This window comes from Rhopalosiphum maidis, chromosome 4 (genome assembly GCF_003676215.2).
Source record: "Rhopalosiphum maidis isolate BTI-1 chromosome 4, ASM367621v3, whole genome shotgun sequence".
NCBI classification, from domain to species: Eukaryota; Metazoa; Arthropoda; class Insecta; order Hemiptera; family Aphididae; genus Rhopalosiphum; species Rhopalosiphum maidis.
In genome coordinates, this window is record NC_040880.1 from 23081752 (window position 1) to 23151118 (window position 69367).

The following is a 69367-nucleotide window of genomic DNA, read 5'->3' on the forward strand; positions in this document are numbered from 1 at the left end:
CGACGAATTTCTTTACGTGGCTCTGAAATCTGAAATGAAATACAAACAATTATTAATATTTATAATCATATGAAAATCCAAAAGTAACATTTGATTATTAATTTATCAAACCTGTCCCTTCCTGCGGATTTTGGCTTTACGATATTTCATACGATTCTTCACTCTTGGATTTCTAAGTTCTTTCTTTCGTCGAGGCGTAAGTCCTTTATTTTTAGCTATTTGATAAGTTATACCACGTTTTTCATCAGTGGTCATTGGTTCTTCTATAAAATAAATAGTTTTGTTATGAAAACACTAATATTTATAATATATTATTATATTAGTATTATACCTTTAAGCTCTATTGCATTTTCTTCTTCTTCTTCTTCTTCTTCTTCTTCATCATTATTCTCGAATTTATTTGATCGGTTGTCATTTATATTTTCCAAATTATTTTCCTTGGGTTTAACCGTATTAACAGCTTTTTGTACTGGTTTTGTCAGTAGATTGAGTATTTTTTTGGTTTATTTTTGCTTGCCTTAGAGTTTGATCTAAAATATAAAAAAAATTAAGTACCAAAAATATTTAATTGAATTAAGCAATTTCTTACTTTACTGTGTTGATATTGGACAATATTTGATCAATCTGAGGTAATATTAATGTTTCAAATTGTTTATTCTGTTCACATAACATTTCACGGTATCGAAGTAATCTATTCATAATAGGATGATTTTGCACCGGTTTACGAACAGATTTCATAAGAAAATAGAACCCAATGTTAGTACAGTAACTAAAATAATAATAAAAAATGTAAAATAAGAATATTTCAACAGCTGTTGATGTAAAATATCAGTATTACTTCAATATAATTTCAAAATAACATTGTATATACTCTGTAAACCGACTTTTTGGTATGTCCTCAGATCTAACTAACTTCAAAAAGGAGATAATTTTTCTTGTACAATTCCCATGTAGGCTATAATATAATAATAAATAATTTTATAATATAGTATATAACAAATTATATGAATTCCTATTTTAAAGAAAATAATGTTAAATGTTAAGAAATAATTACTTTTGAAATCTTCGATAAGTCCAAAAAGTTCAGGTGATTCTTTCATTAACAATTTTCGTTTTCATCACGATCGCTCATTGAACTCAAATCTTTTTTAACAGTCATCATTTGTGTTATATCACTAGTATCAGTTCCTTCTTTTGCATTTTCTGTTACTTTAGTCCCCTAGAAATAATCAACATTAATAAATCAAAAACATACTGTAAATAAATTTTATTTACAATAATGTCAATAACTTACAATAAAAAGTTCACTGTCGAGGTCTACATTTTCTAATTCGGACATCATTCTTTGATGGATTTTACGTGCTTCTTCTCTTCTTCCATTTTAGCAGTTTCTTCATCCTCTTCCCCTCAAAACCTAAATATATTTAATTATATTTCATAAAAATATTTCATATAAATATATTTATGTTACCTCCATGATCTTTATCTAAGTAATCTGTATTATAAAATGATCTTCTTAGTTGACCCCAAGCTTTGTCATTAGGTAAATCATCTGAACCACTTTCTGCGCCTTCTATATCACTATCATTAATATTTTTTTCTTCACTGTCATCTGAATGTTGTTCAATATCATTTTTAACTTCTTCATCTTCTTCTTCGCTTCTCATCTTCATACTGATCTAGTTTGTTACGTAGCGGAAACACTTCTTCCTAATTACACAAGTAAACAAATTATAATCATTCACTTTAAGACTTTTACTTATTTTCAATGCATTATATTTATACATAAAAATGATTAAAAGATTTTAAATAATTCACTATATATAAAAAAAAAAACAATAAACTTATAAGTTAAAAATAAATTCAATCTATAAATGTTTAAATGTTTACTTAAATAAAAATAAAATAATTTAAGAATAGTTGGTAACAAATATTTATATTATATTTTATACAACCAAATCAAAACTATTATATTGAATTTATTATACCTCAATAAATAACATTTCTAAATTCAGTATTGACAATTTAAATTATTTTTGTTACACAACAGTAAAACTAATCTTTCATAATTTGTATAAGATTAAATGAAAGAGTAATTTAGAAGTATGATTTTCACATAGAAACCATAATATATAATTATTAACAGGGTTGTAAACAATAATAATAGAGCATAAATTTAATTACTTTCGCTCTCCTCATCTGAATCATATGGACCTTGAGCTAATTCTTTTCGTGTCTTTTCTAGAAGAAGCTTTTCGTTTTCGTCATAATCACTCTCTGAATTTTCACCATCAAAATCTACAGAAGCATCATCATCGCTCTCTACTTGTTTGCGTCCCCTTAAAAAAAAAATGATTTTATATTAAATAATAAGTTATAAAATTTTAATATATAAAAACAACTAAATCAATTTTATCAATTAAATAAATTCATTTGATTTAATTCAAACAATTCTTCAAAACTTTTTTTTTATCAATTTTTGATGATTATTGAATGTGTCACTTTAGGCTCAGTAACATTTTTGATAAATTTATTTACATTACATTGTACTATTATCTTGTTAAATTAATATCTAATTCTAATTTTTTTTTTATTAATACTTGATTATTTTTAAGAACTTTTATAGATATATATTTCTAAACATAATTAATTTATGAATTCATTAAAAATCTCCATTTCTATAAATCTAGATTAGAATTTAATTTAAAATAATATCTTACTTTTAAATTTAATTAAAAGATTTATACTTTGAACATAATGAACATTTTTGAAGATATGGAAATATAAACTATTACAACGGGTGATAATATAGGTACTGATGGTTCAAAATTAGGAATATTTAAGTAGGTAGATAAATGAAAAAGTATAGTTGTACATAGAAAATAAATGGCACTAATTAAATATATCTTAAATTATCTATGTAAAACTGTAAATTTCTTAAGATATTATTCTCTCTAATAATTAAATTAATAAAAGTAATTCTAAGCAAAAAGATTAGATACACATAATTATTAATCACAAAAGTTATATTATAATATACCTACATCATTATTGTTTCATATAGTTTTTATTTACATGTACAATTAATATTAAAATGGAATGTATTTTAGATAAAATAACTAACACAATATTTCTAATTTAATATAAACGTAGACACGTATAAAGTAATTTAAATTGATTCAAATGTACTTACCAAGGTTTCTTTTTCATTGTAGTTTTTTTTTTGTATAATTTATTACTAGGTATATTCTAATTAATTATAAGACATTTGGCACGTTATTGTATGTTTTTAAATAATAAAACTTCTCAATTTCATTTATTATTCAAAATCAAGATTCCACTGTTCAAAACTCAAGTAAGTACTCGAGAAGACAATAATTTAACTATTGAACAAATTTGAAATTTGAAGTATGAACTATGAAGTACTAAGCAGGTATCTTAATCTCCAACTTTTAAATTTAAATTTTTGAGGTTAAGCACTATCAAATTCAACTACCATTTAGAGGAGCGTCTAAACACAGGAATGCACCTTATGCACTCTGCGCATGCGCGTAATTTATTCACCACTATCATTGTTAAGCTGTTATCAATACATACCACATATTATATTTGAAAAGTTAATTATTTTGAATTTGTTTCCGTTTACTACATGTTGTATAATAATAATAATAACAATTTAAGTGTTAAAATAATTTACAGTTTGTCATTTCATTTTAGTTGTTAAAAACATGTCAAATGTATAAAGTATAATATAATATTAAGTGCTAAAAAAAAAAAAATCAAAAAACATCTATTAATTTACTTCTTAAAATAAGAATGTTCAGTTTCGTCACAACTTAAAATATATTTTTTTTTTTTTAGTAGTATAGTATTGAGCTGTTCAGTTTCAACTCTCGTTGGTTTTATTAATTCGTTAGGTTTTTCCTGTTTTTTTTTTTTTTTGTAGAGAAGAATGTGTCTTGAGTTTTAAGTTTTTTATTTGGTGGTTCATTTACTATCTTACTAAATCTTCATGTGTCTCGTCATTATTTGATGTTGCATCAATGAATGCTTCTAAAGAGTTTAATTGTTTTTTAATGCTTGTTTAAGATGTTCACTGTTTTTTATATTGTTTATTTTATTGGCTAGACTAATGGCCTTTTCTTTAAATTGTTCTTGCATATTTTCTGTTTTTTTTTTTCAAGTGTCTTAATATGAACTTGTATTTCATCATCTTTGTTTGAAGTTGCATCAAAATTTTATTTTCTGTATCTGCTGCTGACAAAATAGCAATATCTTCAGAATTTTCTGTTGACATTGTCTTCAGAGCAACATAATGTATGTGCTTACATATCATAGACTTGATTTGGTAATCAGGACAAGAACATTGAAATGTGTGAACACACAACTTACAATAGAACATATCATTGGACAACATACATCATCATTATTTTTTTTTATTTTATAAAACTGACTTGGTGTAAATTCACTTTCAACATTCCAGTTATTCTCACTATCCAGATTGATTGTAAGTTCAAGTAATGTACTTTTATTGTGTCTTTTTTTTTATTTCCTGAATCCTTGTACTTGTTTTTCCCTTAGTAATTTTATAATTCTTTCAACTTTTTTATCACGGGTATATCTTCTAATAGTTGTTATACTTTTATCTAACCGCCCACTTTGCACCATTTAAATAATGATATTTTATTGTTTTGTGCATAGATTCTAGATGCATATTACATTTATACCTAGACCTTTTCGATGGCAATATGCCCACAAACCAACTCTATTGCCATACATGCGATCAAAATATATGCCAAAGTCTCTAGTGTCTGGATCATTCATTAGCTCAAGGTTAAATTCTTTTAAAGCATTATTAAATTCATTTTCATCACACATTGATTGAAGAACTTTTAGAGTTTTATATATAATTCCTTGTTTTCTTTGCGTGTAGGTCCAGTTATCTTGCAAATGTTTTGTCTCCAAGCTCTATCTACATGCCATGAACATAATAAACGGTGAGGTACTGAGCCCATTGTATTTTGGTTACTTTATGTCGATTGTAGTTTAGTATTACTATTAAGATAATGTAATTTATATAGATATTAGATAATATTGAATTTTTAAAATTGTAATATCAGTCTTGTAAAGTATTTGAATAACATATTTAATACTATTTAGGAGGTATTTATACTTGAAAAATCAAATACTTTTATACAAATACTTTTGATAAACGAATTATTCGTCAGTTGTCACATATTTTTTATTTTGAAAATTATTATACTATTTGTCTATTTTATTTATATTTTCCATATAAATATTGAAAACTCTTGTCTCCTATTGCTGGTTTATTGTTTATTTGTGAATTGATTATTATAAAATATAAATATACTTACTACAAACAAAATTTTTTGGGAATGATATTTTTTTATCCTCTTATTTATATTTCATTAACAACCTACTACCTAAATTAAAATGAATGTAACATGACAATTTTAAATTTTAAAAAAAAGATGATGAAATACAAGTTCATATTAAGACACTTGAAAAAAAAAAAACAGAAAATATGCAAGAACAATTAAAAAAAGGCCATTAGTCTAGCCAATAAAATAAACAATATAAAAACAGTGAACATCTTAAAAAGCATTAAAACAATTAAACTCTTTAGAAGCATTCATTGATGCAACATCAAATAATGACGAGACATGAGATTTTAGTAAGATAGTAAATGAACCACCAAAAAAAAACTTAAAACTCAAGACACATTCTTCTCTACAAAAAAAAAAAAACAGGAAAAACCTACGAATTAATAAAACCAACGAGAGTTGAAACTGAACAGCTCAATACTATACTACTAAAAAAAAAAAAATATATTTTAAGTTGTGACGAAACTGAACATTCTTATTTTAGAAGTAAAATTAATAGATGTTTTTTGATTTTTTTTTTAGCACTTAAATATTATTATTTACTTTATACATTTGACATGTTTTTTTAACAACTAAAATGAAATGACAAACTGTAAATTATTTTAACACTTAAATTGTTATTATTATATTATTTATACAACATGTAGTAAACGGAAACAAATTCAAAATAATTAACTTTTCAAATATATTGTGGTTGTATGATACAGCTTAACAATGATAGTGGTGAATAAATTACGCGCATGCGCAGAGTGCATAAGGTGCATTCCTGTGTTTAGACGCTCTCCATTTAGTACCACGGAATTAAAGAATACATAGGTGATCGTCCGTATTTACCTCATGGTAACATTATTATTATTATCTACCATGGTTCAAATGGGACGTTGTCGTCTTCTTAGTGATAAAAACCATAGCCTTATACTGAGATATAAGTATAAGGTCTATGATAAAAACACATGTTCGCTGTTTTCAAAACATATTATTTTATCAACTACCTATATCAAGACGTATTCAATTTTAAATATAACTGTTTTATATGGTCAAATATAGTAATTATTAAGGATTATGATATCAACGTTGTCATTAACTCATAATTAATTGGATCGTGATCGTGTATTCGTGTATCGTGTTATTCAGTGCCTCAGTGGTCAATAATCGGTACTTACTCGTCTTATTCTTTACCTCAATAGTCGTTAGTCAATGGTTATTTGATTGTTTGTATACAGTATTACGGTTTAATATCCACCGTTTCGATCATGGTCTGATATTGAAATTAACATTCAGCATGAACTGTGATGTTTTTAATCATAGATAATCTTACATTAACTGCTTTAGTAAGTAATATTCAATTTAGATAATAAATTGATTGGTTTTGTTATGTTGTGAATGTTTTAAAATGGATACAAGCAACGATTATTTATTCGCTCTACAATTACAAAACGAATTGGCCAATTTTGAAGACAATGGAAAACTACGTTTTATAGATTTGACAAAATCTGAGAACAGTTTGGCTTCTGGCCCTAGGAATGAAATATAGTTGATTTGACTGATATTGGTACTAATGTTAAAAAACAAAAGCGTAATGCTAAAGATAATGTACCTCGACCAACTAAACGATCTTATACTCAAAATGTAGAGGCTACTAAAAGTGTAGTACACCATTCTTGGGAAACGTTGGACCCAAATCCAGATATACACGGTTTATTTTTGGCATTTAATCGACAGTATTTTTGGAGTACATTGGACTCTGTAATGATTCAATGGAGCAAAAGGATGACAGTCTGCGCTGGTTTATGTAGATATCAAAATGGATTTTGTTCCATAAGCCTTAGTGAACCACTTTTAAAGCTCAGACCTCGAAAGGATCTAGTTGAAACGCTATTACATGAAATGATACATGCATATTTGTTTCTTACCAATAATAGAGACCATAGAGATAGAGATGGGCATGGGCCAGAATTTTGTAAACATATGTACAGGATAAATGTAGGAGCTGGCACTAAAATATCGATTTATCACGATTTTCACGACGAAGTAAAGTTGTACAAAACTCATTGGTGGAAGTGTAATGGACCATGCCAATATAATAAGCCATTTTATGGATATGTAAAGAGGAGTATGAATCGTGCACCAGGACCAAATGATAATTGGTGGGCTAATCATCAAGCTAATTGCAGTGGAATTTTTGTTAAAGTTAAAGAGCCTGAAGGATATGGATTGAAAAAAAAATCAACTGTTCAAAAACAATTGGATGTTAAATCTGCTAATAAAATAACAAATTTCATTACAGTATTGGGTCCTCCAATAAACAAAGATCTTCATAATGATTCTGAAATATATTCGAAACCAAAAGAAAATGATAAAAAGTCTCACTTAGACGACAAATTGAATTCACTCACAAAGAAAGTATCTGAACAGAATGCTAATATGTCTTCTAAATCTGATGAATGCAATAAACAAAATGCTCAACAGATATATGCTTAAAAAATTTAGATGAAACTACATTATGTCCTATTTGTAATGAACCTGTATTAACAGACTGGTTGATGATCATTTACAAATTGTGATCAATTAAGGGAGATGTTTGGCAAGGAAATTAATGATAATGTAAATGCCCAGCATGCAATGATACAGTTGATAGATCCTTAATGAATGAACATTTAAATAACTGTAAAATGTTGATTAATGTGTTTGAAAACGACTCTGTGGATATTCCTGATGATACCAATTATGTAAACTGTCCATGTTGTGAAAAAATGGTTAAGAAAGTAATATTAATACACATTTAGATATTTGTATGTCGTCAGAATGCCAGAAACACCAAAGCCAAATGTTAATGAAAATAATTTAAAATGCCCATGCTGTGAAAATATATTTAAAAATGTTATAGAGTTAGATGATCATATAGATAACTGCTTGTCAGTATGTTAATAACCATAATTTATTTTGTATTTCACTTTTTGTTTACTTAATATGTTAATATATTTTTATCTTTATTGTATTTAAATAAAACAATGCTTATTTTTAGAAAATCCAGAAAATATTATTATAAATGACTTAAATAAAAAACATTAATGTTAAACCAGAGCTCATCTGCTTCAACTTGTTAAAAATTACATGTCTCTTTGAGAAAATGTTTGGATATTTTGTGATTTTCATTATATAAACTGTAAATATTTTTATGAGTTATTGCAGTATAATAATTTTGATTGGGTTATTCACAAATAAATAAATAAAAAATAATGTATGGCATGACATCGTTAAATTAACATTCATTTTTATTATAATATAATAATATTTTATATAATATAATACAAATACTAAATTCTGTTAAATATTAAGATTATTTTTAAATAAAATTAATTTTTATTCCTGTTGTTATTACTAAATTAACAACAAACCAACAAAAATATTTGTAACTAGTAGATTGGTAAACACTGCTAAGCTATTTTGCTGAGAGATTTGTAAGGCCTAGTATCAGCACTTGGTAACCTTATAACATAACGATATTTAGGTTTATTATTAAAATAATAATTATGATTATGAAATATACAAATCTATTCAGTGTTTACGGAAACAAGGAACACTTACATAATATTATTCAGCCAGTAAATTATGGTAGTGATGCATATTTTTGAATTTGATTTGCAGATTATAAAAATAAAACAAGTGGGTATTTTATTTTTTAATTCACAATTTGTTAACTCATGTGTTTTGAATGTGTATTAGTGTACAACACAACTTAATGTTTTTGATCCATATTGACTATACACATACTAAATCTAAAATAGAGCTATTTCAAATTTGATTAATTGTCTAATCTATATATTGAAATGAACTTTTTGAGAATTTTTTCTGCTTAAATAATATTATTGTAAGTACTTATAAAGTCACTTTATTTTTAAATCTCACACCATTACAGTAAGTCATCTTTTTTATTTTTTATCTAATTAAAATTTGAATTGTTAGTTTAACATAAATGAATTCAAAATTGAATATTTTATAACATAATTTATTTATTTGTAAATTGATCAACTACAAAAAAATCAAGAATATTATTTAATATGTATTACCTCAAAAAACCAAAAATGTTAAAGAGTTCTCTTTTTGAGCTTGTATAAACAAATGGCTTCAACTAAATATTCTAGTACAAATAAATACTGCATACCTATACACTTTTTTTTTAAACAAGTTACAAACATAATACTATACATTATTTTAACAAAGAATAAATATACATGTTATCGATATATTTTTTGTATATTAGCTACATCATAAAAAAATCGCATTTCAAATATTAGACACCTTAATACTGCTACATAAATTATGTAAAGGCCGGTCAATCATAAAGTTAAATACATCTTTGCTATTAAATATAATCATAAATTTAATACATAATATATTATATGCAATAACTAATGGTGTATTTCTATTTAAAATGTTTATTGTACATAATTTTTTACAATAATAAAACAAATTAAATTAAATTCAATAATTCTACATTTGGGATACATAAAAAAAAAATGTTTAAAATTAACATTTGTCTAGTAGCAATATAGATCACATCATTAATACATATTTAAATTTTATAAATTAATGAAGAGATGTCATGGGTGAGAAATTAATTTATGATTAAGTGAAATGTATTAATTTGTCTTATTTTAATGATATGATCAATAACAAACAATACAAATGTGTGACAATACATTAAAATATAAGATATGCCATTTTGAATAATTGATTAGGACCATAAGATGACGCAGAGCAATTTTCTAAATTTATATTATTTTAACAAATGTTCATTGTTTAATAATGCTGAAATTAATACTAAAGCAATTTAGCAAAAATAATAAATAAATAAAAAGTTAAATCACTTTTAGAAAAGTACACATTTTCTTATACAGTTATATAATAACCCAAATGCGATAAAGGAATATGTAAATATACAATAATATCACCATAAATAATAATGTAAATATTTATGGTAAAGCATTTAATGGTAAATATAAAGTATTTCAATATTTTATTTCTAATACATACATTTTTTAATTTATGCTATGCAGTTTTACAAGTATAATTTAAATGCTTTATGTATTCTGACCATTAAACTTTTTACTATAAATTTTCAATATAATACATTTTATACTATGACATATGGACAAATTGTTTTTAATAGATTTTACTCAATCTTAATCTTGGTTATTTATTATACAATAATTGTATAATTTAATTAATAGGTAGTTAAGACAGTTATTCCATCTTTTTTTTCTAGATTTATTATGTCTATATAATATTTTTTTTTTTTGGCTTACAATTGTTATACAAAAAATTGTAGTATTAACCAGATTCTTAAACAAATATAATATATATAGTAAATAGTCATTTTATTAAAAAAATAAAAAATAAAATAAATAGGAACTAAAATTGTTCAATGCTATCATATTTTCATCAAGTAAATATTGAGGTTACCTTAGAGGTAAATATTATTTATTGTTAATAAATCGTTTATCCTCAACAATTGACATTTTTTAGTTTTAGATTTAACTAATATTTTATAAATGTAAATGTAAAATAATACAATATATAATTTATACTATATATATATTATATACTTTGATTTAACTCAAGATACTATATAATTTTGGTGTAACTAATATAATATTTTTGATTGATATAAAATAATAATGATTTTACATTACAAAGATATTAAATTATTAAGTTTTAATAAATAGGAATTAAAAAAATAATAAAATTATTCGCCCAGAGTGCTTTTGATTTGTTACATTTGTTTTTAAAACAACACATTTTTTTCTATTTTCTGTAATATATTACATATATTGTGAATAACGTACTGCATTTATTATGTTTAAAAACAAAATACACTTGTGTGGCACCACAAATAAAATATTGATAATTTGTTTTAGCATGTAATTAATTTATGATTTTACAAATGTATTTTGTTCTGCAACATAAAGCATGTACATACATAACATTTGTTACACATGATTATTATTTTATACGTTATGAGGTCTCTAGGAACATGTAATGACAAGTATGGTGTATGATATAAAGAAAAATAGAAAATACTGTTAAAAAAAATAAACTTTACTACATAAAAATAAAAAAGAAGAATACTTAATAATAATATTAATAATTAAAAATAATGATGTATAAAATTTCAACTAGAAAACATTGCTTAATAAAATAAAGTTTTTTTTTGAAAAATGACTAGATATTTACTAAAATCTATCTTATTTAAGACCTTGTTAATTGTTAGCTTTAAAATTTGATCTAATTTTAATAATAATACGAGTATATTTGATACCCAAATGAATGAGTTATTCCAAATTTACCAAAATATAGTAATTTTAAAAGCAGATTGGATGTACGAGAGCTTGTTTCATTTCACTTACTATAACGCAAGTTGTGGGTTGTTATTTTTCCAAATATGAAAGCAATGATTAATCATGAGCTATGATAACATAATAATTCAAAGTGGTGCATTGATAAATTAGTATTAACATTATTTTTAAAATTGGAAGTGCTCATTAATTTTTTTTTTTTAAAACTGTGTTAACTTTGCATTAAAATTTAAAGTATTAACATTTATGTATCAAACTTAATCGAAAAAATCAACATAAGTAAATCATGAATTCTTAGTGAAAGTTAAAAGTGTGAAAAGTTAGTATATATTGAAATTTTCGTTAATTGTTGTACACAGTGAACTTTAGTATGAATAAGTTGGAGCACTAAAATATATTATTTTATGACAAATTATTTATCAATTACTAAACACTTAGAAAAATATTAAATTTTAAGGTACATTATGTATTCTTTACTTTCCAATTGAATGGTTGAATGGATGAAGGTGTCAAGTGACATTTTAAAACTTTTTTAACCTTTAATTTAATCATACGTTGTAACAAACATGACACAACATCATATTTTTTTTCAAAACATTTAATTTGACACCTTTATCTATATAACCGTTCAATTATTAGAGAATTCAATAATCTATATTAGTGTTTCTTAACCTTTGTATTATGACAACACACTATTAACATTTTTCATATTTTGTGACACTCGATAAAAAAAAATAAAAATAATACCTATTAATTTTTGTAAATATAGTATACATTTTGTGTCATTTAATATTAGTACTTCCCACGATATGTTTGGACTTACTCGGTGACATACCGGTTGAGAAACACTGATATATATGCCCTAGAAGATTATGTTTTCATTTGGAAAAACACAAAAAATCATTGAAAAACAACAGTTTTTCCACAAACTGCTTTGAATATAAATTGCTACATACATTAAAAATCATATTTTTAAATATACTTCTATGTAGTTTTTTTACTTCCTCTAGGCTTAATGCTTTCACTGATTTGCCACATGGCTTCTTCACATAAAAACTCATCAAAATTGTTAAAGAATGCAATGATATGATCATGTTTCTTGAAATTATAGCATCTAAAAATATTTTGAAATAAGTGTTAATTTGCATAGTCTGATATGTAATAAAATATTATTACCCTTTTTTAAATCTCTTCATATTTTCCACAATATTAAACTGTTGCCATCTTTTGGAAAAATTAATTATATTATCTGATATATAATCATTGTTGCCAATGTGTACAAATGTTAAATCTTGTAATACTAGTCCTCTGAAATAAAAAGGTTTTTTAAATGTTGATGTATATTTAAATAAGGAAATACAATACACTTAATTGTATAACAAATTTAATTTTTTCGAATACATTTTTTTTAATAATGTATATTGTTGAATATTTCAATGCTATCAAAATAATCTTAGTCATGTAAGCTAGATAACTGTTGTAAAAGTGGTTCGTAAATTCTTTTAGTTTAACTACTAATAAAAAATATAAAAGATAATATTTACATTGTATATTTTATTTCATAAGGCCAGACACGCCAGTATTAAAATAACTTTGTTGTTTTTGTCAACTAACTTATTGTAGTTACATATAATTAGGTTAGCTTAATCGTTATAATATGCATGTCTAGATATATTAATTTAAATAACAATAATTTTTATCTCAAGTAAATTGGTGTAAACACAATTGTTTTTTTTGTTGGTTCATTATCTTATTATGATTATTAATTACCTATAAGATTTTAAGTTTAATATGTTTAAATATTCTAAATTGTCTTACATGTAAGGGATGCAAGGAGGATTTGTGTCTGCTAAAGCTTGTCTATAAGCTCTAAAACTTGACGAACTATCAATCAGTGCACAGTATTCTTTTAATCCTTCGGTAATATATTTTTGCCATTCTAGACGTCTAATTGGTGCACTATCTAAAGCAGACAAAAGGGCTAAATATGAATTAAAATTATTCATCTTTCTCAACTTTTCATAATTTTGATAAACTTTAAAACATAACGTTCACGTTCTTTAGCTTCATTTTGTTCTAGTATACGCGATCTCGCCCTAAAAAAAGTATAATATTACTTATGTATTGATTCAGGGTGATTCATCAAGCATGCTCAGTCCAATTTTTCTTTTACTAATTAATTAATTTAAATTTCATATTATATAAAGGTCATATTTTAAAATATTTAAATTTTTATTATTATTAAAATTAATCTATGGCGATAGAAATTTTTTTTTTCAACAAGACATAATTTTTTTTAGTTTTGAGGTATCTAAATCAAAATTCAAAAAAGTAGTTTTTCAGTTATATATATGTATATACTGAAGAAAAAAGTCCTTCAAAATGGTTTTACAAATATATAAAACCGATGTAATATTGGGTCTAGTATTTACTTTACTTACTTTACAGGCAATTTTTACCAATTATAAAATATTAATTACTAAAATGTTCAAATAATTATAGCTCCCATACTTCCCAAAACCAATATCATAGAATTATCATTCTAATTCTTTAAAAAAACTGATTTGAATTTAAATATATTAAAAACTTCAAAATAGTCATTTAATTAACAATTTACGGGGAAAAAAAATTAATTCTCAACAACTATAGCCAGTGAGATTATAAAGACATCAAAAATCTTAGTATTTAAAAATATGGTCCTAAACTCAGAATTTCAATAAAAAATATTATTAAAGAAAATATAAAGATGAACATGCTTGGCAAAAATCCCTGTATAGAAAAACAATATATTATACATTAATTAAACATAATTTATATTTTCCTTAAAAATACATACCAGTATGACATTTTGTTAAAATGTTCTGTAAATTCTGTGAGATTTGGACTACGCTCTTCATTTTGTTCCTTAACCCAAATTAAAACTTCAGGTATCTCAATTTTCATAAATAGTTCTGAATCCAACATTGTCATTTGTTCAGCAATAAGTTCTGTTTTATAGTCTAATAAAGTGGCTTGACGAGTGTATATATTTTGAGATGGTAATAGAGCATTAATTGAAGTATTATGCACCAATTTTGCCTGATACCTTTCCAAAAGTTTTACTCTGAGTGCTTTTGCCATAGTTAAATCTCCAGCACATAATAGTTGATATACAAATTCCATGAGAATTTGCAACACTTCATTATCTAAGTCTGTTAAACTATAATCAATTGAATCTTTTAAATATTTATTCTCATAATTTTAAAATTTGTATTCACTTACGTTAAATCACTAACTACTCTAACTAACAGAGAAAATGACTCTCGGCCAGCTCTTTGCCTATTTAAATCACCAGAGTTTTGAAACCTTTGATGTCGCATGCAAAGTTTTTGTATTAATTCTAGAGGTGATATAAATGTTCTATATGTTGTTAAAAACGCTTCTTGATACATAAAATCTAAAGTTAAGATAAAATATTATAAATAGTTAATAAATAGTAAATATACATACAGTTATTCATAGTGTCTTCACTAATATTTTCAGCTTTAACATTTTGAAGGTTAGTATACATTTTAAGTTTCATATTCCAAAGCAAAATATTTTTCAAAAAAGGTACATAAAAATAATATTTTTTTGATTGATGTGTGACTATTGGTGTTCGCACACTATCAGGGTACAAACAATTTTTTATGGACGCCAATGGTTACACTCTATTATTATCTATACATATTATATTATGAAATTCTATTTTCAAATAAAACTTTATGAAATAATGAGTGTAGACACTTAAGTGGATTATTTTGTATAATACAGTTTTTAATTTTTACCATTTTTAACTGCATTTGTTGCATGAACTACAAGAGCATCTGCATGCCCACCACGAACAAGTGGTCCGTCTTCTTCTGGTTTTTTAAATAATAGCCATTGAGATACATTTAATTCTTCCATAATGTTAACTTCACTAATATCAGTTTGTAAAGGTTGTTCAGTAGTACTTGGTGTAACATCCCTATAAAATATATTATGTTATGTTAAACTTTTCAATAGGTTGAAAACTTAAATATTGGTGAAAATAAAATAATTGCATAGTTCAAAAATATAATTAAAATCATAATTATTCACTTAATAATTAATGTTTGTCATGTACAAATGTATATACAATTTTTTTATGATGATCAATAACATAAAATTACAATGTAAACTATTAAGATTAAAACCATAAAATTACTTAAGAACTACTCTAGTAAAATTTGATAATATATATTTTATTTAGTTCAACCTTCAATCTACCAATAGTTATACTAAAAAATAGAAATAAATTAATATGTTAAGTACTCTTACTGAATTTCTAAACATTGAGTTTGAATCGGAGTTGATATAACTTCGGTTATGTATACTTTATTTGGAGTATTAGGTGGTGTCAGTTCTCTATAAGGAGATGTCATTATTTTACCTCGTTTAGGCGGTAATGCAGGTGGGTCAGAGTCACTGAAAACATATAAATATTTTTTTTAATTCAAATAACTTCTTTAATTTAAAATTTAAGAATATGTCTCATACTTGGTAAAATAATATTGTTGACAAGAATTTTCAACACTATAACTTTGGATTTCACTCTGATACTTTTGAGGTGAATGCCAATTACTTTGATGAAGCATTGTGTATGTATGAACAGAATGACGTAGAAATTCCGTAGTATTCCCATGCGTACAATTGCCAAACATTTCCATGTATGCCATTACTATGATAATTTTATGTTTAAAGTAAATTACAATTATAATATTCAAATAAAGAACAACATTCTATATTCACTCTAAACTATTTTCAAACTAAATTTAATATAATTTCTTCTAACTAAATGGTAACTAACATGCACAAAAAAAAACCTATATTTTTTAACATCTTACCAGAATATGCCACCGAATGAAACACTAAAGAAAAATAAATTTATAACTATAAATTGATTTACCATAAATAATAATCATATTAAAAAGAAAATTATTAGTGATTTCAATTATTTTATTAATTATTCAATTTTATATAAACCACAGATCATTTTTTTTATTATTACAAAAAAGAACTTATTCATTTATGATTATATTTAAAATTAAATAGATATAATAATTACCAATTGAATACAGAGAAAACCTCTAACAGATACCTATAAATAGTAGATATTTTTTTTTTTGAAACAAACTAATAACATTCTATAAACTGAACCCTCTGAAAAGTTGACAAAATTTCAGCTACCGAGTTGACAGTATTTAGAGGTTTTACTATATTTGTTTATAGAGGTACAATAAAAATTAAATTATTTTATTTATTTACTTGTTCATTTTTAACAAATATTTAAAATATAATAATTATAAAGTATTTCAATAATTGTTTACTGCTAACATAAATATATTACACTAATATTCATACCTCTAATGTTAAAAAAAAAAAAACATTAGATGTTAATAAATGGAAGTCTCATGTATATATTATATATTTATTCAAAATCTTTGAGTAAAAAAATCATGTTATAATATAACTTACTATGTTTCTTTTTTAACGGTAAAGGTGGTGGATTTGAAGGATCCACTGCAGGGTTATCAAGTGATGCAGTATGTGTTAAGGCTTGGATACTACAATGACTGTTATTTCTATGAAGTTATATTGTGTGGCCATTTCATCCATAGATAAATTGTCATAAGTAGACCTTAGCCTTTGTCTGACTATTCGTTTTTTTTCTGGCACTGGTGGTGGAATCTAGTAAAATTAAAACTTCCATTTAGGTATTGTATTGAAATATATAATAAACAAATTTTTATTTTAAGTTGAATGAAAAAATAAATTACTTCATCATTTGTTGTTAAACAATTAATTTCGTTTGATACTACAGTTCTATTAGTGATTTGATGTATTGTTGTGGATTTAGAATGTGTCCAAACTTGATTAGATGCCTGATGAATAAATGCAGTTTTCTTTTCTACCATTGCTAATAAACATAATTAAAATTTAACATTAAAGAAAATGTTAAATGAAGGATAAGAATTCAATCTGTCTTTTAGTGTTAAAATTACCAATTTTAAGTCTAAAAAAGTAATTTAAAATTTATATTAGTAATATTTATAGCATTCAAACCTGTTTTCAGAAATCTTAACATTATTAGGCCAATCAAGAAGTAGAAAATAAAAATATAAGCATAATTTACATATAATAATGAACAAATATGTATAAAATGCATTAATTTTGTATACACCTGTTTACAATAGATCATTTTACTTTAATATTAAACTAAACACACAATGTTGGTTCTATTTAATGAAAATTTTCCGTATTGTACATTTATAACATGGAGACAACACACGTGAGTGTGATGTCCTCTTAATATATGTTTCTCCATACTAAATAATTAATTATATTCTTATGTTATTTTACAGTTGTAAAAGTTTTAAAAACAGTTATTTGTCAGTTTTGATTAAATTCTTTAAAATAAGTAAATAGTTAATTTTAAGTTTAAACTGAACCTATAAAATGTTAGAGATTTTATAAATATTAAAAAACACTTACTATGCTGAGGTGGATATTCAGAAAACGGAGATATTCGTTTTTCATTGCCTTGGTCTACTGAAGCAGAACTGGAAGAACAGTTACAATAGCCACATACATGATTGGTATCATCTAATAATTCATATAATTAGTATTTTATATTATTATTTGATAAATGGATCATATTAATATCTTACTAGTTAAAAAGAACTATCATCATTGGACATAGCAATGTTAACTTCATCATCATTTAAAATTGAATCTAGTGAACCAATTGATGAAGACCTATCCGAAAGGCTTAATGGCTCTAAAGATAAGTTACATAGAGCATGCTTGGTGTTATTATGTCCAGTACGACGTTTTGGTGGCAAAGGAGGAGGAGAATTATTTTGGTCAGTCTTTTTTAACCATGTTCTGTTTGGGAATAATTTTGTTAATAATTAGACAATGTTTTTATTAAATATCACTTAATCTTACCGATCAGGTAAAGGTGGCTTTGAAGGAGGATTACAGTCAACTGTATCAAAGGAATGATTACTTGTTTGTTCTAATATTTCTCTTTCCCTTGGTGTTAATGGTATATCTGGTAAAGAAACTCTTTGCTTCAATTCATCAGGAAGTTTTAATGAATCCTCATCTTTGTACACAGTTTTAAGTACACCATGGTTAAGTTTATCATTAGTTAATGATACCAAGTTCTAAAATTTACCAAAAATATTAATTTAAAATAATAACTGTATAACAGAAAATATATGCCTATATTATTTTAATACCTGAATAGCCAGCTCAACTAAGCGCAGTATATCTGATACATTATCTGTATTGATTGCTTTTTCTCCAAATATGAGAACATCATCACATAGCTTAATTAGTTGTGCTACACTTTGGTACACTTGATTTAAAGCAGATACAACCAATGAACTTTGCTCATTAATATCATATGATTTAAACACCCCACAAATTGTTGTTACAGTTTCTAAAACTACTGTACCATTTCCAGGTAACATTTCTAATTTATTCTTTGTTACTACATCAAGGAAATGTCTTAAGGCTATCTGAACCTACAAAAATGATTTTTTAATTAAATAGATAATTATTTAAATATTAATAAAATACCAAATTTACATATTATCAATAAAAATAAAAATAAATGATACAATTAAAACTTACTTGTCTAACGTTAAAGTCGATGTCATTAAGGGACCGCTTAGGACTACTTCCAGATGAAGCATGTCTTTGCTTTGGCAAACCATTTTTTGGCGAACCACTTCTAGAGCTGATGGCGCTATGACTAGGTGATCGCATTGCTGATGATATAATATCCAATAAATCTTCTTTAAATGAACGAGCTCGTCTAGCAAATTTATTACCACTACCAATGTTACTATTCCATTTTTTGTACTTTTCATCCGGGACGACTCCTTAAAACAAACAGTACAAGTTAATATCACAATAATTTTAAAAAAAAATCTACAGTAATGCAGTACATTTTAAGTATACTTGATATGGCACAAAGCTAATATTTAACACTTTACTACTTCAGAATATAGGCAGTTATGTTATTACTTATTTGTGGACCGTTGATCCAAGTACACAGACTACAGAGATAAAGAATCTAAAAATAGAGCATCTAACTTAAATGAGGGGGGTACGACACTACGGTCGTACACGAATGACGAGTGTGGAATGACTATAACTATACACGCCCGACTGTCTCAAACATGCAGTTTCACACTTCGCTTTCAGTGCTCACTGCTCACTGTTCAGCCAAGTTAATCTTAATATTACTTTAGTTTATAGACTATGTATTGACAACTATCCAATTGTCGTACCTACTTATGACTTATCTACAAATTTTACATTTGACGGAATCCGCGGAAATAGTTTTCAACATTTCATACTCGACGAATACGTGTTTAGCGCCTACGAAATTGGAAATATGGAATCAAATAAACATTAAAACAATAGATTGTAGTATTGTATACTTATTTAATTATTACGTCACGTCTACAACACCGTATCAACGATCAAGGTTATTACTTATCCATACTTAGTCATTTGTTTTAATTTTATACAGATACAGGATGTACGTATATGGTAAATATATATAGACACTAAATGAGTAACCAAGTTTGGACAGAATTCCGACGGAAACATAATATGATTCAAAACAAATTGACTGGTAAATGTAAGTTAATAGAATATTTTTAACAAAAATTAATATCTAAAAATGAAAATTTAGTATTTAATAGGATTCGAATACTTAATGATAGGTAGGTAACTTTTTAATATATTATTATTAACTTTTTTTTTACAATAAACGGATTTAAATTTTAAATTGTATTTATTATAGTACCTTTAAATACTAACCAAGTACTTATTTGTTGTTAATATTAAACTCATTTTTATCCTATAAGTTATAGATATAACGCAATTAAAAATATATACAAATAAATATTTTGAAGTAGGTACGTGGTATTAAGTAGATGATAATATATTTAATTTATTTAATTATACGACGTCCTACTCGCATGATGTGTTGTCTCTGTCTTGTTAAATGATATAATAACAATATAAAATTTGAATTACCGAACACAAATTGTCTATGTTATTTGCTTTTTTACTATTTGTAACTACACAGCTCGCTACATAGATATAAAAATACAATCCATCCTTTATGATTTTTAAAAATTATGTACTTACAAATTTGGAATTACTTTTTTCGATAAATTACGCATACTTTTTAAAATTATTATTAATATAATATTTGATTTAAATATTCAAGTGTTTCATTAAAATTCAAAAATAGTATTTATAATATAAATCAATTTATTGAAAAACCATTTCAAAGAAATTACGATTACGTTATCTACCATTATTTTATTTTAAATAATTAATAGGTCATACATTTAAAGCCATACATCCGGAAGTTCGTGCACTAACTACCGAAATGAGTAATAAACACACAATTTGTTAAAATGCAACAAATATTTTGAAAAATCCATTAAAATTTAACCTTTTTTTTGTTCCTATTTCAGTGTAAATAAACTGTTTTAAGTTTTTTTTCAATAAATAGTACTTATGATTCTAATTACAAATAATTTGCGAAAAATGTGTAGAAATAATTAACAAGTAGATATTTCATTTAAAAGGTACAGCCGTTTAAATTTTACAATTTTAATATTATGAGAGGCCATGCGCCAGGAACTACCTACTATTTTAGTACCTAGTTAATACTTATTATTTAATAAGGCTCAAAAATTATAGGAGCTAAAAGGCATAATCTGCACGAAATATTTTAATATACGCATGAATAAGTGTAATATATTATACAAAAAAAATAATTCAAAATTTCAACAAAAATCTTTTTTAATAAAAAAAATTTTGAGAATCGTGCCGTTGTCATCAAATTAATATTCAACTGCGACGATAACAATAAATATCTACGAAAAATAATACTGGATTTTATAGGTACTCAATATTATTTAAAATACTTACTACCTATAGTCTATAGGTTAAGAAAATAAATCAATTTTTTTAGAAAATATTAAGTATGCTTTATATGCGTATAAAAATCAATTGGATAAATAATATGCACTTTCCCTCCAAAATTAACAAAATATGTATTTTAAATTTCCTATTTTAAACTTGCCATCGTATTGTTCGAATTTCTAGCTTGGTCTGAAAGAATACCAATAAATCGAGAGCATACAGAATAACATGCAACTTCTGAACCTTATTTATTAATATTACCATTGATTTTAGAATATTATTATATTCTGAAATCAATAATATTACTACAACAGCCGCTGTTGCTGTTTTGCCTTCTTGCGTATATAATGTATATCTATACTATTTATACTCGTCGAGTTTAGTGATCTGAGCTGATAAACGTAGAGAGCGATTACTTGTCATACCTAATTTTACACGTAAGATACATCCTTTAGATAAACCCACCGATGGGTGAGTTTAAACTCACCCAATTTCCCCTCTCTATCATAGGTGGATTGTTTGCACAATTACATCTTGGGGAGGTTTTAGAGCCAAGTTTCTATTCAATGAGATATCCCTGGGACCTCAAAATTTGCAACTGTAGCTAATAGGTGTAGAGAGCGACCGAAAGACGTCATATATAATTGTGATACTTTGATTTGTAAGATTACCTAACTACCTACAATGAATATCTGAGAGTCATCGGGATCAGGAGAATGGATCACATATAGTACAGAAAGTGCAGGTTTATCATAGGAAATCGAGAAATACGCAAAATATACATAATATTGCATGTCACACGGTCACACGACGTATATAATATTTAAACTACATAGCCGCATAGATACTTTAATAAGCTGTAACTTTTATATAACTACCTAGGTACTCGTTTCCAAATATTTATTTTCGTGTTTTTGTAATCAGAAAAAGTAGTGTTAATTTTAAATGATGTGTCTGTTAAAATGCATTTGTTACATTACTTTATTACTTTAGTAATACTAAATACAATATCTTTCTTTCCTGTTCTATTAATAATTGTTTTTAGATAATTATATATAGAAACTAAAATAACAATATTTTATTTTTGAAAATCCAACTATATGCAATTTAAATTATAAAAACACGCGAAAATATATAAGTAAAAGTACACATATTTTAAACTCTCCATGCTATATATCAAGTATATATTTGTAGATACTTTTAAATTTTTGTTAAAGTATAATCAACCAAATAATTTAAAATATGTGTATTTTTATACTACAGCTATTGCATATTTCTTAACCAAGATAGAATGTAAATAATAATTTAGAAAACTAGTCAAAAAAGATAATTTCTAATTAATAGACTACTGGCAAAATTAAAACATAAATAAAAAATATAGAAGTAAAATCATTTAAATGTAATATTTTTATTTTTTTATTTTGCTACAAGTAAAACTAAATGCTATAAAAAAACAACGTCAACAATGGTTTCATTAATTAATATGATTAAATTAGGTATACAATTTAAAATTATAATACTATATACATATTTTAGCATTTAATTTATTTCAATCTATTAAACATCATATGTTTTTTACTTAAAATTAAAATGTTGTAATTTAATAATTATCAATTTGTATATTTTCCTACTATGAATTATTTTAACCAATACTTTATTTTCTATTCTATTTTCATATTACTCTGTTACTATGTGTATAGTTATAATAATAAACAGTTTTTTATATTGGGCTCACTTATTAAAATAAATAAATATACAACTGTAATTAAAAATTTAAATGTTTTTGCAAACATTTGTTCAACTTCAATTATTTAGACTTAGGAAAATTCATATTGGATGTTATTATGCAATTATATTATTATAAATATTATTATCTAAAAAATTCCTTAATAAATCAAATATAGGTTATAAATTCTAGTTCTAGTGGACAAATAATTTATAATTATTTAGAAAATGTACAAATTATCCCTAAGGAAGCAACACTAATTGTTCAAATTTTTGTAACTTTACTGAAGATCAAAATAAATATTTTTTAGTGCCTATTGATAGTTTCTTGTGAGTTAAATACAATTATTGTGAGATGGCTGTTGTTGCTTCTAATATAATAATAGAACACAAAAAAAATCAAATAAATTGCCCACAACCCAGGGTCCTTTATATAATACATTACTAGAGAAGGCTTAGCCCTACCAAAATTAGTATCAACCCTCTCAAGATAATTTAATCTTCAAACTCTTACAATATCAATTCAAAATGAATATAGTACAAAATAGTATGAAGCGCACCTACACGCAACAAGCAAATATTCAACCCCAATATAAATAATACTAAAGCAATAGACATAAAATATTTTTATTTGACTATTGTTCTATAAGTTTTTATATTTTATTGTCAAGTTTTAAACTGATCTATTTTCATTTTTTAATGTAGATAATTCTATAACAGGCCACATTCAATAAAAATGTAATGTAAGTACCTATATTATTTACCTACATTTTCAAAAATTTGAAAAAATGCTAATGTATCTGATTTTAAATTTTTTTAGGAAAACTTAAAACAAGTCAAAATAGTAATAGCTATATTACTAATTTTTAAACTCATTAGTAATAATAAAAGAAAATTAAACTAGAATAAAAAATAATAATTTTATTTTCATAAAAGTAAGCAATGAAAAGGAGTATAATAAACCCTAACAAATAACAGTTATTACATGATTTTAAATGAAGGCTAAGCTCCAACGGTTAGGTTAGGTTTATTAGGACTACTTTTTTTTTAAAGTTGTTGGAGGGGTTTTAACCTTACAAGATTTTTAGTTGGTTGTCATTATATAAGTTCTATTAAAATGATCTGACACATTTAAACATAGTTTTAATGTAAAATTATTATATCTCCATGATCCGCAGTGTGTTTCTTAATCATTCAAAAACTAACTGAATGTTGTATACTTAATTTATTACATATTGCTGATACATTTTATTATGCAACATATTTAATATTATCTCCTCAAGAATACACTTATTATCAAAAAATGAGTTGTATATATTTAAAAAAAGTAATTAGTTGATAAACAATATTTATTCAAGTATTTAATAAATAAATAACTTTATGTGTTTAATGATTTGTCAAGACTTTATTTAGTAAACATAAGCATGCGTGTGCTCAAAAACAATCTACAACGTTTACATAATTGATTATTAATACTTACTACATTGCTCAATTTCATCATCTTTATCAGAATCATGTTTATTCGTCGAAGACATGTTGTTAAAAACCAATCATACGACGAAACAAACCATAACTGAATGTAATACATTGTTGATCATGTTATGTGTCGTTTGAGTTCAACATGATCAATCAAATTGCTGATAATCATTTTCATTATAATGAATTGAAATGTAATTAAAGAAAGGTATATGTAGATATGAAACTAGTCACTAACAAGCTAAAGCTACTACACTTACCATGGCTGATTATGCTTAAACGCTGAATGGTGACTGTTTACTTGAACCAATCTGGTACAAAAATTATATTGTTCCATCATGAATTAGTACCTTTGTATAGATATTCATTATTTATACTCTAACACTAATGGCATTAAGAATTAACTCAAAAATCTTAATTCTGAACTATATTTATGAAAAATTGTGATATTTGTTGGCGTTTAAAAACTTTTTATCACATTATTATCACAATATCATATAATATTGTTTTTGAAACCACGGTATGAGCAGCACAGAAAGTTTTAGATATCAATACGCCTTGGTTTTAAACATTTTGCTATCAAATGTTATCAATTTATCATGTACAGTAAGGTTGTTGTATGTACGCTATACGGTATGTACATAAGTGTAAAATATGTTTATAGTTAAAAAATGTGCACTAAGATATTGTTAACAAAATGAATAATATTGAATATTATTTTTTTGTGTTTACTTAATAATTTTAGTTTTTTATTTTACATACGCATTTGTTTTTATAAATCTTTCTAATCAATCATTACCAAAAATTACTTTTTATATACATTATCTTACTTTTTTATTCATATATATAATAATAAATTTAATTTATTGAAATTAAGTTTGAAATTTAAATAATTGATGCCGAACGAAGACATTTTTTATTCTTCTGATCCCATTTCATCAGGTAACAAATATCTGTTGTCTATTATTATCATACTTAAAATATATTAAACAACAACTGTTTTATTGTGTAGAATATTTTAATTGGTAACTATTCTTATATTTTTATAATATAAGTAATAATTGACTAATTAAATATTTATGATTTTCAATGCATAACAATACAACAGGTTATTGGTTACTGTCATGATATTTTAAATGACATGAATCATCTTATAAACAAAATTAATTATGATATTATAGTTCATAAAAATATATAAGCGGGCGTTGAGCACTTTTAGTAGCCAACACTGCCATTAAGTTATTCTATAGTAGTAATGTCTAATAATCTATAAGATATTCCCGAAATTAAAATCTTTTATATATTTTTACCCGCTTTTTACATAATTGTAAATGTTTTTATTGATTTTTGACAAACCTATTTATTGGTTTTATGAATTCAAATTAATCTTAACATTCCCTAACTTTACACTTGATGCAGTTTTGTAATTAGTATTAGTCCTATACATACAAGTTGGAAAATTAAGAATAATACAATATCTGCAAATTGTATATAAAAAAATTTAAAAATTGTTTTATAATAAAAATATTTATTGTCTATATAGTTTTAATATTTAATTTATAGGTGATTCAAGTAAAAATACTTTATTACTGATTATCAAATGTAATCTTATTGATTGATTTTATATAATTATTTATAAAAAAAATAGTTTAAAAGTCATTGTATTATTGTCTATACTATGGACTCTATAGACTCTATAGTCTATAGTAAGGGTAGGTGTGAATTTCTTGACTAGATGATTTTATCGTTTAATATTGATTATACTTTTTAGCATTTTTTCTTAAAAATTATATTTTTTTTTTAATATTAATAAAATAAAAACAACATATCCATCTAATTATACGTTATATTTTAATTTTAGTCGTCGAATATTTTACGATTTGTCAAACGTTAATTTCAAATTCATGATGTAGATTAATTATTAATTACCTATATGCAGCATATACATATTATAAAGATTGACCAGTTGATATTAAAAAACGTATGTTTCGCAAAAAAAACATAATTGTCAAATATTTAGTGGCTACACTGAACAAAATCAACGTGTGTTGTGTTTTTAAAACGTAAAAAATTGGAGACTATGTTTATTATCGAAGCCGGCATATGTATTGCTGCTGTTAGCAGTTGTCAGTTTCAATATTTATTTTGAATTAATAAAAATAATAATAATTGTATAAAATATTAAAGACGATCATTAATTTTTTATTTTACGATAAAAACTAAGTAATTAAAATAACGATTATGTTTTTGTACTCGAAAAATCAATAGACATTTATCTAAATATATTATTGATTCATTTTAAATTAATATAAGTCATGTCAATATTAGATCCTAGTGATATTTCTACTTTGCCTTGGTATTATGACGAATTTGGTAAGAGTTTTTTTTTATTTTTACAAGGAATACTTTAGTACCTAGGGTAATGGTAATAATCTATAATTTTTTCTCGCTAACCGTAATTGGTGTTGGGCTTACTAAAAATATTTAATATTTATTAATTATTATACTTCTAAGAATTATATGATTTGCTATCCTACCATTCCTACCTATTGTGTCTCAAGTATAGAGATTGATTTATAAATGTTGAAAACATTTCATTAAGCGTTTTTATTTTTATTTTAGTATATAATATATAATATTGAAAGTAATTTTCCTATTACATTAAAATATAGATAATTATTGAAATTGTTGAATAATTAATAATATTTTTATAATATATAATATATTCTATAATAGTGTCTGTTATTCGTATTTTAATTTATAAAATATCTTGTTCGAAGAAAAATTGACGTACGATATTACATTGCATATAATAGTCGTATATTTTTGTAATTATTAATCATATAAATTAATAATTATAGGTAATATTCAGTTTTTAAATTAAAAGTAAAAAACTGCCGCCCATTTACTTCCGAGTTAAGTGATAGTGTAGTAGGTAGTACTACTGTATTCACCGCAGTGTTCCTCACGCTAGTACAAGGATTTATATATAGGATCAATGACCCGCTTATATGATATTACCTCGAGTTCAAGGACATTACTTGTTATGTTTTTACTACACTTTTTTATTTTATTTTCCATGATTTTGCAATACAATTTTTGCCTAAATTAATGTATTTTATTAAATGTTTAAATGTTTTTAAAATTTAATTGAAAACACATAATAATAGATAATTTGATTCAACAAGCTTTATATGTACTGTGTATTATATACCAACTACCATACCAAGTATTGAAGTATATTAATACCTTAATCACAATTCCTGGTACAAATAAATATCGCAGCTGCATGACATTGGATTAGAATGGGGTTTTGGGGAAGTGAAAGAAAGTATCCAAATGGAAAATATGTACACATTCTGAAAAAATTTCAAATTTTTAACCCTTTCTGTACGCGCATGCGTAGTATAACTTACTTTTTTTAAATGACATTATTTTTTTCTTCACTTCGGATAGATTACTAACTGTTTTCGAATAATTTTTCTATTTACAAAATTGACAATAATTATTAATTAGTGAACAATAAATTATTGATTTATCTAACAATGAAACCTACCCAAGCCCGGATTAAGGATCGATTGGACCCCAGGATACCATAAACTTAGCGGGCCCCCTTAAAACTTTAACTTCAATAAAATTGTATCACATTTTAAAGACTATATATATTATTGTATAATTTTGTACAATACAAAAAATATATATATAAGGCTATATAAATTAATAATTATATAATATATAATTTACTATACCTATACATATTATATATGACTAAAAACGCTATGTTTGTTACTAAAAAAATAATATCTTAAATTTTTTTCCTTGCTTTTTCTTTTGCAAATTGTTGTATAGTTTTAAATTGCAAAATATAATTACCTAAATACAATATTATTTTCTTGAGTCCAAGGCTTTTTCTATTTTTATTTTTTATTCTTGTTAACTTGGAAAATGCTCTTTCGGTCTAACAATTGGCCACTGAGATAGTTAAATATAAATTAAGTTCTAAGAGCCGCAATAAAAATATTTAGGAATACTTCTTGCAATGATTTTTTATAAAATAATTTTATTATTGTATATGGGTACTTCGTGTGAATAGATCAAGAATACCTAATATCAAAAATTATTACTAATATGTATACGCTATCGGTTATTAAAATATCAATTTTATATTTACTATAATTTAGTAATTTTTCGAGATATAAAATTAAGACGATTTTTATTTTATAATTATTAATTACCTACTATACCTACTAAAATATTTTTTTATTTTAAACGCGTTAAAAATGTATATTTTGGATATAAAGATGGGCCCTCAAAATCAATGGGCGCCGTGATCGTGCCCCCTTGTCCCCCCTTAATCTGGGCTTGAACATACCTACGTAAACGCAACTTTTATTTTTGAAATTGTTTATGGAATTTTGTTTTACAAGATTTTTAAAGTTACTATTATAATATGTCAATTATATATATATATATAAATATTAGTAAGAAACTTATGGGGAATTTTGAATTTTGAATTCTTAATTATAAAAATTTAAACTTAAGATGTTTAAAAGAAAAATTGTAACTACATATTTTCGATATTTTATATGATAGCTATAAAAACTATGTATGATCTATGTTAAATCTTTTAATCAATTTTTGAGCTTTTCAAAAATAAAATTTTTTCAACAGCTTGAAAAAAGGCGTTTTTATGTGTATTAATATAATAGATCAACTATCTATGGTTTTTCAATGAATTATTACAACTAGTGTTTCGGAAATTATATTTGTTTGGCTATTTTATTAATAGTTCTTTCTTATTTATAGTAATTCACTATTTTAAAAATATACTTTTGATGACGAGCTTTCAGATTTATAATAACGCAAGTATATTTTGAAATATATTTTTGTTGCTAATTGCTATTAATGTAATTTATTTTTATATTTTTACCTACTAATACTAATAAGGAAATTTGAATTAATTTTGGTTGAACACATTTCAATGATTAATCTTTAATTGTTATAATAGTATATATTTTTATAATGTAGGTATTATCGTTACAGATTACCAATCTACCGTAAAAGGGTGTGAAATATGAATAGTTTCGTGATATAAAATAATGGCAATACATTTAATAAAATTAAATCTTTTGATAATTTAATTGTATACAACATTAAAATATAATACCTAACATAAGTAAGACTCTTAAAGTTTCAAATTTCCAGGAAAAATATATTTGAAACAACAAAATAACTAAAAATTGTTTTTCTTTTTTTTTAATATCTAATTTTGTCTAAATTTGAAATTTATATGTATATAGAAACAAGTTAGGTTTTAAAAAATTAATTTAATTTTTTAATTTTAGTATAAACCATATTCTTATGAGAAGTTTTGTGTTTTATTTTAAAGTTTTAGCTATTAAAATTAAAAAAGACCTTATAATTTTTTAATTTCAAAATACTTTTCAAACTTTCATAATATTGATGCATTTTGTGAACATTGGTTCTAATGCTTAAGCAAAATATAGCTCAATACAGCTGTAAAAAAAACTTATGAGATTTTGTATTAAATTTTGTCAACTGATAGTTAATATATAATTATATTGATAATCACTTAGTAATAACTTGCTTAATAAAATAATTATGTTATAAGCTAAAGGCATACTTAAAAATAAAAAATTGTGTTTATATATTTTTTTAGGAATGATGGATGTATTAGTTGAACCTAAGGATAAACTCTTTGAGGTAAGCTTATATAAGTTTAGATAAATTAATAAATAGTTTTTTTCTAATAATTTCAACTATCCACCTAATGCAGTATTAAATATAATGATTATTTACCTGAATATTTTAAAATATTTTAATTTATGAAATTATTTTTATATACACAAAGTGTTCTTTAAGCAGTCCATTGTTCATCTCTTTTATTTCTTCAATAATGTAGCTACCTAAAAACTGATTTTTGGTATTTTTAAATATATTTTAAGACCCTGTTTTTTTAATTCTTAACATTTTTATACCACTTAAAGAGTATTTTGGGATATACAAAACTATATAGTAAATTATTTAGTGGACAATTTTTCTGAAAATTGATGTGTCAAAATTAAAATTTAAATGAGTTTTCAAATTTATTTATCAAGAATAATTTATAAGTCCCATGATAATAGGTTTAGGAGATATAAGGTCTATGTTAATTTTAAAACTTTAGTAATTTATATTAATTCATCATATGTGTGGTCCATATATCAGATCCAACATAAAATATATTTCATATATTTGTAAAACTATTTAAATTTAATATATGTTAATTTAAATGTTTGTAAAAAATATTCAACAAATCATTTACTGTAAAAAAGAGAGGTAGGATCTCATTTTAAATTTAGAAATTTGTCCCACCACAGAACTATTTTTAAGTTGTAACAAAAATTTCAAGAATTTGAAAATATGGTCTTTATGTATATTTAAAAATTCCATATATCAGAATTTTAATATAATTATCATTAAATTAAACAGTAGGAGAGAATATTTGGTGAATCATTCTATATATTTAATTTAAAATCATTAATAAATATTTAATAAACATTTTTTTCGTGTATCATTAATAATTTTTATTAATTAAAATGTCTTTTCTTCTATTTTAGTTTGATGAGCTTAAAATGGAACCATTGTCACCTTGTTTTGGTGATGATATAAAATTTAATACTGGAATCAGCGATCTAGATACCGATTATATGATGCAATGGAACATTGAATCATGTTTAGAAAATGGTAATATTATTTTAGTTGTTCTTTTATTTTTAGAATAATTGATTTTTATATTTTAGGTATTGATTTGGAAAACAATTCATTCAAATCATCACCTCCATCATCTCCTTCTTCTAATGGGTCAATGCCAAGTGGTGATTCACAATCATCATTTGATTCAAACCAAGTACTTGATAAAATATATTTATATATCAAGTAATAATAATATTTTTCTTATTTTTGTTTTTGTTTTTGTTTTAAAAGATATTACCAAGAATATTATCACCAAATATGAGTAATGAAAATACAATAATTTGTGATACTAATACAGTATTTACTATAAAATCTACGAATGGAAGTAGAACATTACCAAAACTGAAAATATCTCCAACTCCAATTAAACCAAATTTCAATGCAGCTACTAGAACTAATAACAATTGTAAATTATTTTTAAAATCAATTTTAAATAGCGTTTCTAATTTTTATTTTATTTTATTTATTAGTCAATGTTTCTTCAATGCTGACTGATCAAACTAATCAATCACCAGTTACAATTTCAAAATCATTTGGTAATAATTAGTATTATAATAATATTTTACTAGAAAAAAAAGTCTCTTGGCATTTAGTCTCAAAATTAAGTGATAATCATAGGAAATTTTTAATAATATTTAAATAAACCATTTCAGAATAAGTAAAATATTCTTTTACTTTGTAAAACCTTGTTGATATATTAAAAGATGAATAAAAAGTAATATATTTATGTTTGGAGATTAAACTATAATCATTTTTTATTTTACATATGACATAAAATACTAATAAATACCTAGTGACTAAATGCCAAATGCATAATAAAAACATAACTCATATGTTTTCAATATACTTAATTTTTAGCATCAACTCTTCCACGAAAGATTATACTAACTCCAGATCAATTTTCAAAAATTACGAAATTGCAAAAACAAAAACAAATTGATTTGAATATACCAACTGCAATACCATTAGTATCAAGTACATCAGAAGTTAATACTCAATTGACATTGCCAATAGTTGATATTGATTCAGCAAAGTCTAAAAATTCTACTACTACTTTACAATATAATCAAGTAAAACATTTATTATTCAAATAAACAAAGTATATTTAATAATATATTATTTGTGTGAATTATATTAGTTAAGTGCAATTAAACGACATCAACGTATGATACGAAATCGAGAAGCAGCAAGCTTATCTCGTAAAAAGAAAAAAGAATATGTAACATCATTAGAAGAAAAAATATGTATATTGGAAAAAGAAAATCTGGAATTGAAAATTGTTTGTCAATTAAAATAAGTTTTAAACTTTATAGTAAACAAATATATTCTATTAGTTTTACTAAACAATTTATTCTTTTATTTAGGAAAATTCAGCATTAAAAGAACGGCTTAAAATTTTCGACAAATTATCTTCAATAACAGATAGACCTATTATCAAAAAAGCCAAAAAAGCCACAGCTATATTATCAGTAGTTTTAATGATTTCTTTAAATGTTGTACCTTCAGGGTAACTACTGATAATAAATTATAATATATATTAATATTTTAAATTGAAATAATTTTACTTACTTAGGCTTTTCAATGTAAGGCAATTCGATAAATCACAAATGCAAATGAATCTTGGTGAAAATTACAATACAAAAAATATTGAAAACATAAACTTTCATAGCAGAAATCTATTATGGGTCAATGATTTTGAAGACAGTAATTCGTCGTTGAATGCTACTGAACATTTGATGTGTCCAACATTTATAAATGTATCTGAATCAAAAAGGTTAGTAAAATTATCTTAATTAAATAGATTATATTAAGTATTTGTTTACCAACTTTTAAAAGTCTTATTTTTGTGTGATGTATAATTTTATTGTTGAGTACTTACTTGATAAGAATATTTAATATATAGCATAAAAATAGAAGATTTTTAATTTAATTTGTTTTTCATTGTGTTTATGATGTACAGTAGAATCCGCTTAAATGAAACACATTAAGCGGTAACCTATTTGTCCTTATTATCCGACTGTCCTAATTAACCAAATAACTAAATACTAATAAACCGATACATTTGTTCGGGACTATGCAATCTATCCCTATTAAGCGGTTGTCCCCTTAATATGGTATCCCAAATAAACGGATTCTACTGTATATAAATCTAAGCTGGAAATAAAATTATCAACTGTTCTTATTTTTAGAATTGATAGTGAACTTCGAAAATGGATAGAACCAAAGAATTTGAAGTTGTTGAATGATAATTTATCAATGGTTTATGTTGAACCTCCAATTATAAGTACAACTATTGAACATTCCAAAGATAATGAATCCATTGGAAACAAAGACAAAAAAATGGAAAGAACTCACAAAAGGAATTTTAAGTAAATGCATTACATTTTAAGTAAATGATATAAAATTAATATTCCAATTAAATCTAAATATTTTAATAATATTTAACTCATAGAAAAAGAAAGCATATTCCATTTAACAATGATTTCATAGAAATATTCGGTCAGTTGAAGTTAGATAGTAAAGAAAGTTTATTTGATTCCATTGAAAGGCAAGATGATACATTCTATGTTGTATCTTTTTCTGGTGATCATTTATTATTACCAGCTAGTCATAATGCCTCTAATACTACCCTTCGACCAAAGATGTCACTTGTTTTTCCAACTCTATCATCAAATGGTAAGAATTAATTTATTAAATTATACAATATTGTAATAGATTATATAAATTCTCTGATGTATCTCAAATATAAATATTAATTATGTACTTACATTTAACTTTTTTGTAGGTTCTGATTTTGTCACTATGATTCAAATTGATTGTGCAGTAACTGATACAAAAACATTACATATTCGAGATACTCACTTAAGACATAATAATGAGTTTAAAAATAATGTTTCTTCAAACTTAAAACAGCACAATGGTATTAAATTATTTTATTTTAAATAAAATAATTTTACTAAATATGCTATTTTTATTTAATGGCTTTTATTATGAAACTAAACCTTTTTTTAATACTTATTTTTACAGGCCATAGAAACAATATAGCACACAAGCCCTATTTCGTACGACAAAGTTATTCTGGTTCAATGTTTAGCAAAATGAATCATGAACTTCCAAGTTACTAATTTTACATGTATTTTAAAATCAGAAATCATATCTCAACCATTTTCTCTTATAGTTTAAAGCAATTTTTTCTTTAAAAACTTGGATATTCTATAATATACTAATAATATGAATTGTCGTGTTTACCAATTCCTACAAAAAGTGGCATTCAATTGAAAAGTCAAACTATTGATATATGATTTAATCAATTAATTTTTAGTACCATGTTCATAATTTAGCATATTGTATATGCAGTGAAATAAAAAAAATTAAATTTTTAGTATGTATATTTACATTTAATATTATAATAGACTTGTTTGTTGATATTTTTCAAACTTTTTTTGTATAGATAGTTCATTATTTAGAGTTTTATTATAGTAATATAACTGAGTTATAATAACTTCAATTTTTTTTAATTTATTAGGAATTTTAATTTAAATCAATGTTTTAATTGGTTTATCTTAAAGATATTACTTATAAACATCATAGTCAAAGTCTTCTGAATGTTTTATATTTAATATTATTGTATTGTATTGTAATCTGGATTGTTTAGATTGTTAATTCATAGAAATAATAATATTTGAACTTCAAATTTTGTAGATTTTTTAGTAATCTAAACTTTATTCAAAATGTGGTTTATATTTAATGATTATTGCTTTCATACTTTTTCATACTCTCAGTCCCTTCTTACCAGTATTTTAAAAGGAACTGTAATATATATCCACAATAAATGTCCTTTTATTAAATCTACGAAACTTATCAAATTTAATTATATCATTAAAATATAGATTTATTATGTTTATATTTATTTATATTACTGTATTATTATATAGCTTAGACAATAATAATAATAAACTAATGACTGTTGATGAAAGTTATTATTTTACATTTGAATCATTTAATGTAAATAATCTACATGGATTTATGGTTTTATATTTGTCATATTGACTATTATCATTGTAAAATGCTATTATTTATTTTGATTTTATAGTATACTATTCCAAAAATAAAATGTATTAGAAAATATTAAATTTTAGATTGGTTTGTAATTTTATAATATTCTTAAGTTGTTTAAATTTTTTTTATAAACAAGCAATAATTTACTATGAATTAATTTAACAGTATTTTTAACTCATTTTTATAAATATTTTATGATCAAAATAATAGGGAATTTTTCAAGGTTGTGTTTTATTTAGATTTGTTTATTTTATATTTTAATTTATGTTAAAAAAAAATTGTTTATGTATTTCTGTAATAGTTCCTTAAAAAAATGTGGTCGATTATTTTATTTGTTTTGGTTTTAAGTAAGATTCAACTACCTATATTTATTTATGTATTATTATGATTTATTTTCCTTTTTAAATTTTATAAAATAGATATTGTATTATAAGAGTGATTTTTGTTTTGTATGTATTTTAAGCTAATAAATGAAACATATTTATAAATATTGTTTTAATGTTAAATGTATTTGATGTAGGTATGTAGATATTAATCATGAATTTATCTAATTCAATCATATTTATTATGAAATAAACCGTTATTTCAGTATTAAAAGCAATAATTAATAAGAAAAATAAAATAAAAATATGATGAACTTTTTCATAAGATAAAATTTAAAAATAAAAGTTAAACTTATAATTTTCTTTCACACATTATATTAAAAATGAAAGATGATATCTATCTAACTATTTATTCTAAATATTAAAAAACAAAAAAACAATAGCCAACTATAATTTTTTGCAATGGTTATTAGGTACTTAATGGTATTTCATGGTTATATCGACTACCCAAATATTTCTAAGACTACATTCTATAATTATTCTGGTTATATTGATTACTTTGTGTAGGGAATCTGATAATAAATAATAAAATTATTAATCTATTTATAATTTTAGAAAATATTACATTATATTATTATATATTGAATTAAAATAACCAATGTATTATACTATATAATTATTATATGAGTATCTATGTAAAGTACTAAATATGGTAATATAAAAATGCTCATTACTTGTATGCTTAAAAATTGAAATATTGTTTAATACAAACATATTTAAATACTGATAATAATTGCTCATATTGTAAATTACCTTTAGGTATTATGTAATTCTCTACTTTTTATTAAAGCTAACAATTATCAACAGTCAACACAAAACTAATGTAGCTAAACTCATGTATGGTAATTGATAGATATTTGTACATTTTTAAAATAGATATGGAACTAAAAAGAAGGCTAAAATACCAGGTGCCCAGGTAAAAATTAATTTTAAAAATTAAAATATTAATGCGTGTAGACGACGGTTGAAACTGAAATTGTCTATTACTAAATTGAATTATTATTTTCTAAGTATCCTACACCATCTAAATGAAAAAAGTTAGGTATTTAAAATTTTTATTTTCTATAGGGGTGGGCAACTGGCGGCCTGTGCTACATTTTCAAATTATATCATACAATTTCAAAGTCATTCGTCTTACGTCTATACCTACTCTATGCTACGTCTAAGCTAAATTAAAAAGCATATTTTATATGACCTTTTATTTTGCTCGCCAAATTTTAATTTTCTAAAAATTGGCCCTCTAATAACTTTCAGTGGCACATCCCTGTTTTATAGTATTATATAGTATATTAGTATATATTATTTAATATATTTTTAAAAATATTGGTTTATGCTTTATGCAATACCTATTATTTTTTTTTAACATTTTGTGATGCTTTTCTTTTAATTTTAATAAAATATAACTTTTGGTATATATCTAGATGTATAATGTATCTACTTACCTATTATATAGACTCTATATATATATATATATATATTATAGAGTACAATAAGTGTTTATTGCTAGAAAATTCTTAATGTAGACCTTTTTTATTCTTTATTTTTATGTGTTATTATTTGAGTGAATAAAATTTAGTTTTATAAACAGTCATCAGTCACCAATATATGTTACATAAATTGTTTTTTTTATCCTGGTATTAATTTTTAAATCTAATAAAGGTGGTCAAAAGATTGGTTTTAAAGCCTTAAAACGGATTATAAGTATTATACTATTATAAGTTATATTGTTGAGTACAATACAGTTAAAATAATTTTAGATGAAAATATTTGACAAAAAATACAATTAATGGTGATTAATATACAATAATACCTATATGATTACCTGTAATTATAATAAATATTTTAATATATTTTTAAATAATTTTTATTTTAAAATTTTATATTTTTATGTAGGTATTTTAAATTGTTCTTTTTTACCGATTACTTACCTACCATGTAGGTATAGTTTATGTAACATTTTTTTTTCGTTTTTTCGTATACCATAATTTAGTTTATTGTTTTTATTTATATTTTCGTTTTATTGTTATAAATAATGTTTTGAAGCTCTGGTTTGTTGTGTCTACATATTATATTGTGTAATGTGGGTAAAAATATATTACATGACATACATAACGTGACCATACGTCCCGCTTTCGAGCTAAGTGTCCCGCTGTCCCCAAAGAACCCAAAAATGTCCCGCTTTAAGAAAAGTCGACTTGTGGTAAGTATTTATTGATCACAAATCACAATCATACACTATTTATACTATTATACTGTATAGTCGTATAGACGTATAGACGTATAGTATAACTACGTAATATATATATATATGTATTACGTAAAACACTAAAACCCATAGCCCATAGATAAAAATGGTACAAAAATAACTATCTTATTGTTATTGTCGCTGCCACCGCGTCAACTGCGGGAATCGGCGATAAATGGAATACGGCCGAATACCTACACATAATATTATTATCTTAGTAATTCCGTTGTCATTGCACGCGCTGTACTGTACCTCGAGTTAGTTGACGTTCTTTACGACGAAAAAAATTGTTATTTTTCGCAAAATGATATGATTTTCTTATTAAAATGTACAGGTGTCCCGCTTTGAAGAAAAAAAAATATGGTCACGTTAGACATACATCAAAGCAATAAGTAGATATAGAAAAGTACCTAAAACCAGGGGCACCATTTGGGGGGGGGGCGCATGGTATACTTTGGCTCCCCTATTTTTTTCCGAGTCTTACTGGCCTGGATTAAAATTTCAATGCGACGACGGCGCACAGGCCCTATGAGTAAAAATTAAAATATATCATTAATTTTTATAAATACTATATGCAGGGCCGCATTTAGGGGGGTACAATGGGTACAATTGTACCAGGCAGCAAATATTTTGGGGCAGCTAGTTTTTAGAAGCAATAGTAAAGAGGTACAAAATGTTGAATAAATAATCATGATGGAAAGTAAAACAAATAATTTAATCATTTAAAACCTTTTTAACATTTAACACATTCGTGACGAAACACAATAATAGAAAAATACGTTAATCACGCGCTGAGCGCGTTACAGCATTTTATAGAAATAGTAATAGGAACAGTATTTTAATTAGAAAATTAAAATGTATAAGTAAATGGTTGGCTCCATGTGGACTGTGGAGCACTGTTTTTAATTTATTCACAAGTGATGGAAACAATTACGTTTTCCTTAGAAATAATTTCTATTGACTTCTAATTTTGTTTCAAATATTTTGAATATTTCTCGTGAATTATATCTAATTGTATCTTTATAAGTATAAATATACTAAGTATATTTTTGAATGTACATTAACATAGAATTAGTTTATACATACACATAATATATGATATAATATATTTAGTAGGTACTAAAGTTATTTTATTATTATTATTATTATCAGAGGTTAAAATAAATAATTTATTTTTTGTTTTAATAAATTATTCCTGTTTTATAAAATTTGAAAGTAATTATATTAAAATGTATATTTTATATTTTCATTGGAGGGGGGGGGACAAATACCCAAATATATCTCCCTAAAATAGGCCCTAGAGGGAGGGGCGGCGTACGATTTAAATTGTACCGGGCGCCAAAATCTTAAATGCGGCCCTGACTTATATGTCCATATAATGCGTAGGTATAAAATATAAATGCATAATATTTATTATTTTTAGATTCTTATTAGATTATAGCATGAACTATACTGTCTATACCTACGTTTATGATCACTGATCAAAGCTATTTCCAACTTTCCAGATAATGTTTTTTTTGTTAGTAGGTATAAATGCGGTACCTACCTACGATTACACTTAGTATAATATTTTCAATGGTTGACAAACGATTAACTGATTTAATGGTCATATCGATAGAAATAGAAGATGGGTGCTAACAAAATAACTTTAGACGAATCAGTAGATAGATTTTCTAAAATAAAAACTAGAAGGTAGGTATAAGCTAGAATAGTATAATAAATTAATTTAAAAACCTAATGTATTTTGTATGGAATATTGTATTATTATTTATTATAATGTGTTAATAAATAAATATAATATATTAATTTTATTTGGAATAAATTGCATTGATTAAATATAAGTACCTGTATACTAAATATTTTTGGATCTATACCCAAAGGCAAATAAATTATTAACGAATAATTTGAATTCATTAAAATATACCCTTCAAGAGTTTAACCATTACAATTTACAAGCGACTTACACACAAACCATATCTGTATTTATTATTTTGAAAAAAATTGCCCGACGAAAAAAGAATTGACTTGCTTAAATTTTGGCACCCCTATTATAAAACTTAAATGGCGCCACTGCCTAAAACCCACAGATTTATATCTGTGCTAAAACCTAAGTATTATTCTGTGATATTATTTATATGTATAGTGTGTACCTTACCTACAATAACAGTATACCTACATCTCGATACGACGTGTCAAACAAACATTATGTCTCTTATCGTATTGTACCAATTTCTACTTACTTCTTATCAGTTTTGAAAATATAATTTTTATCATAAATTTTAATTTTAAAAATTTAATTTTAAAATGACTACTCCAAGATCCAAGTCACCAAAACCACAGAATTCGTTTAGAAAAGATGACAGCAAAGATGAGACAACGTTTTGGGACAAAATTGGGACGTTAGGACGTAAAAAGCGGATAAAGGAAGGTAAGTACTTTAACGTTACCTTATATGGTCATCACCAGTGTTCAAGAGTTATAGTACTAATAAATTATGAAATGCATTTTCCCTAAAATGTACCTTGAATAAATTTAATTCATGCGTTTTAATACAGGAACGGACTGGAGAATCGGTCTTGAGAAACTGGCATACTTTCATGAAATATAAAATATAATAGGTACTACTTTTAAAGAATTTAACTCTAGTTTTTGGGAGTGGGGTTAATTTGTATTTCAAAACATAGTCCTAATTTTAATATTTTATGCAAAAAAATTAATTTACAACTAAAAACTTATAAATTTATATTAAATATTACACACAATACTGTTCCTAATTTTCATCAGCCCAGGTGACCTCTGCTTTAATGATATACTTTTTAAGTCACAAAATTATTGGGAGATACAATATAATAAATGCAATATTCACTTTCATAAAGCCATAATACCAGAAAATGTTTATCTTTAGACAATGTATCATTTGATGGGGTTAGTAATACACCACACTCAGTGTCGATAAGCATCAATCGACAAGAAGTCTGTACTGTGTAGTATGTACAATATGTTAAATTTAAAGCAACCATTTATATTTATAGTAAAATAGGTATTTAGTCTAACATTTGTCATTGAAAACATTGCATTAGTACATTATTTATTTTCATATTAAATAATAGTTATTTAAATAGCAAAAAAAATGGAAAAATATGTATTCAAATCTTTTGAAATGTAATTCTTTTAAGTATAAAATGAATTGGTTTACCTGTAGCTTATTTTGCTATCATTTATTATACTATAAGCAAATAATGCTAGAAGTTTTAAGCTCTGATCATTAATTATTCATTGCAATATTAGTAGAATAATATTTATTTAAAATAATGATTAAATTTGCACAACCTAATAGACATTTTTAATTGACATTGTTACAGTGCAAGAAGTTCAGGAAGAAGGTAAATATGCTATTGACTCGCCAGGGAATCCAGCTATGGCGGATGTTCCTCCTGAAGAATATACTCTTGGTACTTAATTGTTTTATATTTACTAGATCTACTGAAGTTTTAAAAAAAAGAATTGTTTAATAATTTGTATTATTTAATATTTTAGAGGAAAATGAAGAACGGACTATGGTGGAACCAAAGTGCTATTCTGATCCTAAATTGCAAGAGTTAATGAGCATACTAATTGATTGGGTAAATGATGTGTTAGCTGATCATCGAATTATTGTAAAAAACCTTGAACAAGATCTTTATGATGGACAAGTTTTACAAAAACTATATGGTAAATAAATAAATGTTTTTTTATAAAATTAATGGTATTAGTTTAGTTTGTTTTAGGAATTATGAATAAGTTGGATTTTATAACTAACTTGATTAATTGATTAAGTTATTACAATGTAATATTTTTTCTTTTTAAACATCTAAAAAATTAATAAAAAAAAGAAAATATATTAATTGATTTGAAATTTATCATGATTATAGTTCAAAACTATATTATATAATGTATTTAATTATGTAATTTGTTTGTAATTATACATAAATAGAATGTACTCTACTAATTAGAATTGAATTTATATTGATATTTTTTTTATAGAAAACATTAAATGATTAATAATAATGATTTTTAGAAAAATTGACTAATGAAAAGTTGGATGTTCCTGAAGTAACTCAATCTGAAGAAGGGCAAAAACAAAAATTGTATGTTGTTCTTGGATCTGTGAATAATGTGAGTAAATATTAAAATGTAAACCTATTTTGATTCAAAGTTATAAACTTATTTAGATTAATAATATTTTTCTAGATCTTGGGATTGACTGGTAACAGATTATCACAACAAAAATGGAGTGTCGAAAGTGTCCATTCTAAAAACCTTGTAGCCATTTTGCATTTATTGGTGTCACTTGCTCGTCATTTTCGAGCGCCCATTCGTCTTCCTGAAAATGTCACTGTCAATGTAGTGATTGTACAGGTGATTGAAAATAAACATACATAATATTTAAATGGTATTGATCATCTTTATGATTTGTTTTTCTTAACCATAAATGATCATTTTATAGAAACGTGATGGGGTGCTAAAGAATCGAACAGTAATTGAAGAGATCACATCTAGGTATGATGATCTTGGTATGAGATGCGAGCGTGATGCTTTTGATACATTATTTGATCATGCACCTGACAAATTAGAAGTAGTTAAAAAAGTATAAAACACCAAAATATTTTTTTTAAGTTTATTTTTATTGACTAATTGTTTCTTTTCAGTCCTTGGTAACATTTGTTAACAAACATTTAAACAAGATTAACATGGAAGTTCAAAATTTAGACACACAATTTCATGATGGAGTTTACTTGACATTATTAATGGGATTACTTGAAGGGTTTTTTGTACCATTATATTCATTTCATTTGTCACCACAAAATTTTGAACAAAAAGTACATAATGTCAATGTGGCATTTGATTTAATGCAAGAAATTGGACTAGCTGCACCTAAAGCTAGACCGGAAGGTAACATATTTTTTTTTCTTGTACAAATACATTTTTAGTTAATTATTTAATGCATTAAAAATGGTCTGATTTTATGGAAATTAATATAGCCCAGGTAGCCATCCTTTTTTAGGTCAAAATATTGTATTTAAGTAGTCAAAAAGAAAATCATATGTATTCATAGATACTTTTTTAATGCTATAAACAATTAATGAGGAGTTTTACAAAAACTCATTGACAGTTTAGATTTGAGAGGAGTGACAAATGTATTAATTTTACAATGAAATGTGTTTTTTATTTTATATTTTGTCATTTTAACCTTTTGTTTTGGGGCAGTAAAAATGTTTTCATTTTCAAAAATGAGGTTGGTTTCTGGTAACAATATATAATTAATTATAGATTATTTTATAATATACTGTAATAATATAATAATATATATATATTTTTTTGTTATACAGACATTGTAAATTTGGATTTGAAGTCAACCTTAAGAGTGCTGTATAATCTTTTTACCAAGTATAAAAATGTATATTAATCAATCAAATCAGATCTAATAATTAAGTATTGTTAATTTTAATAAAAGTAACATTTATTTAAGTGACAGTATTGTTAATTGCACACAAGAGATATGCACTACTTAATTTATGAAGAAAATTAACTGAGGTACACTCGTCCAATAATTAAGCTATTGATAATTATTAGCTTGACAATCAAAATTATAGGTATATTTTGGTATTATTTATGTTTTCGTATTATACTATAGGCACTATATTTTGTATGTGATTGTTAGAATAATAAAACTACAGACTAACTTACTAATTTTATGAATTTTGAATATTGTTTAATATTTTGTTGAATTATAACATTTTATATTTTATTGTATATTTTATTCAGTCACCAAAATAAATTGTATGACGTTTAACTATAGTCTTTATTAGCATAAACCTAATGGCTAATACATACTTGTTAAACTTAAGAGCATTTAGATTTTAAATTATTTTTTAAAATTTGAATGAGCCTTTAATCCTGTTTATTATAGGTAAATAACTATTTAAAAAAAATGAAATAGTAAACCTTATGTTTTGAAATATTTGAATATAATATTACTATATTAACAATATAATGTCTCAGGTGTAAGTGTACATTCAAATATGTTATTTACAGATCAAAGATTTCATATCATAGAAGTTTATATTTCATAATATAAATAATGAGATTATACAAAGAGGTTCCATTAAAACTTTTGAATTCAAAGTGAGCCAAAAAGATACAGTTGCACCATTGGAATTTGTAAAATAGATCTATTTAAAGTTTTAATAAATGGTACAAAATTATTTTAATGTATAATTGCATGGTGGTATATATTTATACATATTTAAAACAAAAAATAGGATACAAAACACTTTAAAAACATCAACAATAATAAAATAATAGTAAACATATATCACATGTTATATAATTCTTCTACAGAATCGCATCTTAGTTTATTGTTCACTTTGATAAACTTTATTTTACGGTTATCCTGTTGGTATGGATACAGTTGTTTTTTACAAAAAAATACTTGATCATCAACAACACTACTAATCCATGTGGTTGTTGGGAAATACATTGCAGATAGCTTATGTGTTTCAAGTATAGTGTCTTGTGTTGAAACTGTTAAATATGTTGTGGAATTGTGTACTTTACTACAATATGAAACAGCATCACACAAACAAGCACATAGCATGTGTGCTAGTCTTGTAGTTTGATCACTATCTTCATTTGTATAATAATTGTTTAAGTCTGATACTAAAATTACATGTGGCACATTTGGACTGTTTTCATGTATTGAACAAGTGTACTTGACAAGATCTTCCCACTGTGACAATGTTCTAGATGAAAACAATGAATAAATGTGGTTTAGTATTAAAATTATATCATCTTAAATCGTTAGAAATTAATTGAATTAGATATAAGTATATTTAATTACAGGAATGTAATACGATTCAATGCATGTACACTAGGCGGCTTGGCACCATCTAATGGAATTGGTAGAGATTTCATCTGAGATATTTGAATGTAAACTACTCGATATCCGAATTCAGACCAGTATATTGCACTCTATAAATTGTAAACAAACAAAACAATATTAATATTCACAACCATTAAAACATAATAATAAAATCTATTATTATTATATAATACGATAATTTATTATTAAATGATTTGTTAAAGCATGGTAGGCTCTAGTCTTTTTAAACGCTATACTTAAGCAGTACTCTTTCTTTACTTAAGCCAGTTTCATTTATGAATCTCGTTTAAATCTTAAACAAACTGAGCAATGCCCATCTGCACCAAAAAAAAAAAAAATTTTATTGTTACAATATTATAATGTTAAAAATAAAAATATGCTTAATTGATTATTATATTATAGCAGGTAAATTTGGTGCACTATACCCAAAATAAATATATTTTCTTTAGCGCAAATGTGTAATTGCAACAATCTTAGTCTTAGAAGCAACTGTGAATCGACATTCTTACAGGTTTTTACCTTTTTATTATTTTTTACTATGAACTTACATATTGCCATATTGGATAGGTCTTTAAGAGTAGGTAGGTACCACCTACTAAAATAAATTCATATGATACTACCCATGACTTAAAAATTATCCTAACTATAGGCACATTATTAGGTCTCAAATCTGTTAGATTTTCCAATAGTCCTTTCAACTTTTCCACTTACATACAATATTGATAAATATAGGAAAAATAGTATGCAATGCTCTTTTTTTAGTTATACATTATAATAATAATGTAAATTTTAATCAGTATCTTTAATCATTTCTTTATTTTATTTTATATAAAACGTAACATTAAAAATATGAATAAAAATGGACCACCTACTTCGAATAATAAAGACTGAGAATAAGCTGCTGATGTTCCACAAAGCAGCGTACATTTTACTTTAGAATTATCCATAGAAAATAAGCAATATTTTAAATCAGGAGCAAAAACTAAAGGCTGGAAAAAAACATTACAAATGTTTACAATGACTACATACTATATTATTAATTAATTGATTTTTAAATAAGTTATAAACTGAAAAACTGTCATGGTAAACTGAATTGATATAATTTTAATTTACTTAAGTTAACTTAAATTTTTAAAATTTTAATTTTATCACTTGTTGAGTGTTAATGTGTTATTTCGTGATTTGAGAATTTAAGATAAAGATTAGAAATATTATAAAAATGCAGACCACGGATTCAAGGTTTAAGCACAGAATAATTATGAAGAATTATTCTGTGGTTTAAGATAGGTACTTAAAACGTGATTCGGTAAATCAGTATGCAGAAAAGGAAATACAGATTTGAATAATAGATATCACCGTGGATCACAGTTGTAGATAATACTATCAAGGACTAATCACCGAAATGGTGTGAGAAGATGGTTAGTAAAATGTTTCAAGAAGGGCAAATGTCAAATAGTGCTGCTTAAAATAATAATTTTTCAATTTTTGTCCTTTTAATAGCGTTAAAATAGTTTAACGTTTCAACGTTTTAAGACTACAATCTAGAGAAAACAATAAATTAAGTTTCAAATTATTAAACTGCATAGGTAATTATTTATTATTATTAATTAGGTATGTTGAATATTATATTATTTATATTTGTATGAAAATAGTAGACATTATACCTATTGTCTGTTTTTAGAATATATATTTTTTATTTTATAGGTATTATTTTTTTCTGGAAGATGAGTGTTTACAATAATAATAATAATAATTTTATAATTTTACACCATTGATATAAAATTAATATCAATTATAATTTTGGAATAATTTAACAGTTAAAAATGCAGTGACTTGGCACCAATAGGTATTATTGGTATCAACTCATATATAAATGTGTAGGTTTACAATTATTTAAGTAAAGTAGGTAGGTGTACCTAAGACCGTAACTGGAAATTAATTTCAGGAAGGGTTTTAAGCTAAAGAATTGTGTTCTAATTTTATTATAACATTGTATAGGTTATTTTACAACCACATAACACAACACGAAAAAAATTGAGGGGTGGGGAAGTTGACCCCCAACAGGTACGGTGTACCTATATTTAAAAAAATATTAAAAACGATTTAAATATGAATACAGTTAATTAGTACTTTATTTCTAACTATTTTATAAAATCGAAGAATATATTTTTATTAATTCAGTTGTTTGGTCAATAAAAATAAATGAAGGTACCTATTTATCTATTATTATTAATACAAATGATTTGTTTTAACCCTCGCGGCTTCGCCCAATAAACACTGCAATATCTGTAATAATATATAAAATGTCGAGTACCTATGTTACCTATATACGTATCCTGCTAGATCGTCTTTAGATATTAGCCTAATAGGATACCAATAACATGTATTAGACATCCGTAATATCTCCATACCTATACTATAGATTACATATAGAGGTAACTAAGGATATAGTCTAAACATAACAAACTTTTAGATACTTATCATGGATAAATATAATCTAATAGATTTCTAGCATGCGAATACATTTCAACATCTAAGCACTGAAACGTCCAATATCTTGATATTTTATAGACATTGATCTAATAAACTAATAATTTACATAGGGCAAAACGGAGCAAGTTGAAGGGAGTATATCTTGGAATGGAAGTTTTAATAATATATTATCTTAATTTTTTTTTAACAAACAATTTTCACCAATTCTTCGGTGTATTAATATTATCAATGGTAATTTAACGATTTCTTTATAGGTACTCAGTAATTTAAGTTTTATAAAAATAATTTATTCCGAATTCACAATGTTACGTCATCTTACCCATTGGTTGGTTATATTTTTTAGACAATTTAATTTAAACTTTTAAGTAATCCGCAGAATGTAGACAGAAAACTTAACTTTCATTAACGGAAATTAACTATTGAAATCTTTCTATGATAATGGCATCTATCGGTCGTTAAAAGTGATATTAAAGCTTCATACTTGCAAAAAATTGTATTTTTTTATTTTATTGCGAAATGTAGCAAATATTTTAAATGATGTTACAAAAAATCCAACTTTGAAACTTTTATTTTAAATTTTTGCAATATTTGACATTTATATTATTCACGTTTTTAAACATGTATTGTCTATTTAGGTTATTTCTTATTTTTTTGTTACATTTTCTTGATTTAATCAAAAATTAACATATTTTACGCGATTTGTACCTACCTGTACCTATACATTGATTTTTTTAGCTTATTGCTTATATTTTAAAATGTAGCTTTAAACAAAAAGTTTAAATAATGTAACAATGAGTTTAAATAATGTAACAATGAGTTTAATTTCGAAATTTGTATTTTACATTTTTGATGATTTGGGCATTTTTTTTTACATTTTAGGGATTTCAAATAAAATTGTTAATATGGTTTCATAGGTAGTGCATTCAAATACGAACATTTATTGATAGCAATAGTTTTATTGTCAATTTTCTTATTATATTAATCTATTATTCTCTGGTCTCTTAATCAAACTAATACTGAATTAACAGTATACATAATTTTATTTTGGGAATACAAATTTAATAGTGGGTATAATATAACAAATTAACGTTTATTTTTCATATTGTGCCTTTCAATATTTTTGGTTCCGGTCTATATAATCTTATATTTTTTTCACCGCCCTCTGGAGATATATCTCATTAGCTCCCTTGGCTAGTCCACCTCTGAAAGAATAAATTTAAATACCTATGTACCAACTACTAATAGACCGTTATTTTAAACGAATAAAAGTCTTTATTCGATCATTTCATCGTCTATCTTTTACACAAGTAGGTATACTATACTGATTAGTGTAGCTACTACGCAGGACTAATGATAAAATACGATTATTCTACATTCAAATTAATTTTGTATGTTCATCGATGGCATGTTTTATGATAATATAGTATTGTTATTTGTGTTCGATAATTTATTTTGATTTATTAATGTAATAAGTCCAAAAACCATATTTTAAAATACTATTTACCTATTAAAAAAATGTTAATATCTTTATTAGACAAACTTGTCTTAAAAACCATTTCAAGATACACTTCATAAATAAATGTATTCCAAGAATCGCGAGAAAAATCACTTGAATATACTATTGACCTATAATACTAGTAATACTGTAATGGATTTGAAACTTCAGGTATCAACCACTCAACTCAACGTGTAATGAAATATCCCGGAAATTCTTGGAATAATAATATTTAATATGTAAATATAATACAAAGTTTAATGTTTAATGGAATGTCATAGATGTTTTATTTTTTTTGGAAATATTTGTTCATGCTTAGAGTGAATTATTCTGTACTAATGTTTTCCTATTTACTTATGTATCATTATAATTTGAAATTTCTTGATTTTTATAAAAAAAAATAATGTCATTAGGTTCCGGTAAAGTAAAAGCGAATGAGCTTGACAGTTGTAGTTCAGTTGATTTCTTCTCTGGCTATTGAAATTGATGCATTGTCAGAAAAAGTTGTAGAAAGTATAAAGTGTAATTTTAAGAAAGCGTATAAGTTGTATATAAGATAGCACGATAGCCGAGAGATCACAATACGTTTGGGAATTTTTCTAACGGGTATTATCTCATCAAGCTTACACCTCTTAAGGGGTTTCCACTAATCACAATAAATTTATTCCGACGACACATAAGTTACACGTTTATTTAAGTAGGTAAATACCTACCACAGTGTTATAGTTAGAATCTCGGTCCAAACTTCTAAAATTGTGTTTTATATAGTATCCTATTGGATGAACTTTCAGAAAAATTCTAATGATTCTATATCTGTTTAACCAATATTAATTATTTATAGTTAATCGTACATTTACAATGTAAACGATTTTCAATGAAATACATAGAAGTAATATCCCTGTGTTTAATATGTAGTATGCTATAGTGGCATTATTGAGAAATCGGAATCGTTACTATATTTCAAAGCAAAGCTCAAACCATAATTGTTTTAAAAAAATAATGTTTAAACTTCAATATTTGCAATTGTGTAAGCGTGTCCATATTATATATTACTATATAGGCAGTGAAGGCGTGTAAAAAATGTGTTAGGGTAGACAACTAATGGAATAATGTTTTAAAATAAATAAATAAAATAAAGCATCAAGACTAAGATTTTTATTTAAAATAATATCAACTATATCCGACATATTGGAATTTTCAGTTTGGCGCTTTTTATTGCAAGCAAAAATAAAGATTACACATTAATGATGAACCGTGGTCAGATTGCTATTAAATTAATAACATATCAAACTGAAACATATGTCCCGTTCGTGCATTTATTTTTGGTAATACACCGCGATGTTCCCCCTTTTACACCGTCATACGTCCGTCACCAATATAATGAGACACATTTCAGTATGTCTCAGCCGATTCGACGACGGCGTTGAAACGGCGATTACGATATAGATAAGATATATAAGTATAAATATTATACATAGGTATTAATATGTTATCACATAGGTATTGTCGAGTTAAAACAGCCGAAATAACATTTTATTTATAAAATTATGAAGATGCTATAAATACTATTGTAATATTTGCTATATTTAATTGCTAATTTATGGACTCCATGCCTTTGGTCCATAGTATATTTAATGATAATGAAATAGTAATTTCTACTATATAATTTATGTATAATATATATATGATATATATTGATGGCTGATGAGCAGAGTAAGGATATTCCGAAAATTGTTCGTCAACTAAACTGTCTATACTCCGTTCATCTAAAAATTAATACCTGTATAACTTCTATATATTAACCCGAAAGTCTATTTTTTATGTATATCGAAGTACTCCAAATCATATTTTGGTTCGGAATATAAAATTAAAAATGCATGTTATTGGACAAAAAAGTAAAAAGTAAAAATTATAACGATAAAAAATAATAAAAAATAATTTTTTTCGAATATTTTTATTATCTATTTAAATTATGTTAAAGAAATATTTTTAAAAACGTTGGTTGTTTATCACAAAAGAATTACCTGGTATATAGTATAAGCATATATATATATTATGGTATATGCACTTACTTATAGCATCTAATCTAAAGTCTTATTCCAATAAATCACCACACTGAAATTGTTATTATTTAATTAATGGCTGCATTATAAAATACATAAATATTTTTATATTGGTACACGCATTAACTTTCAATCGAAAGTTCCATCGACCGATTATTATACATAAACGTATCCACCGGGCACCGAATATGTATTTGTAAAATATGGGATTGTATTGGTTTTATAGTAACGGATAGACAATGACATATTAGGTAGGTACCTCCTATACTTATGTATTATATAGTACTGTCATACACTAGATGCTAGATGGAGTCAGTCTTCATGTTCAGGGGTACAAATATTTCTGGAAATCTTAACCCCCCTCAATTATAAAAATATTATTATCATACTATATTATACTGTATTATAACTTTGTATTATAATTTGTATTTAGTAACTAAATGCTTAAAACTACAAATAACTGTCAGATTACCTGTATCGTAAAATATATATTATACACAATGACTCGCTTCACCAGAATCTAAAACTATCATATGTTTAGAATTTTATTTTGTTTAGAGGGTGCTACCACATACCCTACAAACCCCTGACTATGCCTATAATGTGCTGTCGTGGCATCACGTGCTTATATAATTACTGCATTGAAAAATTTGAGCCGATAATATATTTATACATATTAGGTATATATATATATAACATACACACACACACACACACACATATATATATATATATAGAGAGAGATATACATTTTGATCGTAAAAACATGCTGAGTTCGGTTAAAACATCAATGTACTTTTCAACTCTATTTCCCAAAACCCCATTAGAGCGCTCTGTATATTTCCAAAGCGGATTTGGCCTCGTTCATTCTCTATACATAGCCCCGTAAAGCTTTTAGCATGTACCACCGGAAACATACACAGGCACACACACACAAGTTAACAGGACTTTTTGCGCAAAGCCTCTTAATTCATGCTCGATAAACTCTATACGTGACGTATGTGCAGCGTATATACTATACACCAGTCAATTTTTTTCCGTTTTCACCCGCCAGCCGATTTCTGGTGGCTGACCCTCGGGGGACTATATCGTACCCGACCTCCGATCGCCCACCACCACCCACCCCACCACCAACCGGCGTGTATTGGTAACAGCTGCCATTGTTCCCGCCGCATTATTCCTGAGGGCACTGTAGCCGACTCTCTCTCCTCCTCACCCCCCTTCCGATCGTTCCCGGCCCCGTCTTCGAAACGCCCGCCGCCTCACTCGTCCTACGCACACTATACTTTATTGTTATTATAACGATACTTTATTGTGTTTAAATATTTGGGTTAGGATTCTATTAAAACCGTATAGTTTGAGCGCGCTCGTGTATGTGTGTGTATGTGTGACGTGTGTGCGCGCACGGTGGCGGCGCGGCCCCGCGGAACTCGTTAAAACACTGATTAATATTTATTACGGAAAGCCCACCTCGAGGATATTGTTTACACGGTTTTTAACGAGTTTAAGGGGGTTTATATATACCGGGGCCAGAGAAACGCGTCATTTCTTATTACTATACATACACACTATATAGGTACCTATTATGTATACGTATATGTACATACGCGTGAGATACTATTAAGAACACGTTTATTTTGCAGAAGTCTCGCAGTGCAGAACGATACGATGCGGTCGTTTTCATTGCTTTTTCAGTAATTCGTTTCCATATTATTTGTATTGCAGTTGTGTACCGCTACGCAACCAAACGGTTATTTTAAATAGGCATAATAACACATTTATACATACATACATATATACATATATATATATATGTATGTATGTTAATTTTTATATATGACGAATAAAATGTGTGCACTTTACGTTGCAATCAGTGGCGTAATTTGGATCGTGCAAAAGGTATCTATTGCACGTGTGCGTGTATTTCAAATCCAATATTATTGAGGTTTGTCCACTTTTCATATTGGTTGGCCAGGTAAATTCTAGACAGGATTTTTGCCCGCATAAAAATTTGCTAATGAATTGCTGGCTGCAGTACGTACCTATAGTGAGGATGAAACGAAGAACCAGAAATTTTTTCCGTGTTTCGTTAGATTGTATATTCTGTTGATCTATATTTTTTTGAGAGATCGGTAAACAGAAATGTCTATTCAAATAAAAAAAATTATTTAAAAGCCATGAAACATTGTGGTTCATGAAGTATTTTTAGTCAAAAAATCTTAATAATTTATTTTTGTTATCATCGAAATTCGTCGATTTTAATTATTTATATTTATAATACGGTGTGGAGTATAATGATATATAATAATTTATTGTATTTTAACTTTTTAAATTGATTAAACGTCACGATAAAGAAATATTTTTATAGTAGTATGTATAACTAAAATTAAAAATGTGTAAAATGACTTTAAGGATTTTAAATATTTTTAGTAAAACCTAAAAAAATATGAATAATTATTACAGAAATGGTACTCAAATAATGATTTATAGAATATATAATGTCATTATAACATAATATTATTTTTCTATAATACAGTGTAAGTAAACTAATAAATACAACACTATGGGTCCTTTTTCAGACACTTTAAAATATCAAAACAAATTTTCACTAACCCCTTTAATTTTTATTTTGAAATTAGTTTCTTTTGATCGTTGTTTTTAACCGAAATCTAATTTGCTCATTTTTATAATAACGATATGGACGGTCTTCTTCTCTTGTTATGGGCAACGCGTTATATTATTATTATTATTATTATTATTATATAGCCCTCTCTGTATCTATTAGGGGACGTTAAAAATTGCTACTGTACTATGTAAAAAAAGGGGTAACATGTGTTTCAAAAAATCATAACGATAAAAACGAAAAATCAACAGATTACTATATGACGTTGATGATGTCGCGATCCCTTTCCGGCGGCGCTATATTGTAAGAGGATATTACATTATACACAGTGCTGCTATATTGTTTATTGTTATGAACAACAACGACTACGGGCGTTAACAATATTAGTGCACGGGCGGCGAACAGGGATGGTTAGGGGTGGTGTAGTGTGTAAGGGATGCGGAAGGCCCCCGTGGGGATAGACCGTGGCCGGCAATGAGGGGAACGAGCGGGACACCTGTTTGTTGTAGTCCATTTAGTACGTACTGTATATTATATATGGTGAGACCCTTCGATTTTGAGTCCCTAATGTACAAATAATCTGGAGGGACGGAAAGAATATAATTTTGATTTGATATGTCCCGCCAACGCCACCGCCTCTATACCATCTGCAGTGTACAATATTGTGTGTAGCTGGATGATATTCGTGGTTATTACCGTAGATAGAAGGAAGAGAACCGAGAAGTAGGAAATTTGAAGAGATAGACCGGATTGAATCGTTTACAGAAAGCTTAAGTTAGATTAGGATTTTTCGTACATGTTTTCCACTAAGTCATACGATGTTTAGATTAGAATATACTATCGTGCAGTGGTATAGACCTAGAGTATTAAGGGATCTTTTATTTTTCTCTATTATATATAATAATATATATCTATAATATTCATAATATATTAAAATGTATATTTCGATAAGTAATTCCATATTTTTTTAAATATTTAGTTCAACAACTACTGCAGTTTTATTTATTTGCCTACACTATTATTGTATTATAATAATATTAATGACTAAATATTGTATAATAAACACCAATAAACTTGTATTAGGTATATATTGTTTACATACAACAGTGAATCGGTCGAATTCGGAATTACTAAAACAATTATAAGCTTCATGATAATTTTTATTATTTTAGATAACCTTAATAACTAGTAACAAGTTTTTTTTGTTAAATAGTTATATAAAAATTGTAAGTTATATAAGTAGGTTGATCTGTGATTATGATAAAATATGAAAGTCCTCTTAACTTTTATGTAATAAAATGTAATTTATAATATTTTTGTATTTTGTTTGATTATATTATCAACTTGTTCACACGTAATACATTTTTTTATCGTAATCCTTAATATGTGTATATATTTATCGGGAATCGTGTGGTCAGTTAAATGAATCTACTCTCCAAAAGTTTGTTAATAGATATTGTAATATTTAATTAATTTAAGTTTTATATTTTATAATAGACATATCAAACTCAAAGTATAACATGTATATATATTATATTATAAACTTTTAATTATGTATTATAAAGCATGGCCAGTATTATATAGCACAGATATAGAATACGCAATAGAACACTTAAATTGTTTCGAAATTTTTATTTCAATATCATATACATAAATTGTAGTACCATTTTAGGTTTAGGTATGAAAAATAACATTATATAAATAACAACAAAACAACAGGCAGTGTGATAATAAATTATACGTTCTTTGAAGATTTCGATGACTTACTCCCAAGTGTCTGGCTAGATTTGTACAATTACCAAAAAGACGTTGACATTAAAATTTGAATCACAGATCATGGAATCCAGAAATCAATTCCAGAAAATGCTTCTTGTTTGAAAAACCATTTTTTATCAGTTTCATTATTTTTATTGAATCATTGACCAAATGGAACTACCAATTTATGTAAAATGTACATAATTACATAAAGTTGAATATATTTGAGTCAAATATATATATATATATATTAACGTGTTAAACTTGTTATAAATATGAAATCATGTATAAAAAGTGATAGTTCCATATAGTCAACGATCCAATAAAAACAATGAAACCGATAAAAATTGGTTTTTCAAACAAGAAGCATTTTCTGGAGTTAATTTGTGGTTTCGATGTTCTGTGAGTCAACATTTTTTTTCCAACGTGCTTTTGATAATTGTCGTAAAACTCTTTACGCTGTTGCGTTACATCAGAAATCTGAAATCATTAAATTATTTTTGTATTAGATACTATGTGAACCGATCAAATAGAAATGAATACTTTGCGCAGTAAAGTGATTAAATAGTCCAATCGATCTTCGTAAGATAACGTTTTCGACAAAACATAACATCGTTCTAGCTGGCGTATAGTCCATAAATACTTATTTTCTGCGTCTTCGAATATGTTGCTTGATTTTAATTGTTCGTTAGATTTCAGCGATTTAGACAATAATTCATTTAAACGCATAAGCAATAGAAATACAAGAATTATGTTCATGGTTTTGGTTTCGGGAATATAAAAATGCGTCTTATATGATACTACAATGTCTACACAATAATACGATTGATTTATTAACTCGGTAACTGCGATGTGCCTGTATTTGTTCAATGTTTATATTTTATAAACTATTTGGTTGTCCGGTATAATTAACATTTTAAAATTATCAGATGATCGCACTCTTTTAGTATGATACATCAATACGTTTTATATAATGAGAATTATAAATAATACATCAGTTATTGTTGTTCAACATCTAAGATATAAATTCAATTTTCAATTTCAAAAATATTATTAGTGTTTAAGTGTTAATGTGTTGTTGAAAAATTTTCATTAATTGAAATAACATAAAATATCATCTATGAGACATAAATTGTATTTAATTTATTTTAGTGTTCTTAGTGATAAAAAGAGTTGCTTTATGATGATATATTATATTTCGTTAATTTGGCGAAGACATGTAGTTTCTTTTTACAGATTATTTATTTTTTAACCGGTAATTTTGTTCAGTGTGTATAATAAACATATAAAAAAAATCATATGAAAATGTAATGATCCAAAACAAAAACAAATATACATCCGGTCGGGGCGAAAAATTAAATCTCACGAGAGACACGGGGAAAAAATAATAAAAATAAAAACCTTCCTGTGAAAAGGAAAAGAAGTTTCTTGGTCGGACGGTTGGTCGGTCGGTCGCTAAATAATGCAGGAGTTCGGCTGCGGCAACGGTACCGGAAAATCTCAGATTCATCAAAATTTCATCAGTAAATACCAGTAATGAGGATATCTAATAAAAGTTTAAAGGAAAGCAGATAAAAAAGTTGTGTTGCCAGATATACAGTGAACCGTATTTAGATAAACAGCCGCGCATTGGCTGACTGCTCATTCCCAACGCCCCAAATGTCTTTCACTCTTTTTCTGTTTTCTTCCTTCTCTTTATTTTATTTTATTTCATTTTTAAGGTTTTATATCAACGACGTACTGTAATTGAAAAGCACTCCGAAAGTGGACTTTTTTTTTATATAAAATAAAAAGACATTTTCTTTTAAATAAGTGTGATAAAGTAATTTTCAATAGCTGCGAACTATGAGTTGACATTTCTTCACAGCACCAAACTTTAAAGTTTTATTAATTTAACGACTTTTTAACGGATGTATTGTTGTTGTTATACGCATATAGGAAATAAAATTGAAAATATTATTTTTGAATTGGGAAACTAAGTTGACTGTATCAATCATACAAATCGTATCATATGTTTAATATGAGTTGCTGCTACAGATCACAAATGGAGTTATAAAAAAATAAGCGTTTGATTTGGTACTAGGCATTTTAATTCATAGAGTATATCGAAATTATAGTATAAAATAATTAATAATCATGAAATTTGGCAATTTATAATCATTTCTCAATATTCAAATGTATCGACAATAATATTAAATTATTTATTTATAATTTGCCATAATGTTGGTAAATTATTACTTATTCGCTTATTATTTCATAGACACTTATTAGAAAATATTTATAAATTTATACTTAATTAAATTGAATACATGGAAATTTAGTTTAATGAATTTGCATAGGTTATAACAGGTTATAACAGTTCTCGACATTTTTGAATAGTTGATCCAAGATATTTACCCAATTTTTCGTGTGACCTTTTTGAAAATAATGTTCAACGTAGACAAGGGGGCTACGCTTCCTCGCACCCCCAATTTGTTTCAATTTCTATAACTAAAAAAAATTATTTATACAGTATATGTATATCTTTAAAATCCCAAAATGCTGAATTTATACACGCTTGTCAAAAAAAAAATAATATACCAAAAATGTTTCGTTAATTTTTTTTTAACTATTTCATACTGACAGCTTAAAATGAAAATATTTTATCAACTTTTCAATTTTTTGATGACCTATACAAAATTATTCGCGACCCGTATGTTGAAAAACAATAGGTTATAACGCTATAATTATTAGAAATAATCATTTTTTGTTTGAAATTTGTCATTGGAAGTAGGTAATAAATTAATTTTTTTTTAGTTTGACAGAAAAGACTAATGATCGGAACATGTTTATTCATTTTGTTTTAAACCTTATGTATTACCACCTATTGGTCTAACCTATCATTTATTAATAATAAATCTCATTTAAATTATAATTTTAGGGTTAGTAAACACGACACATTTTATAACCTAGTACATACCTACTACCGGCTATACCAATATTTTTCTATCTACCTTTATATATTTTAAAATTTGAATGAATCATTTATTATTAATTTCATGTACCTATACGATTGGGTCCCGTGAAAAACAGATTTTCGAAATCAGCACTCGTACATCAAATTATCTATGCAATGACTGGATTCCTAAATCTAGATAAATTAGTGATTGACATGTAAGAAAAATTATAGCCTTGGACCATGCAAAATATTTTTGTATTAATTTGTTATGTACATGTTTTTATTATTAATTATATATGTGTATACTACCCATCATTATTACTGGTTATCATAATATCATGTATTTATGTGTTTAAATTTTATCTCTAATAATATTTACTAATATTTATATGTAAATCTTTGTAAAATTGCCGCCAGACGTAGAAATAATAAATAAAATACAATTTACGGTTAACGTTAGTATTATAAATACCATATTGTCGGTTTGTTCTAAATATGTTTATTTTACGAACGTATAAAGATCTACAAAAAATTTATATCGAAAACGTGACGAAGGTGTGAATGGTCTATGCTCAAGTCTGTGTTAGTTATTTACTATACTATACTGCACTATACAAGTCTATACTATAGTGTGTTCATTATCCACTTTATCACGTCAATTTCAGAACTAATTTACCGGAGTATCAAAGGGATGACTCGGAGATGCGGGAAAAGACACACGGCGTAGGCGGGTGGTCGTTTCGGCGGCGCGTGGTGGTGGATGCTGATGAGTAGGACGGTGCAGAAAGTAGAAGCGTCGGCGGTGGTGGTGGAGGCGGTTCGAGGGGCATACAGTCATTATAAGGGGCGAATGATCCCGCACACTATGGATATTTAAGGCCGTAACCCAGGCAAAGGTGCCATAATTAAATATGTAGTAGAATTGGCCTTCGCGTCCCGTTGGTGTGGTTGGGCGTGTCATCAAGGATGCAAATAGAATCGGAGTAGAGCGGAAACCGCAAGAGACCGGACACTCGGTCGGTTCGAACGGTGGTGGAAGCAGCGTATATATACCTACCTGCAGCAGAGGCACGGTGGACGAAAATAGTATATAGTGATGAAGGCAACCGTTGTCGGGATCCTCATCTAACCCCTTCGCCACACACCTCCGCCGACCAACGGTTTCCGGTATGCTGTATGCCCATCAATATTAAATCGGCCAATGGTCAAGACCTATTCTACTGTACGAGATCCTTTGCACCATCCTCCTCCCACGTCTCGTTTTATATATCATTTCTCTATTACACACGCACACGCACACACGATCTCTTCTCTCCCTGCCTTCGTGCCGTGTACCTATTTGATATTATATATATCTATATAATATAATACAGTTTACACGTCTCGTTTATAGATATAGATATGCTTATACACTTATGTGTGTATGTGTGCGTATTTTCCTTTCCAGCCGTTACTCTCATAATATACACACACACATACATACACACACAAGGGTACGACGAAGGTTTACGTTGTATCGAGAGGGTATTTTCAGCGGGGCGCCCCGGGGAAATAACGCGCTCGGGCCATTATGTCTCGGCAGTAAGATGAAAAGCGTTTTTTCCAAAAACGCAATTTGACCGTAGAAATTGCGTGAACGTTCGTCGCGACGATAGTACTGCGTCGTTCGGAGGTTTATATACATCTATTGCATACGCGTTGCACCGCGAGTGGTTCGCGGCGCGACGTAGTTGGTGGTTAGAGCACGTTTCACTTTTTTTTTACCGAATCGAACGAGACCGTTGGGGACAATTTGATTATTTTATGTGTTTTTAATAAAAATAATACACACTGTACACAACTGTAAAGCTTATTGCGCGCACAAAATTCGAAAGTGTTCGAAAGTAGGTTAAAACAAATTAATGGTCTGGATTGATATATTATTGTTTTTGAACTGTGTTTGGGTGATATGATTTTGGAGAAATTGAAAAAAAAACCAATAATAGTTTTAAGAAGAAACGCACGTATGAGAATTACTGCGTATCCGGGCAAAAAGTACATTGAAGTCTTGTAAATAATTACAGATGTGTTTAAACCGATTCTAGAATTTCGTCACGTACAGAATACGTAATAATATTATGAAAGAAATAATAGATAATATTACATTTTTAACTAAGTTTAAATAACCAATTCAGGAAAACTTTTAATATAAAAAAATTACATTTTCTTAGTTAATAAAATATGAAAATATTACAGTCTTATATATTAAGAAAACGAGATAAGATTGAACATTCTATTGATTATAAAGAAACAGGGTAAAATTTTATTGATAGAATATACAGAGTGTCCCGTGAGAATTTAACCATAACAATATCTCCCGAAATAATGGAGATATCATGATTTTTATTTTTTAATAAATTTCACAGGGACAAGAACTACATATATTTCACATTTTAGTTTATTTTAATGTTTTGGTAAAAAAGTTAAAAAATATATTTTTTTATTTAATTATTTAAAAAAAAATTGAAGATAGTCATTTTGTATAGTTCATTTTTCTGAAAATATTGACTTTTCAACATTTTAATATCACTAATCTCCTTATTTTTAATATTTTTTCTAATTTCGAGAAAACTGTGAATTACATTGAAAGCGTTTGGCTGCCGTACGAGCATATAACCTAACATGTTTGATACATTGGTACCACTATCGTATTAAATAATTCGTAATTTATTTCGAAATTAGAAAAAATATTAAAAATCTGGAGATTAATGAAATTAAAATGTTGAAAATTCAATATTTTCAGAAAAATGAACTCTACAAAATGGCTATCTTCATTTTTTTTGAAAATGATTAAATAAAAAAATATATTTTTAACTTTTTTACCAAAACATTAAAATAAATTAAAATATGAAATATTTGTAGTTCTTGTCTCTGTGAAACTTATTAAAAATCAAAGTCATGATATCTCCATTATTTTAGGAGATATCGCAATGGGTAAATCTTCATGGGACACCCTGTATATAGATTAAGGGTGTTTAAAAACCATTAAATATATCATTCAGAACTTAAGAACTCTTAAAACTGATATTGTTGATATCGTTTAAATTTTACAATATGCTATACTAGATTATATAGACTATAAACCACTATATAAATATAGGCAATATTATTAACTATACCTGAATCAGAAGAGTTATTGTAAGCTCAAATATTGAAAAGATCATTATTCAAATAAACTTTAATATTACACACATAATTGATATTATAATATTGGAAGTATTTTTTTATCACTGAAATATAAATATATGTATTTCAATTAATCACAAAAATGGCTATTATACTCGTATTTATTAAAAAACAGGCCAATTTTTCGATAAAGACTATAAGGAGTTTTTACATTTGAAAGACACAACAAACGGATCAAAAGACTTTGGTAAGTTGTGATTTTAGTTTGAATTTGGATATACATAATAATTAGGATTATTGTGTAAAAAAAATTATGAAAAATAGCTTAGCTTGTTTAATTATTCTAAAAATAAAAAATAAGATCTTTATAAATACAGATTATTCGCACGTCAATTATTCGGCCTATCAACTATCTGCACTACAAAATTTTTGTGTACACATTTATTTTTAGTTTAATTTAATTTAATTTAATCTTTCGTTATCTTCCTTTTATTGTCTACATATTATGAAATGTGAGATTATTTTATTATCTACTATGGCTCACTCCAATGTAGATAATACGTTTGTACATAATCTTAAATTTAGTTAGTTCGTAAACGCGATTGAGTACACAGTTTGCACGTATGAATTAAAATGGGTTCCAAAAGGTAATATACATTACATATATTTTCATTATATTTTTTATGTTATGTATGTCGTATGAATATTATTTTTAATATTAGGTATATCTGGTAAATTAGTTTTTAACTTTGTTTTAAAATTTTCAATGATTGTTTAATTATCCGCAAAATTCGCACCTCCTTCGGTCCCAATTAGTGCGGATAATCAACGCACTACTGTACACAAATACATTTTAAGCTACATTTATTAATCCAACTAAAGATAGCAGATATTAATTAAAATGTGAATATTAATTTTTGTATGTACTTTAAAAAAAAATATATTATTAAAATAATATTATATACGATATTTACTATTTAGGTATATTAAAAAAAAACTTTTAAGATTTAAACTTTTGATTTATCATTTTATTTACATTCGTTGTTCAGCTTTCTTTTCAACTAGGATTAACCTTGTCCATAGTGGAAACTAGCTTAATGAGTCATGGCTTTACATCTTTTGTGCACCATAGCGATGTTTACACATTCGACGACTGTACGATACAGATCAGTAGAACTTCAGTAGGCGATGGAGGGGTTTTTTTTTTAGAAAAACATTTTATCAGTAAGCGTAATTTTATACGTGCACCCTTGTTTAATACTTCAGTTGTTTAAGAGATACACTGTGAACACACTAGAGTTATATCCATGTACTGCGTTTGGGTAATATGTAAAAGCCATAGTTTTTCTTTTGTAAAATACAAAGTAAATGAATCGATATAATGCTTTGTGTATTAATCTATAATATTATAATAGTAAAAATATAAGATAAATTGTAACTTACCTGCTAAGAAATATTGTGTATAGTATATACAATTTGTATTATTATAAAAACTTTACATTCATAACATATTATTTGATCTCATTCGTGACAACTTTTAGTTTTAAAACTAAATGCTACTGGTCACCATATAATGTTGTAATGTTTAATTAAAATGAGTATTTTACACAATAAAGTAGTAAATTACTTTTTATTGTGTATTGAAAGCGATTGATTCACTTATTTATATTTTTACTATAAGCATAAAAATTAATTATTCCTTGAAAACATATTGTCATAGATATTCGCATCATTCACCAATGGGGTAATGGTCTTTATATATATTTAAAAGACAAATATACTTTAATAGTATATTAAATCAAATTAATTAACATAAATCGGTTAATTATTATAAAATTTATTTAAAAGTTAATAAAAAAAAAAAAAATTATTTGCCTAATAATAATGTTTCCTATTAATAATTTCCAGTAAATTCCCGAAAATGATAATAATTGGAAAATATTGCTATGACATAAAATGAATTAAAATTAAAAAAAAAAATTAAAAAAATTAAAATTTATTTTATTGATTTTTTAGAAAACATAATTTTTAATAAGGTTCCCTGCAAGTACCCACAAACTATAATTCGTAATTCTAGAAAGCAGTAAATTTCAAATAAAAATGAGCCGGTGCCGCCAATCAACTAATATATTACATACTTAATGAGACAACGACTGGGATAAAGCTTTAATTGTTACGGAAACAAGTTGAATTAAGATTTTAACCTTTTATTCTTCATTCAAATTATATTCTTGAAAAGTTTTACCTGTCAAATTCTCGGTTGACATTTTCAGCAGGGCATTAAGTTCAAGAAGTTGGATAATAAATCCATGTACAATAAAATATGTATGGATAGTATATATCTACTTATTTTTTTTTTTAAATATTTTTATAATTAAATTATTTATTTCGAATGATGTCGTATGTGTATTTTTATTTTTGTTAATAGTTGTGTTACTATTTTTTTCCTATTTAATGGAGTTTATAATCGAAAAATTGAAATTTAAATCTAACCATTTATTTAAAACTTTACGTAGTTTGTTATTTAAATACACTATTTAAAAATAATATCTCATTATTATGGTTAAATATTGTTATTAATTAGAGTTGTAGTATAAACAAATTGAATCGATTTTGATTTTTTTCTTTACATTTTTCTACAAATAACAATTTTATAATATAAATAGTGTTTTTAGTGACTATTTAGAACTATGTATAAACGTTTTAAAATATTTGAAAGTGTCAATTTTATTATTTTACAATTGTTATTTTGATTTAATTTTACAGTGAAATATTTTTCTATAATATCATTTTCAGAAATTAAATTGATAAAAACATCATGAATAATAGGTTTGACAATAACTTATTAATTAATTTGTTTTTATATCTATAAATAGATAATCTGTACGAATATTAATTTTTATATTAAATTGATATTAATTTTATTTTACTTAAAGCTGAATACGTTGTACATGTTATATTAATATTGAGAAATATATTTGATAATTTGGCAACGTGATAGTAAATGTTATTTTCTTGTCGATGGGTTGAGTGGTCCGTAACCATTGTTCGTAGATCGAAAAGTGCAGAGCCTATAAAAAAAAAAACCGCTTTTATAAATCGACGACCTAAACCCTTTCTCTGGCCATTGTCCGTACTTAAACAAACCGTCTATACTTCTACTGACATGGCAACAATAGACGAGGCCGAGCGTTGTGCACACAAAAACAGCTGTACAATATGAACACTCAAAAGTGTCGTACTGCGAATATGGTGGACTTTATAGTCACGCGCAACAGACAATATCCACTGTACATTCTATTTTTTTCGAGTGTTTCATTAAGCAGAACCTATAGTTTTAATGACGTGCTTTATCTTTAAAATACACTATTTTCTTTTATTATTTATTTTTTTTTTTTTAAGGAAATCAACAATAGCTCCATAATATATAAAAATAGAAACATTCAATTTTATTTCAAAGAAACATAAGGGATATACGTATTATATTTCTTTAAAATATGAATAATCGTACATTAAAATACTATGTTTTAGTTCTATCCTTATGATTAAAATATAGTTAGATTATTATATGGTTGAATTATTTAGTCACCATAATATACGAGTGCTTAACGCGAATACGCGATACAATATGGATTGATCGTAATTGTTTTTGAACTGGTTATACCTCGAACATTTTTCGTCCGATCTATAAACATAACGAAGTTGTGAATATACATACGAGAGTACATATCTACTTTTTATCTAGACGTTAAAATGTTTATATTATGTGTATCATTGAAGTGATACAAAATAAGGTTGATGTTGCCTAATAAACTAAACTGTCTAGTTTTTCATTAGTAGAACTAACATTCTTAGTCTGTCTATTCAAAAATGACTAAAAATATAAACATTTGTAGAATAAAATTTAGTATAACCACGTATTTCTATGTCATACCCGACACGCCCAATGACTTTATAATTTAGTCAACAATTTGCGAAACATTATTTGCAAGTCAAAAACATTTCCTAAATAAATAATAAGTATTAAACTATTACCTATTTAGGCGTAGTATTAAATCTATTATGTCTACTTTTTTAAAATTGTAAGAACATTTATGCGTATAACATTATAATATTATATACTGCATAAATATCAAATAATAATAAGTACCTACTTAAATCATTTAAAATAATATGTTATTTTCGCTTTCGCTTGGTATTTGGTAAATATAGAACAGTCAATCTTACATTGACGAAGTAGACAATGATTGTTTTACTAGTAATCTATATAGGTATATGGATAATGTCCAGTGACGCAACTATTAAATCAATTGACAATACATATAGGGAAACAATTCAAACAAAATGCACACAAATTTTAAAAATATGAAATAAGAAATGAATACAAAAATATTGTTATATTTAGTATGTACATGTTTTAACCTATAGTTGATTTAAATTTTGAACTTGGAGGCCCCGGGGTTCTTGCCATCTAGGCAACCTTATATTTACGACACTGATAATATCTATGTTATACAGAAATTATAGGCAATACCTAAATGTAAATATGATAACAAAACCATTAATCTATAATATGTACGTTAGAAAAATATGATTAGGTACCTATATAATATAGGAATAAATATAATACATTTATTTTTAAATTGGATATATATATAATATGTATATATTGTATATCATGTGGATAGTATAACATATTATATTATATGTATAAACATGTATACATATACATGCAAACATGTTTTCGTAGTGATTAAAATAAGACATTTATGTATTTTTGTGTTTTTCCTAGTGTTAAACTTCTTCATGTCCCATGGGATTGCCGAAGTACCTAACGTTGGATTCTGTAACACAAAAAAAACCGTCAGATCCCGTCATCTCCTTTTAATCCCTTTGGAAGAAGGGTTGAACCGGTAGAGCGGGCTGCGGATTGGCCTCCGGTTCTACCACCGAATCCCTATTCGCCAATTCCGGACATCCGCTCAATAATTAACAACTCCACCCTCTTTCGTCTCACCGTAAATATCAACCCGGGTCGGGGCTGTTTTAACGCACAGTTATGCCAAAGGGTTATATCATTGCATTATCATCGTTTTGCCCTGGTTATTACCGTTGTAATTATTATTATTACAAGTTGTTTTAATTTAAAATGAAAATTCGTTCTCTGGTACTCCATTATTTTTTACGCCTCCCATTTTAATAAACATAAAAGATTTTTAATATGGTGAAATAAAAATAAAACTAGTCCAAACATTTATTAATTTGTGATTTTTGAATATTTTGATTATAATATGGTCTAAAATGTTTTATTAGGATTTAAGAATAGGTGACTATTAAAATTTTATATTTTAAATTTTTTATTGGAAAATTAAAATTAAAAATCTTAAATCGTATATGATTGAACGGCAATAAACAAAAAAAAATATTAATTATTAGGTGTTAGTTTTTATATTTATAAATTGTATAAAACATAGATAGAATAAAAATAACTGCAGACTAAGGTTGGTTATTTAGATCTTAATAAATATTATAATAATATTCCGTATCTAAAACCTACTATTACTTTTTTTTTTTATAGTAGTTAAATTTATCATAGTATTTTTAAATTATTGAATTGAATTTGAAATGTATACAAGAAAATATAATGTAGGTACATAGTTTGTAGAAGAACCATTTAAAAGTGGTCTTCTGTATCAAAATTTTGAAATAACACTGTACCGATTTAATTTAATACATATTAACGATTTTCCAAACATTCTAAAAACGAGTTAAATGTGACTAAAACAAAGTATCTATATACTATCTCTGAATAATGCGATGTCTAAAAAATGTTATCGTTAATTTGTTGAAAACTATATTTTTAATTATATAAACTTTGATGCATATTAAAAATACGCAATTTTAAACATCTGTATGGTTCTTGAGACGTTTGTTCGTTATATAAATAATATTAACATACTACATGCACCATAAGAAGTTGAAAAAAAGTTATAATATAATAATATAGTAACTATTGTTAATAATATTAATATAGTATATCTACAATGATATAATGTTAACATATTTTTTGTATTCTTACAAACATTATTTCGCTATTTTGTTTAAATATAATTAAATTTTTTTTATAGCGAATATAATTAACAATATTAGTGAATCTTATATTATGAACTATCTGTAGGTTTTTTATTTAAATAATAATTATAGTGTCTAATAATATGTCTAAATATAAAATTGGGATTATGGGCTTTATAGCATATTGTATTCACACGTTATTGGAATACATTTAGATATGTATTTTAGTATTTATATATACGTATAATAACATATCTTGATCAATTTAACAGTAAGTATTTAACTATTAACACAACTTTTACAAACAGTAATTTTTTTGGAAATATTACATTGGATTCAAATTTTTTAAATTTTATTTTATTTAACATAATAATATAATATAGTCATGGATTATTTAGAATGTATATCGAAATAGAAGATGTATTGTAGAGTATTTTAAAAAACTTAACTCATACTAAATTGTTATATAATTTATTTATGCTAGATTTTAGTATACAATAAATAAACAATTTATTATTAATATAAATAATTATTATAATTTATGATTTTGATTACAAGTTATAATATGTTATACGCTGCTATATTGTCTTACCTGCTACAATATTATATTATTTGAACGCTTCTCTTCGTAATATAATTTATGAGATAGAGCTTAGGTATACTACCCTGTACATTCTAATCACGTAGAATCAAATATACGTTCAAACAACCGTTAACTCATGAATAACAATTTGTATTTGGTAATTATTATTATACCCGTGTAATTAATATTTATTTATAAAACAATTTTCTACATAAAAAGGTTTGAAATGAACAAACGGTTTCGTATCCAAGTGTCGGTTTTTACGAAATTGGGGGTTGGTTAATCAAGACGGCCGCTGAATGTGTAATTAATTTATTTTACGACCTCCGACATTTTACTAGCCCCCGGGGTACGAAAGAGAAAAGAAAAAAGTACCAAGTTCATTCATTGTCGACAAGGCCGCCCTCGTTCACAGAGATCGTAAAGCACACAAGAAACACCGGTATATTGCTTAAACAATTTTTTCTTCCTAGCCAAGTTGCTTTTTTTATTGCACAATAAAGAAAACCCCTCCTACGAAAAAAAAAAATAATAATAATAAGGCAAACAATAAAAACCAAATTATATCCGACTCTACAGCCACACAAATTGCCGCTTGCTTTGTAATTTTTATCAATTATGTTTATACATTACTTAAACATTTTTTTCCTCTTACGCTCGTATTGCTTTTAGTCGTAATATTTTATTTCACCATATAAAACTCAAATAAAAACGGTGAGACAGCACTGCAGTTTGTTTTAGTGAAAAAATGGAAATGACCCCTTCGAACACAGTATTTGTATTTTTTCTTTTCTTTTTTTTTCAGAGGGGCTAGGTACTATGTTACTACACTCGATATAAATTAT

At 25.6% G+C, this 69367-nt stretch overlaps 4 protein-coding genes and 2 pseudogenes across 5 annotated transcripts; 3 read left to right on the forward strand and 3 right to left on the reverse strand.

Moving 5' to 3' along the window:
• Positions 1-3612, reverse strand: part of LOC113548503 — a 26850-nt pseudogene extending 23238 nt beyond the window's left edge.
• Positions 3613-6432: 2820 nt separating this feature from the next.
• On the forward strand, positions 6433-8333 carry LOC113549041 (annotated as a pseudogene).
• Positions 8334-11763: 3430 nt separating this feature from the next.
• LOC113561339 (rap guanine nucleotide exchange factor 1-like) lies at positions 11764-25417 on the reverse strand. The gene is given in 20 exon segments (XM_026967686.1): positions 11764-12878; positions 12941-13072; positions 13583-13781; positions 13784-13860; positions 14601-14963; positions 15026-15200; positions 15571-15752; positions 16085-16231; positions 16304-16484; positions 16651-16674; positions 17282-17395; positions 17398-17494; positions 17584-17723; positions 18299-18416; positions 18481-18691; positions 18755-18975; positions 19051-19338; positions 19448-19698; positions 24975-25131; positions 25231-25417. Coding segments are annotated over 19 exon segments (3105 nt in total). The 5' UTR covers positions 25030-25131; positions 25231-25417; the 3' UTR covers positions 11764-12748.
• Positions 25418-25775: 358 nt separating this feature from the next.
• Positions 25776-35095, forward strand: LOC113548179 (cyclic AMP-dependent transcription factor ATF-6 alpha). 2 transcript variants are annotated; one of them, XM_026948917.1, is made up of 14 exons: positions 25776-25912; positions 30651-30694; positions 31591-31717; positions 31774-31880; positions 31958-32132; positions 32197-32262; positions 32585-32796; positions 32865-33005; positions 33091-33233; positions 33300-33500; positions 33916-34095; positions 34179-34402; positions 34512-34646; positions 34754-35094. In XM_026948917.1, the coding sequence occupies exons 1-14, from the start codon at positions 25867-25869 to the stop codon at positions 34849-34851; spliced, it is 1899 nt and encodes a 632-aa protein (XP_026804718.1). In that variant the 5' UTR covers positions 25776-25866; the 3' UTR covers positions 34852-35094. The 2 variants fall into 2 exon arrangements, with proteins under 2 accessions (XP_026804718.1, XP_026804717.1); XM_026948916.1 differs by lacking the exon at positions 25776-25912 and adding an exon at positions 27142-27343 and having other exon boundaries at positions 34754-35095.
• Positions 35096-40646: 5551 nt separating this feature from the next.
• On the forward strand, positions 40647-44134 carry LOC113548377 (beta-parvin). The gene is made up of 8 exons (XM_026949228.1): positions 40647-40841; positions 41776-41865; positions 41951-42124; positions 42471-42568; positions 42644-42811; positions 42900-43040; positions 43102-43345; positions 43783-44134. The coding sequence occupies exons 1-8, from the start codon at positions 40718-40720 to the stop codon at positions 43857-43859; spliced, it is 1116 nt and encodes a 371-aa protein (XP_026805029.1). The 5' UTR covers positions 40647-40717; the 3' UTR covers positions 43860-44134.
• A 532-nt stretch (positions 44135-44666) lies between these two features.
• On the reverse strand, positions 44667-46676 carry LOC113549148. The gene is made up of 3 exons (XM_026950320.1): positions 46208-46676; positions 45294-45424; positions 44667-45195 (listed from the first exon to the last, which is right to left on the reverse strand). The coding sequence occupies exons 1-3, from the start codon at positions 46280-46282 to the stop codon at positions 44769-44771; spliced, it is 633 nt and encodes a 210-aa protein (XP_026806121.1). The 5' UTR covers positions 46283-46676; the 3' UTR covers positions 44667-44768.
• Positions 46677-69367: the final 22691 nt, after the last annotated feature.

Coding starts and splice junctions, on each gene's coding strand:
- LOC113549148 (XM_026950320.1), bottom strand. CDS start 46,282: ATGGATAATTCTAAAGTAAAATGTACGCTGCTTTGTGGAACATCAGCA. Junction 45,425..46,207: donor CTCAGTCTTTATTATTCGAA/GTAGGTGGTCCA, acceptor TACAATTTATAG/AGTGCAATATACTGGTCTGA. Junction 45,196..45,293: donor TTGAATCGTATTACATTCCT/GTAATTAAATAT, acceptor GTTTTCATCTAG/AACATTGTCACAGTGGGAAG.
- LOC113548179 (XM_026948916.1), top strand. CDS start 27,286: ATGTCAATATTAGATCCTAGTGATATTTCTACTTTGCCTTGGTATTAT. Junction 33,234..33,299: donor TTAAATGTTGTACCTTCAGG/GTAACTACTGAT, acceptor TTACTTACTTAG/GCTTTTCAATGTAAGGCAAT. Junction 34,403..34,511: donor TCCAACTCTATCATCAAATG/GTAAGAATTAAT, acceptor ACTTTTTTGTAG/GTTCTGATTTTGTCACTATG.
- LOC113548377 (XM_026949228.1), top strand. CDS start 40,718: ATGACTACTCCAAGATCCAAGTCACCAAAACCACAGAATTCGTTTAGA. Junction 42,125..42,470: donor AGTTTTACAAAAACTATATG/GTAAATAAATAA, acceptor AATGATTTTTAG/AAAAATTGACTAATGAAAAG. Junction 43,041..43,101: donor AATTAGAAGTAGTTAAAAAA/GTATAAAACACC, acceptor GTTTCTTTTCAG/TCCTTGGTAACATTTGTTAA.